The sequence below is a fragment of the Panulirus ornatus genome, chromosome 11 (genome assembly GCF_036320965.1).
Source record: "Panulirus ornatus isolate Po-2019 chromosome 11, ASM3632096v1, whole genome shotgun sequence".
Lineage (NCBI taxonomy): Eukaryota > Metazoa > Arthropoda > Malacostraca > Decapoda > Palinuridae > Panulirus > Panulirus ornatus.
Genome location: NC_092234.1, coordinates 10,019,290 through 10,091,378, shown reverse-complemented (window position 1 = coordinate 10,091,378; position 72,089 = coordinate 10,019,290).

Genomic DNA, 72,089 nt, shown 5'->3' with positions numbered 1-72,089 from the left:
GAATTTTTTTTATGTATGTTGGGGAAGAAAAAGAGGTCTACTGGAAAATGATAATATTTTGACCTCGTCTCTCTTAGTTGAAGGAGCTTTTGTGTCCTTTTCGCCTCACATGCGTTTGGATGTGTCTTGTATAATATTTTGCATGCTCTTAGCGAAGCTCGGCGGAGAAGCTTATTAAGATAGAGGATTTGTGTGACAAAGTTTTGGAACGCCAAAGCTGCCTCAAGTTTCAACCCCGGAGCGGAAAATTAATCTAAAATCAGGCTTTAAAATGTGTTGAGTGAGAGAGATCAGGTATTTTACCCACTGCTGGAAGAAAAAAATGCTTTTTGTCTAATGCTTTATATGTTTTGTGTGACTGTTGGGAAAATTTCATTTATTTATTTATACTTAATCGCTGTTTCCCGCGTCAGCGAGGTAGCGCAAGGAAACAGACGAAGAATGGTTCAACCACCCATATACACCTATACTAAAACGCCTATACACGGACAATACATGCATATACATTTCAACGTATACATACATATACATATTACTTATGTACATATTTATACTTTGCTGCCTTCATCCATTTCCGTCGCCACCCCGCCACAAAGGAAATGTTGAGAATACTTTACCACGCTGTTTTTTTTTTTTTATATATATACATATATTTGTCGTAAGAATGTATAGTAGTAAAGATTTGGCTCTTTTGATTGGTATGTTATTTAATTTCTATATACCGGCGATAGAGGTACAATTTTTTCCGAATACATGGATAAGAAAAAAAAGGAAAAGTCACGCACAGCGTTTGAAGATGAAAAAGATACTGATAAGAAATGATGATGGACGATGATAACGTGTAGCCTCACCTCATTACTGTTAATAAATGATAATGGAAGATGATAATGTGTAGCCTCACCTCATTTATGAGTGTGGCTACAAACGCGTCTCTAAGTGTGTAAATGCTGCCGTACCTTCAGGAGAAAAGAAAAGGCGTTTTGGCAAATGTATTAATGGAATTACGTTTCGTAATGATTAGCAACGGGGGGGTTAAGTTCGTCTGATTAAACTAGCTTAAACATACGCCTCCCCCCCCCCCACTCCTCCTCCACCAAGTCGGCGAGAGCTCGCCTGCTCAAAAATTTTGCTAATTGACGTGAATTTAATTCAAAACTGTTTCCTTAGTTGAATTAAAACTTCTAATTGACACCGTTCTTTTCTCGCTCCTGTGGCATCCTGCAGGGAGGGAGGGAGACAGTGTGCTTTTAAAATGTTTTTTTTTCTTGTCAAATGTCTCGAAATACCTGTAATATAATCACTGTGTATTGTTCCATGTTAAGTCATATACCCTGTATCTGGTTCGTGTTATAACTAACTAAGGCTCGTGTTATAACTAACGCTCGGTTTATAACTAACGTTCGTGTTATAGCTAACGTTCGTGTTATAACTAACTAACGCTCGTGCATTAACGAACGTTCGTGTTATAACTGACCTTCGTGTTATAACTAACCCTCGTGTTATAACTGATGTTCCTGTTGATAACTAACTTGCGTATGATAAATTCCGTTTGATTTGTGGTATGTTATCGCCAGTGCCAGGGCTCGACCCTGGGGTCTTCGTGGTGTGGTGTCAGCCAGTTCCCCACAGCTCCACGGATGCATTTTGTGTCAATGCTCATTTTTGAATAGCACAGGATGTACCTTGTATTTTTCTGCTGTTCTACATTACTCTGTTTATATATATATATATATATATATATATATATATATATATATATATATATATATATATATATATATATATATATATATATATTCGTAGAAGGTGCTTATTAGGTAATTGTCGTGTTGATTAACTTAAGTTGGACGCGAGAATTACATTGGCTTACGCGCTATGGGTGACGGAGAAGGTAGCTGTTACATTCACGTGACATAGACTCTCTGTGTACCTTGATGCGAGATGATGATGTTTTTTTCTTTTTTCGGCGTCTGTGGCACACGTAAGCCTCAGCTCAGCTCTTCGCTGAGACGAGAATCAAGCTGTTTCGTAATGTGTCACAGGAGTGGAGTGGAGTTGGGGGGGAACGTCTCTACCTCCTCTCCAGCTCCCGGGGGAGTTATGCAAGGAAAAGAGGCTTTAACCTCGTCAGTGCGCTGAGCCTTGAAGGCCTTGGTGCTGTCTTTGAGCACGGTGGTTCGCTCCTTGAGCACGACGGTACGATCCTTGAGCAGGACGGTACGATCCTTGAGCACGATGGTACGACCCACGAACGCGACGGCACGACCTTTGGGCAATATATGATGCCATGGTCTTCCATCCTCTTCCCAAGGGCCAGGTCTGAGGCAAAGGCCATCGCATCGAACAGGTCGTGCTCAAGGGTCGTACCGTCGCGATCTCAATGGTCGTACCGTCGCGCTCTCAAGGGTCGCACCGTCGCGCGCTCAAGGGTCGTACCGTCGCGCTCTCAAGGGTCGTACCGTCGCGCTCTCAAGGGTCGTACCGTCGCGCTCTCAAGGGTCGTACCGTCGCGCTCAAGGGTCGTACCGTCGCGCTCAAGGGTCGCACCGTCGCGCTCAAGGGTCGTACCGTCGCGCTCAAGGGTCGCACCGTCGCGCTCTCAAGGGTCGCACCGTCGCGCTCTCAAGGGTCGCACCGTCGCGCTCAAGGGTCGTACCGTCGCGCTCAAGGGTCGCACCGTCGCGCTCTCAAGGGTCGCACCGTCGCGCTCAAGGGTCGCACCGTCGCACGCTCAAGGGTCGTACCGTCGCGCTCTCAAGGGTCGTACCGTCGCGCTCTCAAGGGTCGTACCGTCGCGCTCTCAAGGGTTGCACCGTCGCTCTCCAGGGTCGTACCGTTGCTCTCAAGGGTCGTACCGTCGCGCGCTCAAGGGTCGTACCGTCGCGCTCAAGGGTCGTACCGTCGCGCTCAAGGGTCGTCTCATCGTGTTCAAACAGTTTAATGGGCCGCACTGATTATACAGCTCTGTAAAACGTCCCCCCACCGTCACAACTTGTGAGGCACACAGACTTTCTTCCCCCTCTCTCCTCGTTAGCAGACGCATTGTCAAACATCCTTCCCTCACATTTCCCCTCTCCCGTGCGTCACGTCTTTGACGCGCGCACCTTCCGCCATTAATCCGAACTCCGCAACGTGTCTACTTTTCGCGAAAAGGTGAAGTAATCGCCGACGTTTAGCGCACGCACACACACTCACACACACACACACACACACACACACACACACACACACACACACACACACACACACACACACACGTCTCTCTCTCTCTCTCTCTCTCTCTCTCTCTCTCTCTCTCTCTCTCTCTCTCTCTCTCTCTCTCTCTCTCTGCTTCATCTCTTACACATCCTCCGCGAAGCAACAAGAGTTACTTCGAATGTACGAGAGAGAGAGAGAGAGAGAGAGAGAGAGAGAGAGAGAGAGAGAGAGAGAGAGAGAGAGAGAGAGAGAGCTAAAGTCAGGCCGTAATTCCGCCGAAGGTTTCTGTCGTCCAAGTCCTACAACGTCGGGGGCCGAAATTTTTACAACGAATGCAAGAAGTTTGCGCCACTAAATCTTGGGCCCCGGGGGGGGGGGGGTGAAGAGGGGAGGGGGAGGACTGCTCTGCTCTGCTCTGCTCTGCCGTCTTCCCTCAAAACCCTAACTCCCCCCTCCTCCTCCACCTCCTCCCCCCCCCTTCGGGCTGAATAAGTTCACCCCCCACCCAAACCCCCCCAACCCCCCCAGTAAACCCAACCTACCTTCCACCCCCATCCCCCCCCCCCCCCTCTTCTTCTCCCCCGGCGTTACGCATTTGCTTTACGACTCTGGCCGCGGCGACGGGACGGGACGACGCTGCTTGCTTGCTCTGGGAAACGAGGGCAGCTCGAGGTACGAAATATATATATATATATATATATATATATATATATATATATATATATATATATATATATATATATATATAAAGTCCATACGGCATCTGCATGAAGGTTCAGTGCTTCAGATATCCCAAGGAACTTCAGCCTCATTTAGCAACACACATACACACACACGCACACACACACACACACACACACACACACACACACACACACACACACACACACACACACGAAAAAATGAAAATCATTCGTCCACCTAGAAACATTGAAAAACTGTACACTCGCAACCTCATATGTGGATTTATCAAAAAGCATAATATATAAAAATATAGAAATATATGTATTTATAAAAAAAAAAGATCTATGCCATACGTACGTGTTTAAAACAGTACTGACAGACCAGACCGCCCCTGTGTATTTGGCAAGCTTTGAATTCCAAGCAAGCTTCCCCACCGCGCGCCCCCCTAGGGGCAGGAAAGTGTTGTACACATTTTATGCTTTAAAGCTGTGTGCTTTACATGACTTTTTTTTTTTTTACCCCTGAACTCCTCTGATGCATTGTGGCGTTTTCTGAGCCTTTCGTTCTCGAAGAACCCTAACCCGATGATATATATATGCAGGAGGGTGAAAGGCGTGCAAGGAATAGAGTGAATTGGAACGATGTGGTATACCGGGGTCGACGTGCTGTCAGTGGATTGAGCCAGGGCATGTGAAGCGTCTGGGGTAAACCATGGAAAGTTTTGTGTGGCCTGGATGTGAAAAGGGAGCTGTGGTTTCGGTGCATTATACATGACAGCTAGAGACTGAGTGTGAGCGAATGTGGCCTTTGTTGTCTTTTCCTAGCGGTACCTCGCGCGCGTGCGGGGGGAGGGGGGTGTCATTTCATGTGTGGCGGGGTGACGACGGGAATGAATAAAGGCAGCAAGTATGAATTATGTACATGTGTATGTATGTATATGTCTGTGTATGTATATATATATGTATACGTTGAAATGTATAGGTATGTATATGTGCGTGTGGGGACGTGTATGTGTATACATGTGTATGTGGGTGGGTTGGACCATTCTTTCGCTAATGCAGGAGACGGCGGCAAAGTATAATAAATAAATAAATGAATATATATATATATATATATATATATATATATATATATATATATATATATATATATATATTCCGTTGCTCTTAAAAGCCCAGCTGAGGCTGCCTAGATCCTGGGGTGAGCGAGTGGGGAGGCGATGGATGGGGAGAGAGGAAGACTCCGGAAGGCTCATATTTCGGGGCGGGGAAAGGGGTTGGGGGGGGTGACGACGGAAGTTTGAACATCAGGGGAGCATTAATCTTGTAGGTAGAGTGCTATCCGAGGGATAAGGGGAGTGGGGAGGTCATGAGATTTATGGGGGAGCGGAGGCCATGAGATGCATTAGTGGGGTAGGGGAGAGGGGAGGAGCCATGAGACGCATTAGGGGGAGAGGGGTGAAGGGGAGGAGCCATGAGACGCATTAGGGGGAGAGGGGAGAGTGGAGGAGCCATGAGACGCATTAGGGGGAGAGGGGAGAAGGGAGGAGCTATGAGACGCATTAGGGGGAGAGGGGAGAAGGGGAGGAGCCATGAGACGCATTAGGGGGAGGGGAGTGGAGGAGCCACGAGACGCATTAGGGGGGAGAGGGGAGAAGCCATGAAACGCATTAGGGGAGGAGGGGAGAAGGGAGGAGCCATAGACGCATTAGAGTGGGAGGGAGAGGATAGGGGAGGAGCCATGAGACGCATTAGAGTGGGAGGGAGAGGATAGGGGAGGAGCCATGAGACGCATTGGGTTGGTGGGGGGACGAGACATGTGAACGCATGTGGCTCGGGTCAGGGACGCCAGTACCACCCATTTTGTAATCTTAACTGCGGACTGTAACGCTGTAACTGACTTGTGACGTCATATGTAGCTCGGGGAGAGAGAGAACTGAACTTTACCGGTCACCGTCGCTATTGTCGTCGCGGAAACGCGGGGTTGCCTGCGTCGCACGCTGCGATGCGTCGCTGTACGACGTACGTACATCATCCCAGGGGTTGTATAGACCTCCCTCCCTGAGCTATTATACCTCAGGGGATGTTGGCATCATCCCCTCCCTCTCCCAAAAGGAGGAGGAGGAGGAGGATGTTAGCCCAGCAGAACAGTCTTGTTTGGTCGCGTCATTTAAGAAGGTAGGTCATCAGGAGCGTGTCTGAGAGAGAGAGAGAGAGAGAGAGAGAGAGAGAGAGAGAGAGAGAGAGAGAGAGAGAGAGAGAGAGAGAATTATCAGTAACGTGTTTGAGAGAAAGAGAGAGAGAGAGAGAGAGTTTATCAGTAACGTGTTTGAGAGAGAGAGAGAGAGAGAGAGAGAGAGAGAGAGAGAGAGAGAGAGAGAGAGAGAGAGAGAGAGAGAGAATTATCAGTAACGTGTTTGAGAGAGAGAGAGAGAGAGAGAGAGAGAGAGAGAGAGAGAGACAGAGAGAGAGAGAGAATTATCAGTAACGTGTTTGAGAGAGAGAGAGAGAGAGAGAGAGAGAGAGAGAGAGAGAGAGAGAGAGAGAGAGAGAGAGAGAGAGGAATGCTGCATGCAGAGAAATAGGTGTTGCTTTTTCAGAACGGATCTTTTCGTTTGTCCCTTCGTCTTCGTAGGCGACCCCCCCCCCCTTCCCCTCCCCCCTTCCCCTCCCCCCTTCCCCTCCCCCCCCTTCCTTGTTGTTATGGGTCCTGTATGTTAATGGGGCGGGGGGGGGGGGTGGAGAAAATACGACCCCCGCATCCCCTCATCACTGTTCATTATACTGATTAAGGGTAAAGCGACTCAACTCATATTCCCACCCATCCCCTCCCTCCTCCCGCTCCGCCTTACCCACACCACACCATCACCACCTCCCCCCCCCTTCTTTCCCCCCCCCTACATCATCTATGCAAAAGGTTTTTACCATTTGGCAGCCAAAGGGAAATTCAGCTAATGGAGGAACATTAACGTCATTGGCTGTTAAGCATCTCTCCAAAGTTACCCCTCCAGGACGGGGCGGTGATCTCGCGTCTCGCCTCCAAACAAAACGGAGCATTTGGATCTTCAGTATGTAGTGTGTGGAACCAGAGGCCTGTAGATGATGAACCCCTTCGTTTCATTATGTTGTATACGTGGCAGATAGAGAGAGAGAGAGAGAGAGAGAGAGAGAGAGAGAGAGAGAGAGAGAGAGAGGATACGTGTGTTTGAATAAGGCCATGTTCGAGAGAGAGAGAGAGAGAGAGAGAGAGAGAGAGAGAGAGAGAGAGAGAAAGAGAGAGAGAGAGAGAGAGAGAGAGAGAGAGAGAGAGAGAGGATGTGTGTGTTTGAATGAGGCCATGTTCCTTCTATGTGTCTGCTCGATTCGACCGGGTTTGTATAGCGGGGGAATATATATATATATATATAAACCGTGGTAGTGCACAGAGTCAGTGGTTCCTCCCGGAGGCGAGTCAGAGCAGCGCCCCCTCATGGAAGACATCGGTAGAGATAGGGTTTCATAATTAACCCCCACCCCCTCCTCACCCATTTTCTTTCCCTGTGCACTTCATTTAAGGCCTTAATTTTTTTTGGGGGGGGGGCTGGCCTTTTTTTTTTTAAGGATTTAAAGGCCTTGAGTGTAGCCCCTTAGACTTTAGGATGGGGAGAAAGACCAAACTCAGATTGAATCCTTCAATTCCAGGCTTCTTTCCGGTATTTCATTAGGGGTTTATATTAATGAAAAGGCGATATATATATATATATATATATATATATATATATATATATATATATATATATATATATATATATATATATATATATTTTAATTTTCCAAAAGAAAGAACAGAGAAGGGGGCCAGGTGAGGATATTCCTTCAAAGGCCCAGTCCTCTGTTCTTAACGCTACCTCGCTAATGCGGGAAATGTCGAATGGTATAAAAGAAATATATATATATATATATATATATATATATATATATATATATATATATATATATATATATATGTATGTTTGAAGCTTGGCGAACGTGATTTGTTTTTTCGAATCTCTCGGATGGAATTTATGGAGAAAATTATGCACTCGTTTCCAAGATGTGGGGTGTGGGGGGGGGGGGGTTACGAGCCCGACCACGAGGCTGGCCACTGCGTTGGAGACAGGTTTTATGTAAATGTCGTGAATAATTACCAGAAAATTGAATATTAAAGGCAATTTGCGGACCCATTAACGAATCTAAGAACTTATGCTAATGCGAGAGAGAGAGAGAGAGAGAGGAGAGAGAGAGAGAGAGAGAGAGAGAGAGAGACAGACAGAGAGAGAGAGAGAAAGACATCACCCCTCAGCAATCTTCCACATAGATAGATGTTTAGATCAACGTAGAATATAGACTGAAGCAGGAAATATAGACTGAAGCAGGAAATACATGCATCATGATGGGAAATAGAAATGCGTTTCCACTGGAAGGAATTGGAAGACGGGAACTGTAGCCTGTGGCTCCACCTCCACTCACACACACACACACACACACACACACACACTAAAAGTATTTGCAAGTACAGCTGTACCATGCCTCTTCCCTTACCCCTCCCATCATTGCTCCTAACAGCCTCCCCAACCATCGCACTAACGACCACTTGTCACTCTTAACGTTTTCTGCTCCTCTGCCATCAGGACAGGCCGCCGGATGCGGTTCTAATTGACTCTAATGGATAGTATAGAGGGGGAATACTTTGTGTGTGTTTGTGTCACAAATAGCGCAGTCTCCCCCTCCTCGAGACTCTGATTCGCCCGTTTTCTTTTACGGCCCGCCTCCCTATCTCCGTTTATGATCTTTTTTTTTTCGTGTGTGTGTGTGTACGTTCTTCTTTTGCGTTGCTATGTGCTATATTACCCCCTTTTAGTGCTTTCCATTCATCTTTCTCGTGATGTCTCGTGTATTGGAAACCTGCTTCAGGGTTCTCCCCTCCTCCTGTATCCATTTTCCGTCACGCCTGTAGACAGGAGGGACTGTATATATAGTCTGTCACGATTTTAAGATTAATTTATTTCAAGTGTGGTGTAGGACGTGTGTGTGTGTGTGTGTGTGTGTGTGTGTGTGTGTGTGTGTGTGTGTGTGTGTGTTCAACATAATTGGCTCTCCTAAGATAAGTGATTTTGTCTTCATCCTTTTTGTCTTGCAACCTCCTCTGTCTTGACCCCTTCCCTCCAAACACACACACACACACACACACACACACACACACACACACACACACACACACACACACACATTCCCTATATTTCAATTTTCGGACCCATGTTCTCACTCTAGTATGTAATTATTTATATTAATTCATTCGTAATTGCCTCCTTAAGAAAATAGCGCCCCCACACGTCCTACCTTCACACCTCCCTCCCTTAAAACCTTAAAGTAGCGCCCACGCACGCCCTACCTTCATACCTCGCTCCCTTAAAACCTTAAAATAACTCCCCCACACGTCCTACCTTCACACCTCCCTCCCTTAAAACCTTAAAGTAGCCCCCACACACACTCTACCTTCACACCTCCCTCCCTTAAAACCTTAAAGTAGCACCCACAAACGCCCTACCTTCATACCTCCCTCCCTTAAAACCTTAAAGTAGCGCCCACGCACGTCCTACCTTCACACCTCGCTCCCTTAAAGATACCCCTTCGCCTTGAGAAGGCAAACCCGGGGCGTTGGGCGTGTGTGTTCCATAAATCTGTTGGGTCAGGCTTGCAGAACAGTACCTCGCTGTCTGCCTGGGCCTCGGATCCCCTTCCTCTTAGCTTGCTTGATCTGTCATGCTGCCTGATTTAACTCTCTGTTTTAAGTTTTATTTCTTTTTTTTTTTTCTTTGAGCGGCATGTTCACCTGTCGATGGCTATCTACCCCGGTGTGAATGTGTGTGTGTGTGTGTGTGTGTTTGTGTGTGTGTGTGTGTGTCTTTGTGCGAGCGTGTGAGAGTGTTTATATGGAGTTGTGTTTTTTTTTTTTGTCACTTTTACTTGTGCTCAAGTGTAAGCGCATGTTTAGTGCGTGCATATACGCATATATGCACGTGCTTAAGTGTAAGTGCATGTTTAGTTCGTGCATACATGCATGGTTTTTGCCCCGCGCTCATGAGTTTCTTAGCGAATTTCGTAGTGATTTTAGTGTTGTACTCTATATTCTCCTTTGATGTTCTCCTTATTTCTTCTACGCTCTCCTGGTCGTCCCTGGATCACTCTCTTCATTTAGTTCCTCCTCCTCCTCCTCCTCCTCCTCCTGTTCTTCTTCTCCCTACTCCTCTTCCTCCTCCTCCTCTTCCTCCTCTTCCTTTTCTTCCCCATTCTCTTCCTTCTCCTCTTCCTTCTCCTCCTCTCTGCATTACCAGCCATCACGTTTCTCTCTCTCTCTCTCTCTCTCTCTCTCTCTCTCTCTCTCTCTCTCTCTCTCTCTCTCTCTCTGCTTCAGTTGAGTTCACTTCCACTTAATTTAGATTTTCCATCTCCTTCGCTCTTCCCCCTTCATTCTTTATTATCATGCCTCTTAGCTTTTCCACCAGGTTTAATTCCTCTCTCTCTCTCTCTCTCTCTCTCTCTCTCTCTCTCTCTCTCTCTCTCTCTCTCTCTCTCTCTCTCTCCAAGCACCTTCCTCCAATATATTTGGGTTCTTTCCCTCCTATTTGGTTCTACCTTTTTTATCTATTTGTTTATCTATCCAGTACCAGTATTTTGATCTCTCCTTGTCTGTATGTTTCTGTCTGTCTGTCTACGTCCTATCTATTTGTCAGTCTGTTTGTCTGTCTGTCTGTCTGTCTGTCTGTTCCTACAAACCACTCCCCCCCCCCTTTTCCACCATTAAAAACTTTCCCCTATGACTTCCCCGTAAACACCCACCCTTACTCAAACCCCTCTTCCCCCCCCCCCTCACATCAGATTGCCTCGAATGGATCACGTAACCCATTAGCGAAGGGGGATAGGGGGGGGAGAAGAGGAGGAACACACACACACACACACACACACACACACACACACACACGAAAGAGAGTCAATAATTTTAGGCTTAAGAAATATAAAAGGAAAAGGTCACGGGCTTCAGAAAAGCAGCTAGGTAGGGAGAGTAGGGGTGAGTGAGTGAGTGGAGAGAGAGAGAGAGAGAGAGAGAGAGAGAGAGAGAGAGAGAGAGAGAGAGAGAGAGAGAGAAGGCTTTCGGAACACGAGGGACGAATAGACTAGTGAGAAGTGAAGTGAAGGAGAGAAACCGGGAACGGGCAGGTGTATAACCGTATGTACGTGAGAGAGAGAGAGAGAGAGAGAGAGAGAGAGAGAGAGAGAGAGAGAGAGAGAGAGAGAGAGAGAGACCTATCCACGTGACGAAGCTGCTGGTCCGTCTCTCCATAATCTCCAACAGGCACTTTACCGAGTCTTAACGAGCGGTTTGCGAGGCCCCACGGTCGGTACGGCAGTTATCTGCGTGGCACTCCATCGCTCGCGGTAGTTAAGTGGGGCGAGTTGTGTGTGTGTGTGTGTGTGTGTGTGTGTGTGGGAATTCTTTAACAGCCCCGCCCCCATCCTAGCAAGCGCCGTGAAGGCCATTGGTCTTTCTAACAGACCCCTACCACCCCCCAGCAAGTGCTTAGGAAGGCAGTGGCACTCGTAACATACCAACTCCCTCCCTCTCTCCCTCACCACTCGCCCCCACAGCAAGGGCCTGCCTAGGAGGTCGATGGGGCTCCTAACACAGCCCTCTTCCCACCCCATCTCCATCCTCCCACCCAAGGAAATGCTGAGGAATTTCCTAGCGCCCCTGACAGCTCCTAGCAAGTACTGGGAATTCATTTGGCTTCCCCCAGCAAGTATTGGGGAGTACATTCCCCTCCCAGCTCCCCTCCCCCCTCTAAATACTGTGAAGTTTACTTGAGAGGATATCACCCCTCCAAGCAAGGGCTGGGGAGCATAGTGTGGGGACTATACTGGCCTCCCCAGCAGGTATCTCACCCCCCCAGCATACACTAGGAGTATAGTGACCTCCTCCTCCTCCTCCCCCAGAAAGTACTGGGGAGCATCTTGTCTTCCTCTCTCCCTTTCCCCCCCCTCTTCCCCTCCCCCTACAGCAAGCACCAGCACACACTCCACCTCCCTATGCAAGAAGGCTGGGTCGTTGGTCGACTTGACTCCATTACACGCTTGCGAGATAATGCTATCCCTTTGGGGAGAGGGGGAGAGAGAGAGATGGGGGTGATGGGATGGTGGGGAAGAGGCGTATAATTGTATTAATTACTCCCCTATTACCGGTGAATAATCCCATCCACAAAGAGCAGGTTTGGGGGAGAGAGAGAAAAGGAGTTGGGGTGTTAGGGTGGTAGTGGTAATAGTAGTAAGGGGACGAAGAAGAATGTAATTAAAAGAAACTAGTCATTAGAATTACATTTATTTATTTATTTTTTTCCCTCCTTATTTTCCTCAAGAAAAGAGGAGAGAGAGAGAGAGATAGAGAGAGAGAGAGAGAGAGAGAGAGAGAGAGAGAGAGAGAGAGAGAGAGATCCGGGGGGCAAGAATGAAATGTTGACGGCGAGTAATGTGCTCGTTTTGTGGGGGCTGGCGCGGGCTGGGGCTGGCGCGGGCTGGGGGCTGGGCCTGGTAGTCTTCATTCTTAGGAGAATCGTGTTCAAGGTTTCTAATACCGGAAAATTTTCGTTAATTGCTCTTCTAACGAGGCAAGCCACGTCAGATTCATTAATGAGTTGGGTAGGTGGAGGAGGAGGGACGGAGAGAGAGAGAGAGAGAGAGAGAGAGAGAGAGAGAGAGAGGGGATGGAGTGGGGGAGGGAAGGAAAGAGGGTGCAGGGAAAGTAAGGAGGGGGTTGGTAATGGGGTTAAGAAGGGGGAGGGAATAGGTTGGTAATGGGGGTAAAAGGGGGAGGCGGGGTGGCGAAGGTGGGGTGGATATAAGAAGGAAGATATATATATATATAATATATATATATATATATTATATATATATATATATATATATATATATATAATATATATATAATATATATATAATATATATATAATATATATATAATATATATATATATATATATATATATATATATATATATATATATATATATATATATATATATATATATATATATATATATGCTAATTTCGGGAGATGGGATATGTGATTGGAGGGAGGGGGGGAAGTGTGCATTCGGGTGGTTTTAATGAGGCGAACAACTTATGTACTTACTTAAGTGTACTTACGGCGCGAGAGTACTTCCCTACTTACTTAAGAGCATCTCCTTACTTATGTCTGAGTACTTACTAATATGTACTTAAGACACGAGAGCACTTCCTTACTTACTGAACACTTGTTCCTTACATACGTATAAGTTCTTACTTACTTACGTGCACTTACACATAGCTAGGACACCATTTGTTTACCAAATGGCGTCCTAGCTACGTCTCTTCGTTGTATATCAATGCACTGATATATTTCTTTCTTGTGTCTCCTCCGATGATGTGATTATTACACGAAAGTGCACTTGGGAACTTATCATGTTTCATTTTCCCTGTGGACTCATAGGAATATGTATATATATATATATATATATATATATATATATATATATATATATATATATATATAACGTATATATATAAACGTATATATAAGATTGCTCATGCTATGTCTGTGTGTGTGTATCCATGAGCCTGCCTGTGTTACAGGGAAGGGCTGGTTAATCCCATAGATCCGCCTCTCGCAAACTGACCAAACAACGTTTTCAGCCGAGTGTGTGTGTGTTGGGTCGAGGGAGAGAGAGAGAGAGAGAGAGAGAGAGAGAGAGAGAGAGAGAGAGAGAGAGAGAGAGGAGAAACACGCCCACCATCACTCTCTCTCTCTCTCTCTCTCTCTCTCTCAATGAGAGAGAGAGAGAGAGAAAAGGATTGGATGGGGGGGGAGAGAGTCCCGGCCAGTAGGCATTGGGAAAGCACCGCCCGGCGCACGTATAGCATAGATGGGCAGTATTGATGGTATTGTCAATATAGCTGGCATCGAGAGAGAGAGAGAGAGAGAGAGAGAGAGAGAGAGAGAGAGAGAGAGAGAGAGAGAGAGAGAGAGTATATATGCAGGTTGCATTGACATCTGCAGGAGTGGATGGACTCTCTCTGTGTTGTTGTTGTTGTTGTTGTTTTTTTCCTCCCCCCCCCCCCTCCTTTTTTTTTCCCCATTTGCAGCCGTGCTGGTTAGAGAGGGGTCGAGAGTTTCACTTCACGGCAGCAATCGTGGTGATCCAGTTTCATTTTACACTTCAGTTCCGTAGGAAATATAGTTTGACTGGCAAGTAGTTGGAGGGCTAGAGAGTCTCGTTTACATTTACAACGGGAGGAGTGGTGAGCCAGTTTCATTTACAACGGAAGGAGGGGTGAGCCAGTTTCATTTACAACGGAAGGAGTGGTGAGCCAGTTTCATTGACAACGGAAGGAGGGGTGAGCCAGTTTCAATGACAACGGAAGGAGGGGTGAGCCAGTTTCATTTACGACGGAAGGAGGGGTGAGCCAGTTTCATTGACAACGGAAGGAGGAGTGAGCCAGTTTCATTTACAACGGAAGGAGGGATGAGCCAGTTTCATTTACAACGGAAGGAGGGGTGAGCCAGTTTCATTGACAACGGAATGAGTGGTGAGCCAGTTTCATTTACAACGGAAGGAGGGGTGAGCCAGTTTCATTTACAGCGGAAGGGTTGGTGAGCCAGTTTCATTTACAACGGAAGGAGGGGTGAGCCAGTTTCGTTTACAACGGAAGGAGTGGTGAGCCAGTTTCATTTACAACGGAATGAGTGGTGAGCCAGCTTCATTTACAACGGTACTGGTGGGCCAGTTTCATTTACAGGTATTGGTGGGTCAGTTTCATTTACAGGCAACGGTGAGGCAGTTTCATTTACTTCAGATTCGTTTACAGGCAAAGCTGAGCCGGTTTCATTTACTAGTAATGGTGAGCCGGTTTAATTTACAAGTGGTTGCGAGCCAGTGCCATTTACAACAGAAGTGGCGTTGAGGAAGAATTCATTTACAACAGAAGTGGCGTTGAGGAAGAATTCATTTACAACAGAAGTGGCGTTGAGGAAGAATTCATTTACAACAGCGGTAGTTGTAGGCAAAACAGATGCTCCAAAAAGCTGTGGGAAACCGCTGTAAATGGCTTGTTGGCGGTTGTTTACTCCTAGTTTTAATTAGGCTGCATTACCAGTGAAAAACAAACGTAATCAATGTAACCTAAGATAATTTCTCCCGTGTGTGGGGTGGGGGACGATTAATGCATTGTAATCTAATGTAACCTTTTCTGCTTCACAGGTAAGTGTGTGAGATGTAATCCCCTCCAATGATGAAAGATCGTACCGTCCCAGAAGGTGAGTAATTAAAGTAATTTTTATCGATAGTTATATTTTTTTTGATCAGTTGTTTTTTTTAATTTGTGATGATGTGCAGATTTGCGAAGGGGATTAAGGTCTGTGCTGTGCTGGACTCGGCTCTGGAGGAGGATTAAATTAGGAAGGATGGAAGGAGGGAATGGGATGGAGAGAGAGAGAGAGAGAGAGAGAGAGAGAGAGAGAGAGAGAGAGAGAGAGAGAGAGAGAGAGAGAGAGAGAGAGAATGAATGGGGATTGTGAAGGAGCTGAAGATGGAAATGGTGTCGGTGGGGGGGGGGAGAATATGTTGGTGACGTAGGATGGAGAGAGAGAGAGAGAGAGAGAGAGAGAGAGAGAGAGAGAGAGAGAGGCGAGAAGAGAGCGAGATGAGAGAGAGGAGAGAGAGAAGAGAGCGGAGAGAAAGCAATGGGGATTGTGAAGGGTGAGATGGAAATGGTTTTGTCAGTGGGGGGGGGGGAGAATTGTTGGTGAGGTAGGATGAGAGAGAGAGAGAGAGAGAGAGAGAGAGAGGAGAAGAGAGAGAGAGAGAGAGAGAGAATGGGGATTGTGAAGGAGCTGAAGATGGAAATGGTGTCAGTGGGGTGGAGAAGAATATGTTGGTCACGAAGGATGGAATGAGCGTGTGTGATCAAATGGGGAAAGGTACTAATGTAATTGGGAAGCTAATAGGGGGGAAGAGGTAATAGGAATGATGGAATAAGGAATACGTTCATGGAAAGATCATGATGGGAATGGTTTTGCCAGAATGGATGAAATGGGTAGACGGAGCAAGTTGTGAAAATAGGTGTGTATGGTCGTTGCACACAGATTTGGAATTGGGATAAAAAAAAGATATTAAACGTAGAAAAAAAAAGATATGGTAAAGAGATAGCATACATTAGCAAACAAAGTGATACAGTAAAGAGATAGCGGACATTAGCAAACAAATTGATATAGTAAAGAGATAGCATACATTAGCAAACAAAGTGATATAGTAAAGAGATAGCGGACATTAGCAAACAAATTGATATAGTAAAGAGATAGCATACATTAGCAAACAAATTGATATAGTAAAGAGATAGCATACATTAGCAAACAAAGTGATATAGTAAAGAGATAGCATACATTAGCAAACAAAGTGATATAGTAAAGAGATAGCATACATTAGCAAACAAATTGATATAGTAAAGAGATAGCATACATTAGCAAACAAAGTGATATAGTAAAGAGATAGCATACATTAGCAAACAAATTGATATAGTAAAGAGATAGCATACATTAGCAAACAAATTGATATAGTAAAGAGATAGCATACATTAGCAAACAAAGTGATATAGTAAAGAGATAGCATACATTAGCAAACAAATTGATATAGTAAGGAGATAGCATACATTAGCAAACAAATTGATATAGTAAGGAGATAGCATACATTAGCAAACAAAGTGATATAGTAAAGAGATAAGCGTACATTAGCAAACAAATTGATATAGTAAAGAGATAGCACACATTAGCAAACAAATTGATATAGTAAAATGATAGTTTACATTAATAAAGAATATTAGAATATCTCACTTCCTTAAGGCACTACTGAATAGATACCATGTCATTGGCTTTGATATTTAGAAACTCGTAATAAAACGAAGGTAAAAATAGATCAAACTATTGTTTGCTGATCAGCGGAGCAGTTTCACTCGAACGCAGAATAATAAAATGATGGTATAGAGAGATGGCTTAAAATCTAGTGCAGTGGGATTTAATTAAAAGGGGTTAAGAGAAAATTGAATTAGGGAATATGAGAAGGGGAGGAAGGAGAAAGAAGAAGAATTTCTGATGAATAAAGAGGAATTGTTGAGTAAATATTGGCATAGAAAACGCGAACCGGTGTCCCTTAAAGTAAGGGCCAGAAGGGAGGGAAGAGTAGATGACGAGGAGAGTAAAGCCGTGGGGAGAGTAAATGATGGTGAGAGTAGGCAGTGGGAGTATAAATGATGGTGAGAGTAGGCAGTGGGAGTATGAATGATGGTGAGAGTTGGTAGTGGGGAGAGTAAATGATGGTGAGAGTTGGTAGTAGGGAGAGTAGATTATTAGAGTAGGTGGTGGGGAGTATAGATGATGGTGGGCGTTGGTAGTGGGGAGAGTAAATGATGGTGAGAGTAGGTGGTGGGGAGAGTAAGTGATGGTGAGAGTAGGTAGTGGGGAGAGTAAATGATGGTGAGAGTAGGTAGTTGAGTGTAAATGATGGTGAGAGTAGGTAATGGGGAGAGTAAATGATGGTGGGTGTAGGTGTAGGTGTTGGGGAGACTAAATGATGGCGAAAGTTAGTGGAGAGAGTGAATAATGGTGAGAGTAGGCAATGGGGAGAGTAAATGATGGATAGAGTACGTAATGGGGAGAGTAAATGATGGATAGAGTAAGTGATGGGGAGAGTAAATGATGGATATAGTAAATACTGAAGGGGGTGAAAAGCGGGAAGAGTAAACAGCAGAAAGAGTAAGGAAGAGGAGCGACAGATGATAATGGATGCGAGAGAAACAAAACGGGAGAAAAAAAGTGCCACATTAAAGCGGGTCTTGGTATATATGGAAATAGACAAGACGGTAATTAGGAATAGCAGGTAATTCGTGTAATTAAGTAATTTGTGGAGAAATTACAGTGCAGTTGCTTGCAAAAGGTGGTGCACGGTAGACGAAGCGAGTTATTATAATGCATTTATGTCGTGCTTTTGTTTCCATGCAACGTATGGGAGGAGTTCTGGCCAAATTGCATTTGGTTATTTGTAGTCATGCAGCAGCATACATACATACATACATACATACATACATACATACATACATATATACATATATACGGTCTTCCTTGTACTGGTTAGCGTTGTTGACCATGAGTCAGCGCGGCCCAGCCCAGCAGGGTTTGGGGCCCCCCCACGCTAGTTCGAACCGTGGGCTCGGCATTCGACCAATACCCATGTGTTCATCCTAACCCCCCTTTGGGGCTGGTGGATATATGGGGGTACCTGGCTTAGTCTGGTGTGTGTGTGTGTGTGTGTGTGTGTGTGTGTAATGACCTACATACATACGAATTAGTCAGGCTGCACACAGTTACTCTGGTGTGGACATACATGGACTTTAGGAAAGAAGCAAAAGTTCTTAAAAGAGAGAAGAAAAAAAGAGAGAAAAAGAAGATGGTAAATATGATTAAGCTTTTACTTCAGAGGCAAGTGGAACTTACTTAAAACTAAAGTTAGGACCAAATTGTTGAAATTGGACGGGTCAGAAGTAACGGAACCTCTCCCTCTGAAAGTGTTGCCAATAGTTGCTTAGAGATATACCTAAAAGTAACGTAAACATACCTAAAAGTAACGTAAACATACCTAAAAGTAACGTAAATATATCTAAAAGTAAGGTAGATATACCTAAAAGTATCGTAAATATACCTAAAAGTAACGTAAACATACCTAAAAGTAACGTAAACATACCGAAAACTAAAGTAAATATACCTAAAAGTATCGTAAATATACCTAAAAGTAATGTAGATATACCTTAAAGTATCGTAAACATACCTAAATGTATCGTAAACATACCTAAATGTATCGTAAACATACCTAAAAGTATCGTAAACATACCTAAAAGTAACGTAAATATGCCTAAAAGTATCGTAAATATACCTAATAGTAATGTAAACATACCTAAAAGTATCGTAAACATACCTAAAAGTCACGTAAACATACCTAAAAGTAATGTAAACATACCTAAAAGTCACGTAAACATGATTAACCTTTTAAGAAACTTAAAGCGAGACTAGATCAAATTAAAAGTGAACTATGAAGTAAAGAGAAGCCTTGTAGTAAGAATTGTTCTGGGCACATTTAAGCTGAATTGAGGTGCCACCAGTTCTTGAATACGATCATTTTTAACATTCTTAAGCTATGGTTGCGTCTGCTAAAGATTATCGCAAAGTGTCTATGGCCTGAAAAATTAACAAAGCCAGCACTAAGAAGGAAAAGTGGAATTAGAATGGAACTTGATAGAGGGTTAAATCATGACAAATTAATAAGTAATTTGTAACTAAAGAAGTTAAGATAGTGTACTAGATGCGTACTGTTTAGGTAGATGCGTAAAAGAAACATGCGTATCACAACTTCAGGTTACACTTGAAGCTCATCGAGGAAGCGTATCGAAGCGTCGAATCACGCCTGTAATTTGCGTATTTGTACTGTACGGTAGGGCTGGAGGGGGATTTTTTTTTTTTTTTTTTTTTTTTTTACGCTCGTGGGTAGGGAGCCCTTTCTAGTCAACAGACGCTTCTGTAATTCAAGAGGGTAAAACCCCATGAACAGGAAGAACAAAACCAGGCCTTCGAGACGAATGAACTCGTGTGAAACATTTTCGTATTGGCACGAGGTAAAGGGTGTCCCTCTGCCTCCGTAGGGAAGAAGGGGGAGGAAGAGGTTGCAACAGCGGGCTCCATGATAAAACTGGAATTGAAACAACAGAAGGATATTAGCCCAAATGGGAGGATGTGGAATCCACTAACGCAGACAGAGAGAGAGAGAGGAAAGAATAAAGGGTTATGTACAGAATGCAAGATGTATTTTAACAGGAATGAGGGTGGAGCAATATGGACATGGGTTTATATATATATATATATATATATATATATATATATATATATATATATATATATATATATATATATATATATATATATATACATTATATATATATGTGTGTGTGTGTGTTTGTGTATGTGTGTGGTGTGTGTGTTTGTGTGTGTGTGTATGTGTGGTGTGTGTGTGTGTGTGTGTGTGTGTGTGTGTGTGTGTGTGTGTGTGTGTGTGTGTGTCTGTGTGTGTATCTTTTGATACTGATGGGTAATTCCCTTTGAATATATATAGACATCTCTGGAAGAAGATTTGGGGAAAAATCATGGAAGTGGAAATTTTTGTGACGAACGAAGAGCTTGATGTGAATTGGGGGAGAGAGAGAGAGAGAGAGAGAGAGAGAGAGAGAGAGAGAGAGAGAGAGAGAGAGAGAGAGAGAGAGAGAGAGGTTTTAGGCAAGGGGGGAACGGAAGAAGATGGTTGGCGGTGGTTGGGGAATTACATAGAAAATCAGGGCCCTTGACTGTGGAAGGGTCGGACTTGAGACAATTAGAGGAATGGCCCTGTTAAAAGTTAGTGGCGCGGAGGTAGGGTGAGAGGAAGGGAGGGATGGAGGGAGGGGGGGGGGGTTAGTGGCGGTGGTCACCCCCCCCCCATCCCTGCCCCCGTGTCCCCCCCTCCGATGGTGGCGGAGGAGGAGGAGGAGGAGGCCCTCCTCCCTCCCTCACGAAAAAGGTGGGGACCAAAAAACACGCAGGAAAAGGCTTTTAATTTTTTTTTTTTTTTTTTTTTTTTGTGTGTGTGTGTGTGTGTGTGTGGTGTGTGTGTGTGTGTGTTTGTGTGTGTGTGTGTGTGTGTGTGTGTGTGTGTGTGTGTGTGTGTGTGTGTTGTGTGTGTGTGTGTGTGTGTGTGTGTGTGTGTGTGTGTGTGTGTGTGTGTGTGTGTGTGTGTGTGTGTGTGTGTGTGTGTGTGTGTGGTGTGTGTGTGTGTGTGTGTGGTGTGTGTGTGTGTGTGTGTGTGGTGTGTGTGTGTGTGTGTGTGTGTGTGTGTGTGTGTGTGTGTGTGTGTGTGGTGTGTGTGTGTGTGTGTGTGTGTGTGTGTGTGTGTGTGTGTGTGTGTGTGTGTGTGTGTGTGGTGTGTGTGTGTGTGTGTGTGGTGTGTGTGTGGTGTGTGTGTGTGTGTGTGTGTGTGTGTGTGTGTGTGTGTGTGTGTGTGTGTGTGGTGGTTGGTAGATAGGTAGACCGGGGTCGAGTCTGGCGTTCTGTGGTGTAATTTGATTGTCGTGCAAAGTTTGTGTTGCGGGGGAGGGAGGTTAAGGAGGGTGGTTTGGGCAGGCCTAACTTGTAGTACCTGTTATAAGGACCTTTCTTGTTAGGGGCTTAGGGGCGTGGCTAGTAGCTGTTCGGGGCGTGGCGTGGTGTGGCGTACCTGCTAGGGGTGTGGCGTACCTGTTAGGGGCGTGGCGTGGCGTAGCTGCTTGGGGTGTGGTGTGGCGTACCTGTTAGGTGCGTGGTGTGGCGTAGCTGCTCGGGGCGTGGTGTGGCGTACGTGCTAGGAGCGTGGTGTCGCGTAGCTGCTCGAAGCGGTGTGTGGCGTCGCTGCTTGGGGCGTGGTGTGGCGTACCTGCTAGGGGCGTGGTGTGGCGTACCTGCTAGGGGCGGTGTGTGGCGTACCTTCTTGGGGCGTGGCGTGGCGTACCTGCTAGGGGCGGTGTGTGGCGTACCTTCTTGGGGCGTGGCGTGGCGTACCTGCTAGGGGCGTGGCGTGGCGTACCTGCTTGGGGCGGTGTGTGGCGTAGCTGCTCGGGGCGTGGTGTGGCGTACCTTCTTGGGGCGTGGCGTGGCGTACCTGCTAGGGGCGTGGCGTGGCGTGGGTACCACTGCTGGTGTTGCTCCCTCCTCCTGCAGAAGCTGTTGAGCACCTGGTTTAATAATTTTTTTTAGGATTCCTTTTATACACCTATTTTTTTTTTTTTTTCTTCTTATCCAGGGAGCTGTTGGTTGGAGTGTTGTTTTGTCTTAAAGAAAGGCTTCGAGGCAGGTTGATAAAAGAGGGATTTGACGAGTAGGTGTTTTGGGAAAAGGATTCTGGGCAGGTGTTGTTGAGAAGGACTCCAAGGCACGTGAATTATTGGAAGGTTGAAGGAGAGGTGGTTCTTGACAGAACTTTTAGAACAGTTGTGGTAGAGTTGTTTTAGGATCCCAGGCAGGGTTCTGAGCAACATCTTTTAGAAAAGACTGTTACACAGATGTTTTAGAAAAGATTGTAATAAGCAGGTGTTTTAGAAAAGACTGTTACACAGATGTTTTAGAAAAGATTGTAATAAGCAGGTGTTTTAGACAATATTCTAGGCAGGTGTTGCAGAAAAGATTCTACACAGGTGTGTGTGTGTGTGTGAATGTACATACACAAGACTTAAAACCTACATAAGGTGAAGAAGCGGGGCAACACTTGTGTAAATCTCTCTTACCGCAACACGACAGATAGTAACGACACACACACACACACACACACACACACACACACACACGGCTAATGTAACATTTCCCCCCAGTGATTACGAGGAATTTATTGTAGTGTGATATTATGCATTTGTTTTATGGGCGTCAAGCAGCTTTGTGCACGAGCTTCGGATAATCTCCTTGCTTTACTTGGTGTGTATATATATATATATATATATATATATATATATATATATATATATATATATATATCGTGAGCCAGGTGGTTGGAATAGATTGGTTAGGACCTGTGTTTTGGTGTGTAGAGAATAGTTTATGTAGCAATATTTTTTTTTTTTCATAATGTGTTTTGATCCTGTATCACTGCTGATAATGGGAATTCGATCGCCTTGTCTCTTACTCCTTTTTTAGGAATTTCAGGCTGTATAAGGGTCAAGGTATGAAATGAGTAGAATCTTTGGATGAGGATCATAGACGCGAGAGGGAGTGGAGACACGAGAGGGAGTGGAGACACGAGAGGGAGTGGAGACACGAGAGGGAGTGGAGACACGAGAGGGAGTGGAGGAGACACGAGAGGGAGTGGAGACACAAGAGGGAGTGGAAGCACGAGAGGGAGTGGAGACACAAGAGGGAGTGGAAGCACGAGAGGGAGTGGAGACACAAGAGGGAGTGGAGACACGAGAGGGAGTGGAGACACGAGAGGGAGTGGAGACACGAGAGGGAGTGGAGGAGACAAGAGGAAGAGGGAGTGGAAGCACGAGAGGGAGTGGAGACACAAGAGGGAGTGGAGACACGAGAGGGAGTGGAGACACGAGAGGGAGTGGAGACACGAGAGGGAGTGGAGACACGAGAGGGAGTGGAGACACGAGAGGGAGTGGAGGAGACACAAGAGGGAGTGGAGACACAAGAGGGAGTGGAAGCACGAGAGGGAGTGGAGACACAAGAGGGAGTGGAGGCACGAGAGGGAGTGGAGACACAAGAGGGAGTGGAGGCACGAGAGGGAGTGGAGACACGAGAGGGAGTGGAGGAGACACGAGAGGGAGTGGAGGAGACACGAGAGGGAGTGGAGACACGAGAGGGAGTGGAAGCACGAGAGGGAGTGGAGACACGAGAGGGAGTGGAGACACGAGAGGGAGTGGAGACACGAGAGGGAGTGGAGGAGACACGAGAGGGAGTGGAGACACAAGAGGGAGTGGAAGCACGAGAGGGAGTGGAGACACGAGAGGGAGTGGAGGAGACACAAGAGGGAGTGGAAGCACGAGAGGGAGTGGAGACACAAGAGGGAGTGGAGACACGAGAGGGAGTGGAGACACGAGAGGGAGTGGAGACACGAGAGGGAGTGGAGGAGACACAAGAGGGAGTGGAAGCACGAGAGGGAGTGGAGACACAAGAGGGAGTGGAGGCACGAGAGGGAGTGGAGACACAAGAGGGAGTGGAGGCACGAGAGGGAGTGGAGACACGAGAGGGAGTGGAGGAGACACGAGAGGGAGTGGAGGAGACACGAGAGGGAGTGGAAGCACGAGAGGGAGTGGAGGAGACACGAGAGGGAGTGGAGACACGAGAGGGAGTGGAGACACGAGAGGGAGTGGAGACACGAGAGGGAGTTGAAGCACGTGAGGGAGTGGAGGAGACACTGGTGTCATTGTCGTAGGTCATCAGCGTGTTCATCCTTACTCAAACGTGCTGACTGTATGATGTAGAGCACAGTGGTAGCCCAACCTTGATTGCTTAGGCTTCGTGAATAATGATAGTAATGATGATGATGATGATAATGATATGATAGTAATGATGATGATGATAATGTACGTGTGTGTGTGTGTGTGTGTGGGTGGGCTGGGCCATTCCTCGTCCGTGTCCTTGCGCTACCTCGCTAACGCGGGAGACGACGGTTAAGTATAATAAAGAATTGAAATGTATAAATGATGATTAATAGTAATAATGATAATGATAATAATAAGTGATAATGATAATAATGAATAATAATGATAATAATAATAATAATAATAATAATAATAATAATAATAATAATGATAATAATAATGATAATTATAGTAAAAATGATGATAATAATGATAGTAATATTAATAATAACGATAGTAATATTAAGGATAATGATGATAATTATAATCACGATAATAATAATGATAAAAAGGTCCAGAGGAAGGCAACAGAATGTAAATGACAGTGAGAGGTTAGGGGGTCATAACTTTGCCCAACCTTTCGTTTTCTTTTAAGCCAGTCATGATTATGTTCACAGTGGACACTTCGCTGAAACGTATGTTTTGACATTATACAAAGAGGCACTTCGCTAAAGAGAGAGAGAGAGTCGTGAATGTGCGTTGTTGTGACCAGATGGAATAACCTGAGTGGTGTACGTGGCAGATGTTGACAGCATACTGAACTTTGAAGGAAAAAAAATGGATGAGAAAGGTCAAGAGATGGTGACCCACGGGTGTAGAACGCCCTCCACATATTGCACGGTTGGGTAATGGGTAAGTAAATAGGTGATGACACACACACACACACACACACACACACACACACACACACACACACACACACACACACAAGTGTAAACAGTACAGTACCCAGACCTAAGATATTTCTTTCAAAATATGATCTAAATAAATCTAATTAATCTCACGTCATTTGTGATACGTGGAGATATCACGGGTAATATGATGTGATGTCATTAAAGAATTTTTGAGAATCATAATTTGTTTAGATAGAAATGTACAGTTTTTTTTTTTCTTTTCATAATTATAGCGCTCTACGGCCTTCCATAATTATAGCAGTGTACAGCGCCTTTCGAAATTATAGCAGTGTACAGCCTTTCATGATTATAGCAGTGTACACGGAGCCTCTCATGATTGTACACCTGAATACGCTAATTACCATAGAAAATGGTGAAGTGGTTCATTTATTAGCTTACATATTTTCTTTTTTTTTCCCCCTCCCCTCTTTCGTTTGCTCTTGAGTGTCATTCCTTGGCTTTCCTCGTCCCCTTCCTCCGAGTTACACGTGCATTGGTTTATTTGCTTTTGTTTTTACGAGACACGGCTGCCAGCCGGCCACGCCCTTGGGGAATTTTTTGGGCGAAGCCTTAGAACAATTAGTCTGGCCGCTGGAGCGGCGCAGAACACTCGTAAGGACAATAGTGGAGGTCGGGGGTTTGCGCAAAATGGACTTATGGTATAACAGTGCGTGACTGATTTGTTCAGGTTATTTCTTTTTTTTTTGTTCAGTCACGTAAGTCTTGTGTGTGTGTGTTGTGTGTGTGTGTGTGTGTGTCTGTGTGTGTGTGTTTTGGAGAACGAGAGAGAAGAAGGAACAATTGATAATGAATGAGACGAGGGGAAGAATTTTGGATGAGTGGTGGTTGGTTTTATATGGGTGGAGGACTTTGTGGTAGTCGCAGAGAACAGTTAGTAGTCATTGTGAGTTGTGGTTGTTATGGTATGTCTACGGAAGGTGTCAGCAGAGATAGCCAGGTACCACGTAGGGATACAGGTATTATAGAACCACTTGGTTGTTGTGGACACGCTAGAGAGTGTCGAAGTCGAGCCCTAGCGTCGGCACAAATAAAGGTGGACGAGCGAAGCTCATACGTGTTTGACATAGACATACAGAAGCTGTGGTTATCATTGATGTCCTCCTGTATCGTTGATGTCCCCCTGTGTCGTTGTTGTCCCCCTGTATCGTTGATGTCCCCCTGTATCGTTGATGTCCCCCTGTATCGTTGATGTCCCCCTGTATCGTTGATGTCCCCCTGTATCACTGATGTCCCCCTGTATCGTTGATGTCCCCCTGTATCGTTGATGACCCCCTGTATCGTTGATGTCCCCCTGTATCGTTGATGTCCCCCTGATGCATCATCTTGATCGCCTGGACGCATTTATGACTCGACCTCTGCGAGATGGCGGTGATGGTCAGTTGGACCCCATTGTGACCTGACCTTATCAAGACGGGAGATAACGAAATCACAGGAAGAGATAGAGAGAGAGCGAGATAACAGTGGATCTCGTCGCGTGGACTCCCAAGAGTGATCCTTCACGCCCTTGAGCACGACCCTACGTACTACCTCCTCAGTGAAGGTAGCGGAGCCGTCACCTCCAAGGGTCGTGCTGGAGGGTCGTCTCGCCGTGCTCGAGGAGAGCACCTTCGTGTTCAAGGGTCTGGAATCATAGAGGCGTGTGAGGCGTAACGGGCGTGTGGATCTGATCCTTGGGAAGAGCCACCTGTAACTTGTCTTCCTCCTTCTGTTGGAAGCAGTGTGTGTGTGTGTGTGTGTGTGTGTGTGTGTGTGTGTGTGTGTGTGTGTGGAGAGATTAGCCAGGTCCAAGCCTGGCATGGGTTCTTGTCGGTGACAGCCACTCCCTGGTGTGCCATTACTGGCACAGGTGGCGCTTGTGTGTATATGTCAGCGTATATAGGAGCAGTGTATTGGCGGAGATGTCAGTGTATATAGGAGCAGTATTAAGGCGTATGTGTCTGCGTATATAGCAGTATTTAGGCGTATGTGTCAGCGTATATAGGAGCAGTATTTAGGCGTATGTGTCAGCGTATATAGGAGCAGTATTTAGGCGTATGTGTCAGCGTATATAGGAGGAGTATTAAGGCGTATGTGTCAGCGTATATAGGAGCAGCGTCTAGGCGTATGTGTATGCTGGGTGATGCGTTCATGGTTCTTCTTTCCTTTCATCACCTCTTGCTTCCTAGTCTTCCTCCTCCTTCCTTTTCTTCCTTCTATGTCTTCCATATTCTCTCCTCCTTCTCCTCTTCCTTCTCCATCTCTCTTTGTTCTCTTTTTTCCTCTTCCTCTGGAATCATCCTGATTATCTTCCTCCTCTTTCACTTCCTCTTCCATCTTCCTAGTTCTCCTACATCTTCCTAGTTCTCTTCCTCCTCCTCCTCGTCTTCTTCCTCCTCCTTCTACTTCTCCATCTTCTCAGTTCTCGTCTTCCTTAACCTCTCCTCTTCATCGACCGTTCCAATTAAGAAAAAGAAAAGGTGTAAACTTATAATTCACAAAACAATTAGTCTGTATTATTTTTTTTCCGTCGTTATTTTGAGGTAAACTCTGCAGCTGCGTATTGTAAACAGTTTACCCCCCAAAAAACAACACCAAATTAATCCAGCATTTAATTAGCCTTTGTTTAAAATGATGATAAATGTAATGGTTTTAAAATGTAATTGTTCATTAATGATACATGGGAGGAGGGGGTGTGTGTGGGGGCTATTAGAATAATGGTAATTACTTTGATATGTGCCATTAAGCGATGGTGTTAGTGATCAGTGAAAACTTCTCTCTCGTCGGTAGAGTATTAATTGTGACTTGCGCGTCTGTTATATTTTTTATTTCCCCCCCCCCCCAAAGATTTTTTTATGCTGTAATATTTCTTTATTATATAATGTGTACACACGTAATTGGCCGTGGACGTCAGTCACTCGTTACCCATTCGTTACCCTACATGTGGCGGCCGGGGGGAAGATTGGGGGAGGAGGGGGGAATTATGTTAAGGTAACGGGTGACAGAGAGGAGCGTGATCAAGCAGGCTGTTCTGGGAAGGGGCGGTGGGTTAGGTATGCCTGAGCTTAGGGTCCAGTGTAGGGTGGATGGCCACCGCTGGTGAGGTCATGGCGTAGCTTGGCCTGGACCATACCATACGCTATCTTGTGGAATCGTCATATGCGTAAATGATTAGGTTATGGATACAGCAAACCCAGGACACGCCACCCTCCACTCCTTCCTTTTTTTTTTTTTTATGGGGGTCCTAGGGCCTCATGGCTGCACTCCACGCAGGAGCAGGGCAGTGGTGGCGGTGTTAAGGGAGACTAGTATTCTCTCTCTTTCCATCTCATTGACGGGGTTGCAGCTTCGCCAAAGGTGACTTCCCGCTTCCGAGCGGAGTCCGGTAACACCCATATATATATATATATATATATATATATATATATATATATATATATATATATATATATATATATATATACAATTATTTTCTTATCTGTGTGTAAATGTATGATGTATATATGTGAGCATGTTTGAACGTACATGTGATAAATCCTGGTGTTGCATGTGTGCATGTTATGATACGTGTGTGCATGTTGTGTTGCATGTGTGCATGTTGTGGTACATGTTGTGTTGCATGTGTGCATGTTGTGTTGCATGTGTGCATGTTGTGTTGCATGTGTGCATGTTGTGGTACATGTTGTGTTGCATGTGTGCATGTTGTGGTGCATGTGTGCATGTTGTTTTGTATGTGTGCATGTTGTGGTACATGTTGTGTTGCATGTGTGCATGTTGTGTTGCATGTGTACATGTTGTGTTGCATGTGTGCATGTTGTGTTAGTATGTGTGCATGTTGTGTTGCGTGTGTGCATGTTATGTTGCATGTGTGCATGTTGTGTTGTATGTGTGCATGTTGTGTTGCATGTGTGCATGTTGTGTTGCATGTGTTGCATGTGTGCATGTTGTGTTGCATGTTGTGTTGCATGGGTGCATGTTGGAGCATTTTACCAATATTTCCTCGGTGTTGGAGGAGGCTGGACGTGGCGCTCTTACTTAGGAAGACGTTCTTAACACCCTCACACCTGTCGGGTTCCCAGTGGGGCTGTTTGGTCGGTCGCCCGCCTGGCTGCTTCGTGTACGTGGGTGTGCGTGTGTGTGTGTGTGCGCTCTCCGTCCCCCTGCATACGTACAGGGTCGACCTCTTCCCCCCCCCTTCTTCCAGGAGAGGTGGTAGATACCCCAAGCAGAGAGGTCGTTCATGGTGGGGGGGTCAAAGAGTGAGAGGAGCCTTTTGCTTTACCATGCTGTAAAGAGTTTAGGATGTGTTTTTTTTTGTTGTTGTCCTCCAGCAGATGACTTCGTCATAGACGATCAGGTCTTCTGTTGCTTAATTTTAACACACACACACACACACACACACACACACACACACACACACACACATCAACAACCCCAGTCCTTACCTCGCCTCACAGAAGGCTTCGGGTTCTCTTCGCCCACCTCCCCACATCACCCCTCCTTAGTGCTCCTGGAGAGCTTAAGATTAGCACCTGCGACTCCGTCTTGCGCAAAGCCCTCCCTCCTCCCTCTTCCCTCCTCACCGTGTGTGTGTGTGTGTGTGTGTGTCAAGACGACGTATATGCTACACGCTTCAAGCTCTCTCAGCGGCCCCCGTGGTTGCATGTAGATCTTCATCGTGCGTCATTGCCACCTCGCGCCTTGCTAAGTGGTCGACGTGCACTCGGGGTCCTGGACGTGTTAGGGGACGAGGAGGGGAAGAAGAGAGGGATCCACTGTATAGCTAGTGCACACCTTTGCCATCTTGTGTGTCGATGTAATGCCATTTTGATCACATCCATCCCAGCGTATATGAGTATAAAGCTTGGCTACGTGCCTCACATGACAAAACCTAACCTAATCATATATATATATGTATATATATATATATATATATATATATATATATATATATATATATATATATATATATATATATATATATTCGAGGTTGCTGTATATATATTCGGGGCCGATCCATTATATATGTATATATATTATTTTCCCCGAGTGTATATGTTTTTCCCCCTCGAAGCAAATTAGAATATCTCCATCGTGTGTTCTTATGGCAGACTCATTTTTTTTTTCCCACCCTTGACTATTTCCAGTTCAAATTGCAGTATTTACATGGCATGTCGAGGTGTTTTCATGGCACGTCGCCGTATCTTCATGGCACTTAACGATGATGCGGTCATGGGGCGGTGTGTTTTATATATATATATATATATATATATATATATATATATATATATATATATATATATATATATATATGTGTGTGTGTGTGTGTGTGTTATTGGGTGGGGGAGCGGGTCGCCTTACTCTCCTTCATGGCAGATTGAACTGTTTTCAGGCGCTGGTTTAACCCCCAACCCCACCCCCCTTGTTCTCATGGAAGGCTACGGTATATTCATGGATTGGTGGGGGGGAGGTTGGTGGGATGTGAGGTGACTACACCATTTGCACGGTGGATTGCTGCGACGAACGAGTAACTTCCTCTCCCTCGGCGTTACATCCAAATCTAATGACTTATCCAGCTCAGTACTTTACATTCATAGTGGCTGTATATATATATATATATATATATATATATATATATATATATATATATATATATATATATATATATATATATATGCATGTTTTTTTTTTCTTAACTCCTCCCTCTCGTATGTGTCCGGCTCAAGGTGGTCGCCCGATTTTATCGTGGGGGTTTACTGCCTGGCTACCATCACCTCTTGCCTCTATCAGATCATGTTGCTTTCGCGCCTCCCAAACATGACATCCCTTGGGATTTTTAACACGGCATGGAGTGATGTCAGGTTGAGGGAGGGAGGGAGTGAGGGCCGCCTCGACCAGACTGTGTCCCCACAGTGTTTAGACGTGAGATCTGAAGAAAATATATATGTATATATATATATATATATATATATATATATATATATATATATATATATATATATATATATATATATATATACATACATACAAACACGCCTCGCGCTCCCGCCACTAAACATCTTTTAGATGTGTGTGTGTGTGTTTGTGTAAAGGCGTGGCCATCCACTGCACCAAGAGAGAGAGAGAGAGAGAGAGAGAGAGAGAGAGAGAGAGAGAGAGAGAGAGAGAGAGAGAGGAGCATGGCTCGAAGGTTGCTCAGCTTGAGGTGTGGCTTGTTTGAGTAAGGGAGTCAGATAGCACACATTTTGAACGTTAAAAGCATACACGATCATCCGATCACATCCACACATACGGACGTGCCATTTATTTGTGTGTCTATATATATATATATATATATATATATATATATATATATATATATATATATATATATATATATATATATATATATAACATTGCCTGGTCTTCCGTCTTGGTGTACATGAATATTGTGCTCGTGTGGAAGGCTCTGTGAAACAAGTTTGAGAATGATGTGGGTCACAATGTCTCGCTGCACCTCATTATTCCCCTAAAAAAAAAAAAGAGATGTATACAACAACTGTGTTTAAAGTTGTTGGATCCCCAAACTGCAATATACATTCCCCTGACCTAACCCTAAGGATATTTGGGTTTTTTTTAGGGAGGAGCTAGTTTTCTTTGTCTTATTATCGTATTTTCTTCCCCCCCCCCCCACGTTTTCTTTCTTTTTTGGTGTCTTTGGTCGTCGTTGGGGTCGCTGCGAGACGCGGGGTGCAGTACGCGCGCGCGCGCGCGCGTCATAAGTGAGGATATAGACTGCACGGGGATGCCGCTCTCTCTCTCTCTCTCTCTCTCTCTCTCTCTCTCTCTCTCTCTCTCTCTCTCTCTCTCTCTCCGGGTGTGTCGTAAGGTGGGCCCCCCCCCTCGCGTTGGTGTGTGGTTCGCGTCGACGTACGGGGAGTTTGTCCGCCCTGGGTCACCTCGGGTTGTGGAAGAAGTTGACCGGCGCAAATAATGCAGACGGCACAAGTAAAGGGCTTCTCAGAGAGAGAGAGAGAGAGAGAGAGAGAGAGAGAGAGAGAGAGAGACTTGCTCTAGGGAATTTATTGAAGTCGATTTTGTTCCAATCCTCTGCAGGTATTGTGGTGTTTTTTTTCCGGACATCTTGAAAGAAAATGAACAAGTGGGGGATATTTATTTAGTTTTTTTTAAACCCTCTCGTGTTTATCTCGGGGGCCGTTTAAAAAAAGGCCCAAGGGTCGTAACATCGAGTTGAAAGACGGTCTTATCTCGGGGGGCCGTTTAAAAAAAGGCCCAAGGGTCGTAACATCGAGTTGAAAGACGGTCTTATCTCGGGGGGCCGTTTAAAAAAAGGCCCAAGGGTCGTAACATCGAGTTGAAAGACGGTCTTATCTCGGGGGGCCGTTTAAAAAAAGGCCCAAGGGTCGTAACATCGAGTTGAAAGACGGTCTTATCTCGGGGGGCCGTTTAAAAAAAGGCCCAAGGGTCGTAACATCGAGTTGAAAGACGGTCTTATCTCGGGGGGCCGTTTAAAAAAAGGCCCAAGGGTCGTAACATCGAGTTGAAAGACGGTCTTATCTCGGGGGGCCGTTTAAAAAAAGGCCCAAGGGTCGTAACATCGAGTTGAAAGACGGTCTTATCTCGGGGGGCCGTTTAAAAAAAGGCCCAAGGGTCGTAACATCGAGTTGAAAGACGGTCTTATCTCGGGGGGCCGTTTAAAAAAAGGCCCAAGGGTCGTAACATCGAGTTGAAAGACGGTCTTATCTCGGGGGGCCGTTTAAAAAAAGGCCCAAGGGTCGTAACATCGAGTTGAAAGACGGTCTTATCTCGGGGGGCCGTTTAAAAAAAGGCCCAAGGGTCGTAACATCGAGTTGAAAGACGGTCTTATCTCGGGGGGCCGTTTAAAAAAAGGCCCAAGGGTCGTAACATCGAGTTGAAAGACGGTCTTATCTCGGGGGGCCGTTTAAAAAAAGGCCCAAGGGTCGTAACATCGAGTTGAAAGACGGTCTTATCTCGGGGGGCCGTTTAAAAAAAGGCCCAAGGGTCGTAACATCGAGTTGAAAGACGGTCTTATCTCGGGGGGCCGTTTAAAAAAAGGCCCAAGGGTCGTAACATCGAGTTGAAAGACGGTCTTATCTCGGGGGGCCGTTTAAAAAAAGGCCCAAGGGTCGTAACATCGAGTTGAAAGACGGTCTTATCTCGGGGGGCCGTTTAAAAAAAGGCCCAAGGGTCGTAACATCGAGTTGAAAGACGGTCTTATCTCGGGGGGCCGTTTAAAAAAAGGCCCAAGGGTCGTAACATCGAGTTGAAAGACGGTCTTATCTCGGGGGGCCGTTTAAAAAAAGGCCCAAGGGTCGTAACATCGAGTTGAAAGACGGTCTTATCTCGGGGGGCCGTTTAAAAAAAGGCCCAAGGGTCGTAACATCGAGTTGAAAGACGGTCTTATCTCGGGGGGCCGTTTAAAAAAAGGCCCAAGGGTCGTAACATCGAGTTGAAAGACGGTCTTATCTCGGGGGGCCGTTTAAAAAAAGGCCCAAGGGTCGTAACATCGAGTTGAAAGACGGTCTTATCTCGGGGGGCCGTTTAAAAAAAGGCCCAAGGGTCGTAACATCGAGTTGAAAGACGGTCTTATCTCGGGGGGCCGTTTAAAAAAAGGCCCAAGGGTCGTAACATCGAGTTGAAAGACGGTCTTATCTCGGGGGGCCGTTTAAAAAAAGGCCCAAGGGTCGTAACATCGAGTTGAAAGACGGTCTTATCTCGGGGGGCCGTTTAAAAAAAGGCCCAAGGGTCGTAACATCGAGTTGAAAGACGGTCTTATCTCGGGGGGCCGTTTAAAAAAAGGCCCAAGGGTCGTAACATCGAGTTGAAAGACGGTCTTATCTCGGGGGGCCGTTTAAAAAAAGGCCCAAGGGTCGTAACATCGAGTTGAAAGACGGTCTTATCTCGGGGGGCCGTTTAAAAAAAGGCCCAAGGGTCGTAACATCGAGTTGAAAGACGGTCTTATCTCGGGGGGCCGTTTAAAAAAAGGCCCAAGGGTCGTAACATCGAGTTGAAAGACGGTCTTATCTCGGGGGGCCGTTTAAAAAAAGGCCCAAGGGTCGTAACATCGAGTTGAAAGACGGTCTTATCTCGGGGGGCCGTTTAAAAAAAGGCCCAAGGGTCGTAACATCGAGTTGAAAGACGGTCTTATCTCGGGGGGCCGTTTAAAAAAAGGCCCAAGGGTCGTAACATCGAGTTGAAAGACGGTCTTATCTCGGGGGGCCGTTTAAAAAAAGGCCCAAGGGTCGTAACATCGAGTTGAAAGACGGTCTTATCTCGGGGGGCCGTTTAAAAAAAGGCCCAAGGGTCGTAACATCGAGTTGAAAGACGGTCTTATCTCGGGGGGCCGTTTAAAAAAAGGCCCAAGGGTCGTAACATCGAGTTGAAAGACGGTCTTATCTCGGGGGGCCGTTTAAAAAAAGGCCCAAGGGTCGTAACATCGAGTTGAAAGACGGTCTTATCTCGGGGGGCCGTTTAAAAAAAGGGCCAAGGGTCGTAACATCGAGTTGAAAGACGGTCTTATCTCGGGGGGCCGTTTAAAAAAAGGCCCAAGGGTCGTAACATCGAGTTGAAAGACGGTCTTATCTCGGGGGGCCGTTTAAAAAAAGGCCCAAGGGTCGTAACATCGAGTTGAAAGACGGTCTTATCTCGGGGGGCCGTTTAAAAAAAGGCCCAAGGGTCGTAACATCGAGTTGAAAGACGGTCTTATCTCGGGGGGCCGTTTAAAAAAAGGCCCAAGGGTCGTAACATCGAGTTGAAAGACGGTCTTATCTCGGGGGGCCGTTTAAAAAAAGGCCCAAGGGTCGTAACATCGAGTTGAAAGACGGTCTTATCTCGGGGGGCCGTTTAAAAAAAGGCCCAAGGGTCGTAACATCGAGTTGAAAGACGGTCTTATCTCGGGGGGCCGTTTAAAAAAAGGCCCAAGGGTCGTAACATCGAGTTGAAAGACGGTCTTATCTCGGGGGGCCGTTTAAAAAAAGGCCCAAGGGTCGTAACATCGAGTTGAAAGACGGTCTTATCTCGGGGGGCCGTTTAAAAAAAGGCCCAAGGGTCGTAACATCGAGTTGAAAGACGGTCTTATCTCGGGGGGCCGTTTAAAAAAAGGCCCAAGGGTCGTAACATCGAGTTGAAAGACGGTCTTATCTCGGGGGGCCGTTTAAAAAAAGGCCCAAGGGTCGTAACATCGAGTTGAAAGACGGTCTTATCTCGGGGGGCCGTTTAAAAAAAGGCCCAAGGGTCGTAACATCGAGTTGAAAGACGGTCTTATCTCGGGGGGCCGTTTAAAAAAAGGCCCAAGGGTCGTAACATCGAGTTGAAAGACGGTCTTATCTCGGGGGGCCGTTTAAAAAAAGGCCCAAGGGTCGTAACATCGAGTTGAAAGACGGTCTTATCTCGGGGGGCCGTTTAAAAAAAGGCCCAAGGGTCGTAACATCGAGTTGAAAGACGGTCTTATCTCGGGGGGCCGTTTAAAAAAAGGCCCAAGGGTCGTAACATCGAGTTGAAAGACGGTCTTATCTCGGGGGGCCGTTTAAAAAAAGGCCCAAGGGTCGTAACATCGAGTTGAAAGACGGTCTTATCTCGGGGGGCCGTTTAAAAAAAGGCCCAAGGGTCGTAACATCGAGTTGAAAGACGGTCTTATCTCGGGGGGCCGTTTAAAAAAAGGCCCAAGGGTCGTAACATCGAGTTGAAAGACGGTCTTATCTCGGGGGGCCGTTTAAAAAAAGGCCCAAGGGTCGTAACATCGAGTTGAAAGACGGTCTTATCTCGGGGGGCCGTTTAAAAAAAGGCCCAAGGGTCGTAACATCGAGTTGAAAGACGGTCTTATCTCGGGGGGCCGTTTAAAAAAAGGCCCAAGGGTCGTAACATCGAGTTGAAAGACGGTCTTATCTCGGGGGGCCGTTTAAAAAAAGGCCCAAGGGTCGTAACATCGAGTTGAAAGACGGTCTTATCTCGGGGGGCCGTTTAAAAAAAGGCCCAAGGGTCGTAACATCGAGTTGAAAGACGGTCTTATCTCGGGGGGCCGTTTAAAAAAAGGCCCAAGGGTCGTAACATCGAGTTGAAAGACGGTCTTATCTCGGGGGGCCGTTTAAAAAAAGGCCCAAGGGTCGTAACATCGAGTTGAAAGACGGTCTTATCTCGGGGGGCCGTTTAAAAAAAGGCCCAAGGGTCGTAACATCGAGTTGAAAGACGGTCTTATCTCGGGGGGCCGTTTAAAAAAAGGCCCAAGGGTCGTAACATCGAGTTGAAAGACGGTCTTATCTCGGGGGGCCGTTTAAAAAAAGGCCCAAGGGTCGTAACATCGAGTTGAAAGACGGTCTTATCTCGGGGGGCCGTTTAAAAAAAGGCCCAAGGGTCGTAACATCGAGTTGAAAGACGGTCTTATCTCGGGGGGCCGTTTAAAAAAAGGCCCAAGGGTCGTAACATCGAGTTGAAAGACGGTCTTATCTCGGGGGGCCGTTTAAAAAAAGGCCCAAGGGTCGTAACATCGAGTTGAAAGACGGTCTTATCTCGGGGGGCCGTTTAAAAAAAGGCCCAAGGGTCGTAACATCGAGTTGAAAGACGGTCTTATCTCGGGGGGCCGTTTAAAAAAAGGCCCAAGGGTCGTAACATCGAGTTGAAAGACGGTCTTATCTCGGGGGGCCGTTTAAAAAAAGGCCCAAGGGTCGTAACATCGAGTTGAAAGACGGTCTTATCTCGGGGGGCCGTTTAAAAAAAGGCCCAAGGGTCGTAACATCGAGTTGAAAGACGGTCTTATCTCGGGGGGCCGTTTAAAAAAAGGCCCAAGGGTCGTAACATCGAGTTGAAAGACGGTCTTATCTCGGGGGGCCGTTTAAAAAAAGGCCCAAGGGTCGTAACATCGAGTTGAAAGACGGTCTTATCTCGGGGGGCCGTTTAAAAAAAGGCCCAAGGGTCGTAACATCGAGTTGAAAGACGGTCTTATCTCGGGGGGCCGTTTAAAAAAAGGCCCAAGGGTCGTAACATCGAGTTGAAAGACGGTCTTATCTCGGGGGGCCGTTTAAAAAAAGGCCCAAGGGTCGTAACATCGAGTTGAAAGACGGTCTTATCTCGGGGGGCCGTTTAAAAAAAGGCCCAAGGGTCGTAACATCGAGTTGAAAGACGGTCTTATCTCGGGGGGCCGTTTAAAAAAAGGCCCAAGGGTCGTAACATCGAGTTGAAAGACGGTCTTATCTCGGGGGGCCGTTTAAAAAAAGGCCCAAGGGTCGTAACATCGAGTTGAAAGACGGTCTTATCTCGGGGGGCCGTTTAAAAAAAGGCCCAAGGGTCGTAACATCGAGTTGAAAGACGGTCTTATCTCGGGGGGCCGTTTAAAAAAAGGCCCAAGGGTCGTAACATCGAGTTGAAAGACGGTCTTATCTCGGGGGGCCGTTTAAAAAAAGGCCCAAGGGTCGTAACATCGAGTTGAAAGACGGTCTTATCTCGGGGGGCCGTTTAAAAAAAGGCCCAAGGGTCGTAACATCGAGTTGAAAGACGGTCTTATCTCGGGGGGCCGTTTAAAAAAAGGCCCAAGGGTCGTAACATCGAGTTGAAAGACGGTCTTATCTCGGGGGGCCGTTTAAAAAAAGGCCCAAGGGTCGTAACATCGAGTTGAAAGACGGTCTTATCTCGGGGGGCCGTTTAAAAAAAGGCCCAAGGGTCGTAACATCGAGTTGAAAGACGGTCTTATCTCGGGGGGCCGTTTAAAAAAAGGCCCAAGGGTCGTAACATCGAGTTGAAAGACGGTCTTATCTCGGGGGGCCGTTTAAAAAAAGGCCCAAGGGTCGTAACATCGAGTTGAAAGACGGTCTTATCTCGGGGGGCCGTTTAAAAAAAGGCCCAAGGGTCGTAACATCGAGTTGAAAGACGGTCTTATCTCGGGGGGCCGTTTAAAAAAAGGCCCAAGGGTCGTAACATCGAGTTGAAAGACGGTCTTATCTCGGGGGGCCGTTTAAAAAAAGGCCCAAGGGTCGTAACATCGAGTTGAAAGACGGTCTTATCTCGGGGGGCCGTTTAAAAAAAGGCCCAAGGGTCGTAACATCGAGTTGAAAGACGGTCTTATCTCGGGGGGCCGTTTAAAAAAAGGCCCAAGGGTCGTAACATCGAGTTGAAAGACGGTCTTATCTCGGGGGGCCGTTTAAAAAAAGGCCCAAGGGTCGTAACATCGAGTTGAAAGACGGTCTTATCTCGGGGGGCCGTTTAAAAAAAGGCCCAAGGGTCGTAACATCGAGTTGAAAGACGGTCTTATCTCGGGGGGCCGTTTAAAAAAAGGCCCAAGGGTCGTAACATCGAGTTGAAAGACGGTCTTATCTCGGGGGGCCGTTTAAAAAAAGGCCCAAGGGTCGTAACATCGAGTTGAAAGACGGTCTTATCTCGGGGGGCCGTTTAAAAAAAGGCCCAAGGGTCGTAACATCGAGTTGAAAGACGGTCTTATCTCGGGGGGCCGTTTAAAAAAAGGCCCAAGGGTCGTAACATCGAGTTGAAAGACGGTCTTATCTCGGGGGGCCGTTTAAAAAAAGGCCCAAGGGTCGTAACATCGAGTTGAAAGACGGTCTTATCTCGGGGGGCCGTTTAAAAAAAGGCCCAAGGGTCGTAACATCGAGTTGAAAGACGGTCTTATCTCGGGGGGCCGTTTAAAAAAAGGCCCAAGGGTCGTAACATCGAGTTGAAAGACGGTCTTATCTCGGGGGGCCGTTTAAAAAAAGGCCCAAGGGTCGTAACATCGAGTTGAAAGACGGTCTTATCTCGGGGGGCCGTTTAAAAAAAGGCCCAAGGGTCGTAACATCGAGTTGAAAGACGGTCTTATCTCGGGGGGCCGTTTAAAAAAAGGCCCAAGGGTCGTAACATCGAGTTGAAAGACGGTCTTATCTCGGGGGGCCGTTTAAAAAAAGGGCCAAGGGTCGTAACATCGAGTTGAAAGACGGTCTTATCTCGGGGGGCCGTTTAAAAAAAGGCCCAAGGGTCGTAACATCGAGTTGAAAGACGGTCTTATCTCGGGGGGCCGTTTAAAAAAAGGCCCAAGGGTCGTAACATCGAGTTGAAAGACGGTCTTATCTCGGGGGGCCGTTTAAAAAAAGGCCCAAGGGTCGTAACATCGAGTTGAAAGACGGTCTTATCTCGGGGGGCCGTTTAAAAAAAGGCCCAAGGGTCGTAACATCGAGTTGAAAGACGGTCTTATCTCGGGGGGCCGTTTAAAAAAAGGCCCAAGGGTCGTAACATCGAGTTGAAAGACGGTCTTATCTCGGGGGGCCGTTTAAAAAAAGGCCCAAGGGTCGTAACATCGAGTTGAAAGACGGTCTTATCTCGGGGGGCCGTTTAAAAAAAGGCCCAAGGGTCGTAACATCGAGTTGAAAGACGGTCTTATCTCGGGGGGCCGTTTAAAAAAAGGCCCAAGGGTCGTAACATCGAGTTGAAAGACGGTCTTATCTCGGGGGGCCGTTTAAAAAAAGGCCCAAGGGTCGTAACATCGAGTTGAAAGACGGTCTTATCTCGGGGGGCCGTTTAAAAAAAGGCCCAAGGGTCGTAACATCGAGTTGAAAGACGGTCTTATCTCGGGGGGCCGTTTAAAAAAAGGCCCAAGGGTCGTAACATCGAGTTGAAAGACGGTCTTATCTCGGGGGGCCGTTTAAAAAAAGGGCCAAGGGTCGTAACATCGAGTTGAAAGACGGTCTTATCTCGGGGGGCCGTTTAAAAAAAGGCCCAAGGGTCGTAACATCGAGTTGAAAGACGGTCTTATCTCGGGGGGCCGTTTAAAAAAAGGCCCAAGGGTCGTAACATCGAGTTGAAAGACGGTCTTATCTCGGGGGGCCGTTTAAAAAAAGGCCCAAGGGTCGTAACATCGAGTTGAAAGACGGTCTTATCTCGGGGGGCCGTTTAAAAAAAGGGCCAAGGGTCGTAACATCGAGTTGAAAGACGGTCTTATCTCGGGGGGCCGTTTAAAAAAAGGCCCAAGGGTCGTAACATCGAGTTGAAAGACGGTCTTATCTCGGGGGGCCGTTTAAAAAAAGGCCCAAGGGTCGTAACATCGAGTTGAAAGACGGTCTTATCTCGGGGGGCCGTTTAAAAAAAGGCCCAAGGGTCGTAACATCGAGTTGAAAGACGGTCTTATCTCGGGGGGCCGTTTAAAAAAAGGCCCAAGGGTCGTAACATCGAGTTGAAAGACGGTCTTATCTCGGGGGGCCGTTTAAAAAAAGGCCCAAGGGTCGTAACATCGAGTTGAAAGACGGTCTTATCTCGGGGGGCCGTTTAAAAAAAGGCCCAAGGGTCGTAACATCGAGTTGAAAGACGGTCTTATCTCGGGGGGCCGTTTAAAAAAAGGCCCAAGGGTCGTAACATCGAGTTGAAAGACGGTCTTATCTCGGGGGGCCGTTTAAAAAAAGGCCCAAGGGTCGTAACATCGAGTTGAAAGACGGTCTTATCTCGGGGGGCCGTTTAAAAAAAGGCCCAAGGGTCGTAACATCGAGTTGAAAGACGGTCTTATCTCGGGGGGCCGTTTAAAAAAAGGCCCAAGGGTCGTAACATCGAGTTGAAAGACGGTCTTATCTCGGGGGGCCGTTTAAAAAAAGGCCCAAGGGTCGTAACATCGAGTTGAAAGACGGTCTTATCTCGGGGGGCCGTTTAAAAAAAGGCCCAAGGGTCGTAACATCGAGTTGAAAGACGGTCTTATCTCGGGGGGCCGTTTAAAAAAAGGCCCAAGGGTCGTAACATCGAGTTGAAAGACGGTCTTATCTCGGGGGGCCGTTTAAAAAAAGGCCCAAGGGTCGTAACATCGAGTTGAAAGACGGTCTTATCTCGGGGGGCCGTTTAAAAAAAGGCCCAAGGGTCGTAACATCGAGTTGAAAGACGGTCTTATCTCGGGGGGCCGTTTAAAAAAAGGCCCAAGGGTCGTAACATCGAGTTGAAAGACGGTCTTATCTCGGGGGGCCGTTTAAAAAAAGGCCCAAGGGTCGTAACATCGAGTTGAAAGACGGTCTTATCTCGGGGGGCCGTTTAAAAAAAGGCCCAAGGGTCGTAACATCGAGTTGAAAGACGGTCTTATCTCGGGGGGCCGTTTAAAAAAAGGCCCAAGGGTCGTAACATCGAGTTGAAAGACGGTCTTATCTCGGGGGGCCGTTTAAAAAAAGGCCCAAGGGTCGTAACATCGAGTTGAAAGACGGTCTTATCTCGGGGGGCCGTTTAAAAAAAGGCCCAAGGGTCGTAACATCGAGTTGAAAGACGGTCTTATCTCGGGGGGCCGTTTAAAAAAAGGCCCAAGGGTCGTAACATCGAGTTGAAAGACGGTCTTATCTCGGGGGGCCGTTTAAAAAAAGGCCCAAGGGTCGTAACATCGAGTTGAAAGACGGTCTTATCTCGGGGGGCCGTTTAAAAAAAGGCCCAAGGGTCGTAACATCGAGTTGAAAGACGGTCTTATCTCGGGGGGCCGTTTAAAAAAAGGCCCAAGGGTCGTAACATCGAGTTGAAAGACGGTCTTATCTCGGGGGGCCGTTTAAAAAAAGGCCCAAGGGTCGTAACATCGAGTTGAAAGACGGTCTTATCTCGGGGGGCCGTTTAAAAAAAGGCCCAAGGGTCGTAACATCGAGTTGAAAGACGGTCTTATCTCGGGGGGCCGTTTAAAAAAAGGCCCAAGGGTCGTAACATCGAGTTGAAAGACGGTCTTATCTCGGGGGGCCGTTTAAAAAAAGGCCCAAGGGTCGTAACATCGAGTTGAAAGACGGTCTTATCTCGGGGGGCCGTTTAAAAAAAGGCCCAAGGGTCGTAACATCGAGTTGAAAGACGGTCTTATCTCGGGGGGCCGTTTAAAAAAAGGCCCAAGGGTCGTAACATCGAGTTGAAAGACGGTCTTATCTCGGGGGGCCGTTTAAAAAAAGGCCCAAGGGTCGTAACATCGAGTTGAAAGACGGTCTTATCTCGGGGGGCCGTTTAAAAAAAGGCCCAAGGGTCGTAACATCGAGTTGAAAGACGGTCTTATCTCGGGGGGCCGTTTAAAAAAAGGCCCAAGGGTCGTAACATCGAGTTGAAAGACGGTCTTATCTCGGGGGGCCGTTTAAAAAAAGGCCCAAGGGTCGTAACATCGAGTTGAAAGACGGTCTTATCTCGGGGGGCCGTTTAAAAAAAGGCCCAAGGGTCGTAACATCGAGTTGAAAGACGGTCTTATCTCGGGGGGCCGTTTAAAAAAAGGCCCAAGGGTCGTAACATCGAGTTGAAAGACGGTCTTATCTCGGGGGGCCGTTTAAAAAAAGGCCCAAGGGTCGTAACATCGAGTTGAAAGACGGTCTTATCTCGGGGGGCCGTTTAAAAAAAGGCCCAAGGGTCGTAACATCGAGTTGAAAGACGGTCTTATCTCGGGGGGCCGTTTAAAAAAAGGCCCAAGGGTCGTAACATCGAGTTGAAAGACGGTCTTATCTCGGGGGGCCGTTTAAAAAAAGGCCCAAGGGTCGTAACATCGAGTTGAAAGACGGTCTTATCTCGGGGGGCCGTTTAAAAAAAGGCCCAAGGGTCGTAACATCGAGTTGAAAGACGGTCTTATCTCGGGGGGCCGTTTAAAAAAAGGCCCAAGGGTCGTAACATCGAGTTGAAAGACGGTCTTATCTCGGGGGGCCGTTTAAAAAAAGGCCCAAGGGTCGTAACATCGAGTTGAAAGACGGTCTTATCTCGGGGGGCCGTTTAAAAAAAGGCCCAAGGGTCGTAACATCGAGTTGAAAGACGGTCTTATCTCGGGGGGCCGTTTAAAAAAAGGCCCAAGGGTCGTAACATCGAGTTGAAAGACGGTCTTATCTCGGGGGGCCGTTTAAAAAAAGGCCCAAGGGTCGTAACATCGAGTTGAAAGACGGTCTTATCTCGGGGGGCCGTTTAAAAAAAGGCCCAAGGGTCGTAACATCGAGTTGAAAGACGGTCTTATCTCGGGGGGCCGTTTAAAAAAAGGCCCAAGGGTCGTAACATCGAGTTGAAAGACGGTCTTATCTCGGGGGGCCGTTTAAAAAAAGGCCCAAGGGTCGTAACATCGAGTTGAAAGACGGTCTTATCTCGGGGGGCCGTTTAAAAAAAGGCCCAAGGGTCGTAACATCGAGTTGAAAGACGGTCTTATCTCGGGGGGCCGTTTAAAAAAAGGCCCAAGGGTCGTAACATCGAGTTGAAAGACGGTCTTATCTCGGGGGGCCGTTTAAAAAAAGGCCCAAGGGTCGTAACATCGAGTTGAAAGACGGTCTTATCTCGGGGGGCCGTTTAAAAAAAGGCCCAAGGGTCGTAACATCGAGTTGAAAGACGGTCTTATCTCGGGGGGCCGTTTAAAAAAAGGCCCAAGGGTCGTAACATCGAGTTGAAAGACGGTCTTATCTCGGGGGGCCGTTTAAAAAAAGGCCCAAGGGTCGTAACATCGAGTTGAAAGACGGTCTTATCTCGGGGGGCCGTTTAAAAAAAGGCCCAAGGGTCGTAACATCGAGTTGAAAGACGGTCTTATCTCGGGGGGCCGTTTAAAAAAAGGCCCAAGGGTCGTAACATCGAGTTGAAAGACGGTCTTATCTCGGGGGGCCGTTTAAAAAAAGGCCCAAGGGTCGTAACATCGAGTTGAAAGACGGTCTTATCTCGGGGGGCCGTTTAAAAAAAGGCCCAAGGGTCGTAACATCGAGTTGAAAGACGGTCTTATCTCGGGGGGCCGTTTAAAAAAAGGCCCAAGGGTCGTAACATCGAGTTGAAAGACGGTCTTATCTCGGGGGGCCGTTTAAAAAAAGGCCCAAGGGTCGTAACATCGAGTTGAAAGACGGTCTTATCTCGGGGGGCCGTTTAAAAAAAGGCCCAAGGGTCGTAACATCGAGTTGAAAGACGGTCTTATCTCGGGGGGCCGTTTAAAAAAAGGCCCAAGGGTCGTAACATCGAGTTGAAAGACGGTCTTATCTCGGGGGGCCGTTTAAAAAAAGGCCCAAGGGTCGTAACATCGAGTTGAAAGACGGTCTTATCTCGGGGGGCCGTTTAAAAAAAGGCCCAAGGGTCGTAACATCGAGTTGAAAGACGGTCTTATCTCGGGGGGCCGTTTAAAAAAAGGCCCAAGGGTCGTAACATCGAGTTGAAAGACGGTCTTATCTCGGGGGGCCGTTTAAAAAAAGGCCCAAGGGTCGTAACATCGAGTTGAAAGACGGTCTTATCTCGGGGGGCCGTTTAAAAAAAGGCCCAAGGGTCGTAACATCGAGTTGAAAGACGGTCTTATCTCGGGGGGCCGTTTAAAAAAAGGCCCAAGGGTCGTAACATCGAGTTGAAAGACGGTCTTATCTCGGGGGGCCGTTTAAAAAAAGGCCCAAGGGTCGTAACATCGAGTTGAAAGACGGTCTTATCTCGGGGGGCCGTTTAAAAAAAGGCCCAAGGGTCGTAACATCGAGTTGAAAGACGGTCTTATCTCGGGGGGCCGTTTAAAAAAAGGCCCAAGGGTCGTAACATCGAGTTGAAAGACGGTCTTATCTCGGGGGGCCGTTTAAAAAAAGGCCCAAGGGTCGTAACATCGAGTTGAAAGACGGTCTTATCTCGGGGGGCCGTTTAAAAAAAGGCCCAAGGGTCGTAACATCGAGTTGAAAGACGGTCTTATCTCGGGGGGCCGTTTAAAAAAAGGCCCAAGGGTCGTAACATCGAGTTGAAAGACGGTCTTATCTCGGGGGGCCGTTTAAAAAAAGGCCCAAGGGTCGTAACATCGAGTTGAAAGACGGTCTTATCTCGGGGGGCCGTTTAAAAAAAGGCCCAAGGGTCGTAACATCGAGTTGAAAGACGGTCTTATCTCGGGGGGCCGTTTAAAAAAAGGCCCAAGGGTCGTAACATCGAGTTGAAAGACGGTCTTATCTCGGGGGGCCGTTTAAAAAAAGGCCCAAGGGTCGTAACATCGAGTTGAAAGACGGTCTTATCTCGGGGGGCCGTTTAAAAAAAGGCCCAAGGGTCGTAACATCGAGTTGAAAGACGGTCTTATCTCGGGGGGCCGTTTAAAAAAAGGCCCAAGGGTCGTAACATCGAGTTGAAAGACGGTCTTATCTCGGGGGGCCGTTTAAAAAAAGGCCCAAGGGTCGTAACATCGAGTTGAAAGACGGTCTTATCTCGGGGGGCCGTTTAAAAAAAGGCCCAAGGGTCGTAACATCGAGTTGAAAGACGGTCTTATCTCGGGGGGCCGTTTAAAAAAAGGCCCAAGGGTCGTAACATCGAGTTGAAAGACGGTCTTATCTCGGGGGGCCGTTTAAAAAAAGGCCCAAGGGTCGTAACATCGAGTTGAAAGACGGTCTTATCTCGGGGGGCCGTTTAAAAAAAGGCCCAAGGGTCGTAACATCGAGTTGAAAGACGGTCTTATCTCGGGGGGCCGTTTAAAAAAAGGCCCAAGGGTCGTAACATCGAGTTGAAAGACGGTCTTATCTCGGGGGGCCGTTTAAAAAAAGGCCCAAGGGTCGTAACATCGAGTTGAAAGACGGTCTTATCTCGGGGGGCCGTTTAAAAAAAGGCCCAAGGGTCGTAACATCGAGTTGAAAGACGGTCTTATCTCGGGGGGCCGTTTAAAAAAAGGCCCAAGGGTCGTAACATCGAGTTGAAAGACGGTCTTATCTCGGGGGGCCGTTTAAAAAAAGGCCCAAGGGTCGTAACATCGAGTTGAAAGACGGTCTTATCTCGGGGGGCCGTTTAAAAAAAGGCCCAAGGGTCGTAACATCGAGTTGAAAGACGGTCTTATCTCGGGGGGCCGTTTAAAAAAAGGCCCAAGGGTCGTAACATCGAGTTGAAAGACGGTCTTATCTCGGGGGGCCGTTTAAAAAAAGGCCCAAGGGTCGTAACATCGAGTTGAAAGACGGTCTTATCTCGGGGGGCCGTTTAAAAAAAGGCCCAAGGGTCGTAACATCGAGTTGAAAGACGGTCTTACCTCGGGGGCCGTTTAAAAAAAGGCCCAAGGGTCGTAACATCGAGTTGAAAGACGGTCTTATCTCGGGGGGCCGTTTAAAAAAAGGCCCAAGGGTCGTAACATCGAGTTGAAAGACGGTCTTATCTCGGGGGGCCGTTTAAAAAAAGGCCCAAGGGTCGTAACATCGAGTTGAAAGACGGTCTTATCTCGGGGGGCCGTTTAAAAAAAGGCCCAAGGGTCGTAACATCGAGTTGAAAGACGGTCTTATCTCGGGGGGCCGTTTAAAAAAAGGCCCAAGGGTCGTAACATCGAGTTGAAAGACGGTCTTATCTCGGGGGGCCGTTTAAAAAAAGGCCCAAGGGTCGTAACATCGAGTTGAAAGACGGTCTTATCTCGGGGGGCCGTTTAAAAAAAGGCCCAAGGGTCGTAACATCGAGTTGAAAGACGGTCTTATCTCGGGGGGCCGTTTAAAAAAAGGCCCAAGGGTCGTAACATCGAGTTGAAAGACGGTCTTATCTCGGGGGGCCGTTTAAAAAAAGGCCCAAGGGTCGTAACATCGAGTTGAAAGACGGTCTTATCTCGGGGGGCCGTTTAAAAAAAGGCCCAAGGGTCGTAACATCGAGTTGAAAGACGGTCTTATCTCGGGGGGCCGTTTAAAAAAAGGCCCAAGGGTCGTAACATCGAGTTGAAAGACGGTCTTATCTCGGGGGGCCGTTTAAAAAAAGGCCCAAGGGTCGTAACATCGAGTTGAAAGACGGTCTTATCTCGGGGGGCCGTTTAAAAAAAGGCCCAAGGGTCGTAACATCGAGTTGAAAGACGGTCTTATCTCGGGGGGCCGTTTAAAAAAAGGCCCAAGGGTCGTAACATCGAGTTGAAAGACGGTCTTATCTCGGGGGGCCGTTTAAAAAAAGGCCCAAGGGTCGTAACATCGAGTTGAAAGACGGTCTTATCTCGGGGGGCCGTTTAAAAAAAGGCCCAAGGGTCGTAACATCGAGTTGAAAGACGGTCTTATCTCGGGGGGCCGTTTAAAAAAAGGCCCAAGGGTCGTAACATCGAGTTGAAAGACGGTCTTATCTCGGGGGGCCGTTTAAAAAAAGGCCCAAGGGTCGTAACATCGAGTTGAAAGACGGTCTTATCTCGGGGGGCCGTTTAAAAAAAGGCCCAAGGGTCGTAACATCGAGTTGAAAGACGGTCTTATCTCGGGGGGCCGTTTAAAAAAAGGCCCAAGGGTCGTAACATCGAGTTGAAAGACGGTCTTATCTCGGGGGGCCGTTTAAAAAAAGGCCCAAGGGTCGTAACATCGAGTTGAAAGACGGTCTTATCTCGGGGGGCCGTTTAAAAAAAGGCCCAAGGGTCGTAACATCGAGTTGAAAGACGGTCTTATCTCGGGGGGCCGTTTAAAAAAAGGCCCAAGGGTCGTAACATCGAGTTGAAAGACGGTCTTATCTCGGGGGGCCGTTTAAAAAAAGGCCCAAGGGTCGTAACATCGAGTTGAAAGACGGTCTTATCTCGGGGGGCCGTTTAAAAAAAGGCCCAAGGGTCGTAACATCGAGTTGAAAGACGGTCTTATCTCGGGGGGCCGTTTAAAAAAAGGCCCAAGGGTCGTAACATCGAGTTGAAAGACGGTCTTATCTCGGGGGGCCGTTTAAAAAAAGGCCCAAGGGTCGTAACATCGAGTTGAAAGACGGTCTTATCTCGGGGGGCCGTTTAAAAAAAGGCCCAAGGGTCGTAACATCGAGTTGAAAGACGGTCTTATCTCGGGGGGCCGTTTAAAAAAAGGCCCAAGGGTCGTAACATCGAGTTGAAAGACGGTCTTATCTCGGGGGGCCGTTTAAAAAAAGGCCCAAGGGTCGTAACATCGAGTTGAAAGACGGTCTTATCTCGGGGGGCCGTTTAAAAAAAGGCCCAAGGGTCGTAACATCGAGTTGAAAGACGGTCTTATCTCGGGGGGCCGTTTAAAAAAAGGCCCAAGGGTCGTAACATCGAGTTGAAAGACGGTCTTATCTCGGGGGGCCGTTTAAAAAAAGGCCCAAGGGTCGTAACATCGAGTTGAAAGACGGTCTTATCTCGGGGGGCCGTTTAAAAAAAGGGCCAAGGGTCGTAACATCGAGTTGAAAGACGGTCTTATCTCGGGGGGCCGTTTAAAAAAAGGCCCAAGGGTCGTAACATCGAGTTGAAAGACGGTCTTATCTCGGGGGGCCGTTTAAAAAAAGGCCCAAGGGTCGTAACATCGAGTTGAAAGACGGTCTTATCTCGGGGGGCCGTTTAAAAAAAGGCCCAAGGGTCGTAACATCGAGTTGAAAGACGGTCTTATCTCGGGGGGCCGTTTAAAAAAAGGCCCAAGGGTCGTAACATCGAGTTGAAAGACGGTCTTATCTCGGGGGGCCGTTTAAAAAAAGGCCCAAGGGTCGTAACATCGAGTTGAAAGACGGTCTTATCTCGGGGGGCCGTTTAAAAAAAGGCCCAAGGGTCGTAACATCGAGTTGAAAGACGGTCTTATCTCGGGGGGCCGTTTAAAAAAAGGCCCAAGGGTCGTAACATCGAGTTGAAAGACGGTCTTATCTCGGGGGGCCGTTTAAAAAAAGGCCCAAGGGTCGTAACATCGAGTTGAAAGACGGTCTTATCTCGGGGGGCCGTTTAAAAAAAGGCCCAAGGGTCGTAACATCGAGTTGAAAGACGGTCTTATCTCGGGGGGCCGTTTAAAAAAAGGGCCAAGGGTCGTAACATCGAGTTGAAAGACGGTCTTATCTCGGGGGGCCGTTTAAAAAAAGGCCCAAGGGTCGTAACATCGAGTTGAAAGACGGTCTTATCTCGGGGGGCCGTTTAAAAAAAGGCCCAAGGGTCGTAACATCGAGTTGAAAGACGGTCTTATCTCGGGGGGCCGTTTAAAAAAAGGCCCAAGGGTCGTAACATCGAGTTGAAAGACGGTCTTATCTCGGGGGGCCGTTTAAAAAAAGGCCCAAGGGTCGTAACATCGAGTTGAAAGACGGTCTTATCTCGGGGGGCCGTTTAAAAAAAGGCCCAAGGGTCGTAACATCGAGTTGAAAGACGGTCTTATCTCGGGGGGCCGTTTAAAAAAAGGCCCAAGGGTCGTAACATCGAGTTGAAAGACGGTCTTATCTCGGGGGGCCGTTTAAAAAAAGGCCCAAGGGTCGTAACATCGAGTTGAAAGACGGTCTTATCTCGGGGGGCCGTTTAAAAAAAGGCCCAAGGGTCGTAACATCGAGTTGAAAGACGGTCTTATCTCGGGGGGCCGTTTAAAAAAAGGCCCAAGGGTCGTAACATCGAGTTGAAAGACGGTCTTATCTCGGGGGGCCGTTTAAAAAAAGGCCCAAGGGTCGTAACATCGAGTTGAAAGACGGTCTTATCTCGGGGGGCCGTTTAAAAAAGGCCCAAGGGTCGTAACATCGAGTTGAAAGACGGTCTTATCTCGGGGGGCCGTTTAAAAAAAGGCCCAAGGGTCGTAACATCGAGTTGAAAGACGGTCTTATCTCGGGGGGCCGTTTAAAAAAGGCCCAAGGGTCGTAACATCGAGTTGAAAGACGGGCTCATCTCGGGGCCCGTTTAAAAAAAGGGCCAAGGGTCGTAACATCGAGTTGAAAGACGGCCTTACCTCAGGGGCCTGTTTAGAAAAAAGGGCCAAGACGTGTTTTGTCCGGACACACTTGGTCACTGGTCTTCGCTGCCCTCGTTAAGCTTAGCATTTGCGCTGCTCACACCTCCCTGTACATCCCGGGCTGTACACACACACACACACACAGTGAAAGCGTCTTCACTTGTATGTGATCGTAGAAACCCCATATTTCAAAGATTTCTTCTTTCCAATGAGTGATTACATGTTTGACGTTGGACACGGCAAGTCATGATCCGCGTCCGTCAGTTCGACAGGCCCAAAAGCCCCACACCTAACGAACTATCGGTGTCGTCGTCTTCTTACTGGCCTGCTGGAAGGAGACTAGTCATCCACGGGTAGAGTAATTTGGTGGCTCCCTTGATTGATGTATTCTTCCATCGTATGGTGTAATGGAGAGCCATTCGAGTCATGAATGTGTGTTCCAGTCAGGTATGGAGAGCAATGTCCGGAGATTTGTGTGCGTGTGTCTATTTCTTTGACGAAAAATAAACTAGTGATTGGAATATATATATATATATATATATATATATATATATATATATATATATATATATATATATATATATATATATATGCAGACATTTATGTACATTCGGGCCAGTATTTTCAAAGAAGAAAATGATACTCTTATCCAATATTTGTCGAAGCAGCTCATGAATTTGGATGATACACTCTTTTTAAGCATTATTGTAAGATGCGATTGGGGTCTTGTGGTTTTAGAGTGAGTGAATGTGGAGAGAAAACGAAGCAGCCACGCGTCTATTTCTCCTCCACAAGCCTTCTCGCCGTAGCTGTGGACGACGTCTTAAAGTAGACCCAATGTGAGGAATGTACTGCCTCGTGAGAGAGGAATGTGTCATGTTGATGTGGCTCATACCCTCTGGCTGTGCCTCGTGTGGCATGATGCTGTCGCTAAATGGCGCCTGGAAGGTTAGGTTTACGTGGGAAGGCGGAGCCATGTTTTTGGGGGTTTTTTTTTTGCTACTTGGTGTGGATGATATTGCCACGTAAAGTGTTACTTTCAGGAGGCATTTTCTTCCGCTTTGGATATGCCATACTCGTTGCTGGACGTGATTTGTAACAGGTAATGTGTAACCTGTTACGTGTGAGGCATCGTTACGTTGGTATGGCCTGCTGTGGGTGACGCTGTTACTACGTGGTGTGTGAATTATGGAGTCTTGACCGTATGCTGTGACTGATATTAGGCACGTGCGGTGACTGACACGTGATGTGACTTGATACCGATACGTGACTTGACTCGCCGTGACTGATACTGGTACGTGGTGTGACATGATTTTGGTACGTGGCGTGACTTAATAATCGCTTCGTGACTTAGTGGCTGTGTGACTGATTTTAAGTACGTCATGTGACTGAATGGGTAACGTGATGTCATTGATAGTGGCACGTGACGTGACTGATATTAGTACGTGCTGTGACTGATGTCGGCACGTGACTTAGCTCCCTGCTGCGACTGAATTTATCCCGTGACGCGACTGTTCATGCGCTGTGAAGTGATTTATGAATTCGGTGGCGTACAGCGTACACTGTACCCTCGCCATTTGTAACTGGGGACATCGCCTGCTATCACGTACTGTGTTGTTATCAGGTATTCCCTATTATCTTATCTCAGGGCTGTTCAGCCTTGAGCTGAAAGAAGTGGGTGTCTCTCTTATATTTCTCCTCATTATTATGATTAGATTAGATTCGTTCTCATATATGTTTCCCCCTTGCTTGCTTGTAATTGTATTTCTCTGAAAGAAAAAGATGTTTGGACTCGTATATCTAGGCTTTATGGTGTGTGACGTGTTATGATAAGGTCATCCAAGGCTTCGCGATGGTGTGACGTGGCGGAAAAAGGTCACAGAGTCAGAGGTCAAGGCCTGTAGCTCTGGAAGTAGAATTTTTTCCATCAATCGTCGGTCAGTCCGTTTCACTGTATGAAATGTGTGGACGTAACTTGCAGGGTGGGTATGTAATTTCCAGACACAGTTAGTTGGTTTTGATAATGAACTCTGATTATGGCGATGCTTGAGTGAATTCTTTTTTAACTCTACGTGATTTTGTGGTTTGAAGTGATGCACGTGTTGAAAGACTTCTGCACTGCGGTCCTCACGTATGAGAAACAAACATACGTGCATACTGATATATTTCTTGTCTCCCCGGATGATATGATCATTACACGAAAGTGCACTTGGGAACTTATCGTGTTTTGTTTCCCCGTTGATTAGATGATATATATATATATATATATATATATATATATATATATATATATATATATATATATATATATCCCTGGGGATAGGGGAGAAAGAATTCTTCCCACGTATTCCCTGCGTGTCGTAGAAGGCGACTAAAAGGGAAGGGAGCGGGGGGCTGGAAATCCTCCCCTCTCGTTTTTCATTTTCTAAAAGAAGGAAGAGAGAAGGGGGCCAAGTAAGGATGTTCCCTCAAAGGCTCAGTCCTCTGTTCTTAATGCTACCTCGCTAATGCGGGAAATAGCGAATAGTATGAAAAAAAAAAAAAAATATATATATATATATATATATATTTGTTTTTCCTACCGCTTTCTTCCATAGTACTTTCTTTAGCGTGGCTTCATCCAGAAAAAAAAAGTATATCGACAATGGAATGTCTGTGGTTATCGTATTAAACTTTGTCTTGTCTTTTTTTTTTTTTTTGTCGCTAGCAAGTCTGTAGCGTAAAAAAAAAAAAAAGTTTTAAGAGGAAAAGACTTTCTTGAATTACCTGAGTGTGACGGAGCGTACACTCCCAGCCCAACTTCAGAACTTCAGACAGTAACTTGAAGTTAAACATGTGTGAGGAGAGAGAGAGAGAGAGAGAGAGAGAGAGAGAGAGAGAGAGAGAGAGAGAGAGAGAGAGAGGTTCTTAATGATTCCTAAGATACCAAGAATGGTATATGATATAATACATCATTCTCCTCTCCCTAGAGGTATGGGATACCATCGGATATAGTGCATCTGAACGTGCGCTTTCGTAGAACACCTATTTCCCTTCAACAGCCAGGATTCGAACCCAGGACCTTTCGCGTGGTATATTCGGGGACGCTGACTGCTATAGGTTATGATCGCCCCTCTTAGCTTATCAGTTTTAGCGTTTCCGAATACCTCACAAAAGGTACTGGGTTCGAATTCTGGCTCTCGTTCAAGGGTCCAGGTGATTGGTAGTGTGTTCTCGGCCACCATTCAGGTCTGGAAATGGGGACCTGGAAGGATTGCAAGTGTTACAGCTGGAAATGGAGGTCTGGAAGCATTGAAAGTGGTATCAAGAGACATTTGAAAATAGGGGATCTGAAAGGATTGAGAGCGAGTGATACAAGAGTTACTGCTGGAAATGGGGGTGTCTGGAAATGGGGACCTGGAAGGATTGCAAGTTTTACAGCTGGAAATGGGGTCTGGAAGCATTGAGAGTGGTATCAAGAGACATTTGAAAATAGGGGACCTGGAAGGATTGAGAGCGAGCGATACAAGAGTCACTGCTGGAAATGGGGGTCTGGAAATGGGGGGGTCTGGAACGGATTGAGTGACACAAGAATTAACGGCTGGAAATAGCGGTGTGGATGGATTGTGCGTGATACAGGAGCGAGTGCTGGAAATCGAAGATCTGGAAGGATTGAGAACGATACGCACGTCAGGGCTGGAAAATGGAAACCTGGAAGGATTAAGATACAAGAGTCAGGACGGGAAATGGCGGGGTGGATGTTCATTCACCTGAAACGGTTTCTTCTTTTCCATTAAGAACTTCATTACCGTGTGATTGATTTCTTATTAGGAATTTCCAATATGTCGCGTTTGATTTATTTCCCTAATTTTTCTTCTTTTTCTTTTTAGGTGCGATGATAAAGGATTTGTGTGTGTGTGTGTGTGTGTGTGTGTGTGTGTGTGTGAGAGAGAGAGAGAGAGAGAGAGAGAGAGAGAGAGAGAGAGAGAGAGAGAGAGACTTACCTCTCGCAATTATTCAAACAAGGTTGGTTTTAAAGGTCTCGTAAAGAGCGCCTCCTAGTTAGCGGGAGAAATAACAAGCAATTATCGCGTCCAAATGAATTCTTTAGCCACCCGTTTTCTCGAAAACCCAAACCCAACCCCAACCCACCCTCCACCTTCCAACAACCCTTCTCCCTTCCTACCCCCACACCAACCTCCCACCCAACCCCCTTTGTTTATACGTGTTTATCTTATCCCAAGATTCTGAGTCGTATCCCTTCTGCTGTTATACTGTAGGGATCTGTGTTCCCTCGCAGTGTGTGTGTGTGTGTGTGTGTGTGTGTGTGTGTGTAATCAACGATGCGTATTTTTTTCTTTTTTTTTCAAGCCATTGTCTTGGCGCGAAACACCTGGATTAAATATGCGGTTTCCGACCCGAGGGAGGAGGGGAGGGGGGAGGTTTAAGCGTGGGGCAGTGAGGGGGTGAGGTTTAGAGAAGGGGGGGGGGAGATGGTGGGGAGGGGGTGGTAAATGATAATAGATAACTGAAGGATTCTGTGGTTGTAATCGCAATTGTCCATGGGAGTGGACGACCCCCGAATCACTCGAAGGATTGGTCGTTCAGGGTGTTAAGATTAGATTTTCTCATTTGTTAATTATCACATCTTCGCAGTAATAACGGTTTGTGGAAGAAGAAGAAGAAGGAGAAGAAGAAGAAGAAGAAGAAGAAGAAGAAGAAGGAAGAAGAAGAAGAAGAAGGAAGAAGAAGAAGGAGAAGAAGAAAAAGGAATAAGAAGAAGGAGAAGAAGAAGGAATAATGATAATAATAATAATGATAATAATAATAATAATAATAATAATAATAATAAGAAGAAGAAGAAGAAGAAGGAATAAGAAGAAGAAGAAGAAGGAAGAAGAAGAAGAAGAAGGAATAAGAAGAAGAAGAAGAAGAAGAAGAAGAAGAAGAAGAAGGAATAATAATGAGAAGAAGGAATAAGAAGAAGAGGAAGAAGAAAAGAATAGTAATAAGAAAAAAGAAGAAGAAAGAAGAAAGAAAAAGAAAAGAAGAAAAAAAGAAAAAGATGAAAAAAGAATTATAATTGACTTCTTTATAATGGAAGGGTTCGGTAAAGGATATGAAAATGGGAAGAAGAGAGAGACAAAAAAGAGATATAGTTTAATTGGGAGTTTGTTTTGTTTAATTAGCAGCTTTGGAGGAGGTTATATGATAATATATATATATATATATATATATATATATATATATATATATATATATATATTATATATATATATATATATTTGGGCCATCTTGGTCTGGCTGGTTATGCATATATATAATTGCCTCCTACCTGGCTCATCAAAGACGAAAATAAATAGGTGAAAAATGTAATGCCCACGTCGAGAAATACCTGTAGTTAATTAATTTGGTCTAAACCCGCGTGTGCGCGCGCGCGTGTGTCTGTGTGTGTGTGTGTTTGTGTGTGTTTTCGCACCGGTTCTTGCGTTGTTACCATGGAAGCGTCGCCTTCCGTACCACCTGAATTTGCCGGGTGGGGTTGGGGTGACGACCCTACGTGTTGACGAGCGATCCTAGGTGGGGGATGTGGAGAGAAAGGAGGAGGAAGGAGTAGAGGGGGAGGGAATGGAAGTGAAAAAAAAAAAGGTGGGGAAAAAAAACAGGGACAAGATAAAAAGATGGCATTGGATGTGTGTGTGTGTGTGTGTGTGTGTGTGTGTGTGTGTGTGGTGAATTTTCGTTTTTTGGTAGTTGACTTCAAGGGTTGACGGGGGCTGTTTGGTTTTCTTATTTTTTACATTATTTAATTATCGGTTAAGATGTGTCCTTCGGGGCTATGTATTTTTTTTTTTTTTTTTTTTTTGGCGCTGGTTAAAGAAAATAAGAGGGTATTTTAGTGTCTCTGATCTGTAGCTAGCTAGGTAGTTAGTCAGTTAGTTAGGATTTGTTATTGTTTATAACTTCGTCAAAAGGTATTTTAGGTCAGTGATCTGTAGTTAGTTAGTTAGTTAGTTAGGATTTGTTATTGTTTATAACTTCGTCAAAAGGTATTTTAGGTCAGTGGTCTGTAGTTAGTTAGTTAGTTAGGATTTGATATTGTTTATAACTTCGTCAAAAGGTATTTTAGGTCAGTGGTCTATAGTTAGTTAGTTAGTTAGTATTTGTTATTGTTTATAACCTCATTAAAAGGTATTTTAGGTCAGTGATCTGTAGTCAGCTAGTTTCGTTAGTTAGTTAGTGTGTTATAGTTAGGATTTGTTATTATTTATAACTTGGTTGAAAACGGGCGAGCGAGTGAGTGGGTAAGGCTGGACGACCAAGTTATAATGATGATGCGTTGTGGTTTATTAGGTCAGTGTTCTATAGTTGTTTCTTAGTAGTTAGTCTAGTTAGAGGTTTAATAAAAGCTGCTCGAGTAGTGGTAGGCTGGACGACCAAGTTAAATGGATGCGATGTGTTTATTTAGTTCAGACTAGCTGTGTTCTGGGGGGGGGGAGGTTTAAAACCTCGTTAAACCCGTCTTGCTACGTTTTTTTGTTTTATAATTTCGTTAAATGTGCCATTTCCCGTGGGGGTGGGGGGTTATTTACCTCGTTTAACCCGTCTTGCTCCTTTTTTTTATATACCGTCGTTAAACGTGCCATTTCTCTTTTTAACCTCGTTTAACCCGCAGGGCTTTTGGGGTTTTAACCTCGTTAAACGCGCTGCGATCGGCAAAGGGGGGTTTAGGGGGGTAACACCTCAACAGACTCACCATCATTGCCCGGGGGGGGGGCGGGGGGGTTTAACCTCGTTAAACCACACCATGCTTGCTTCCCCCCCCCCCCAACCACCCCCCCCCCCCTCTGCAAAGCCACAAGAGTTTATATTCCCCGTCCGGGATAAAAAAAAAAAAAAACCTCGTTGAACCCTTTCTTTTATTTGCCGTGCGAGGTTGATATAGAACATGAGAGGAGGGGGAGGAGAGGGGACCCCCCCCAACTTTCCCCACACACAAAACCCCCCCCCTCCTCCTCCACCCCAAAAAACCCCTCCCCCCTTAAAAAAAAAAATAAAACAATATTCCGTTGGTTTTTTTTTTTTTTGTTTTTTAGTATTTCACCATTTTTTTCATTTCATTTCATTTTCCTTTTTTTCTTCTTCTTTTTCATTTACGTGGTGGCGAGTGAAGGATGTTAATCCAGTGTGGCGATGAGATACGAGGCCGGGGGGGGGGTTGGGGGGGTGTGGGGGGGTTTACGTAGTTATTTTATGGTCGTTAATTGACGGTGCGTTATTGGGGGGGAGGGAGGGGGGGGTGTGGGGGTAAGGGACGTGTGACCAGGGGGAGGGTGGGTGTGGTGGTGGGACACACACACACACACACACACACACACACACACACACACACACAACACACACACACACACAGGAGGGTAGGGGGGCCTCCGTGGTGTCATGGGTAGCACTGCTTGACCTATCCAGTGTGGCTGGCCCGAGGTCAGATCCGCGTGGGTTCGAATCCTGGGCGTTGGCAGTCGGCCCACACCCAACCCAGGTGTTCCTCCTTAAATATATATATATATATATATATATATATATATATATATATATATATATATATATATATATGTGTGTGTGTGTGTGTGTGTGTGTATATATACATACATATATATATATATATATATATATATATATATATATATATATATATATATATATATACACACCTTAAATCCCCCTTCCCCCTTCCCCTTCTTTCCCTTTCCCTCCCACCCTCCCAGTGACCCTTTCGCGTGAAAATGATTATAAAAAAAAGAAGAAAAATATACCGTGAGCGCTTGAAGAAATATGACATGTGGATGGTGGCAGCAGCCACACACACACACACACACACACACTCCTCCTGGGAAAATAAAATCTTAACTTTGACCCCTCGAGGAGTGTGTCTGCGTCTTGAGCTGGGGCTGTGTCAATATGGTGCCCTCCCACACACACACACACACACACACACACACACACACACACACACGCATGAGCTGGTCCGAGCTGGGGTTCTCTGCCTGGCCTTGCTAGGATGGAGGATGGTGTCGGTGTTGCTTGCTTGCATGCCTGCTTGGTTCTATCCCTGGGATAGGACGGGGGGGGGAGGGGGGGGATTGATGGGATGATAGGACGCTGGGACATGAGGTAGGTTTGGGATGGGATTTTTTTTGGGGGGTCGGGCTAGGGATGGCTGTGTGATGGGATGGGAGAGAGGCGTGTGGGATAGGAGTGTAATAGAGTGGTTACGCGATAGGAGGGATGTGTGTGTGTGGGGGGGGGGGTGGTAAGATAGTTAACGGGATGGAGATGTTTGGCGGATGGGGTAGGAATGGGATGGTTCATGGGACGGGAGGTGATGTACGGGGGTAAGGTCGTGCCGAGATGGGAGAGAGGAATGGGATGGGACGCTAACGTCCGCGGAAGGGATAGTGAAAGGATGGATTGCTGGGTGTAAGGGATGGGATGGTGGCGGAAGAGGATAGGATCTTGATCAAGGATGGGATACGAATGGGATGGGATAGCTCCACGGAGAAGACATGGACGTCCCGGCTTATATAGCATGGGACGACGAGAATTTCCGGAATAGACAGGTTAGGAAATAGATAGGTCTATATCCTATATAGGGCGAGGGATGGAGTTGCCTATAGCGAAGGGATAGAAGAGTCTCTATGACGAAGCTGTATGGAGACGTTAGAAATGAGGACGAGAAATATTTCTCGCGGACTCATTTCTCATCAGCGGAGATGAGAAGCGATACCACACACACACACACACACACACACACACTCTCTCTCTCTCTCTCTCTCTCTCTCTCTCTCTCTCTCTCTCTCTCTCTCTCTCTCTCTCTCTCTCTCTCTCCCTGGGGAACGTCTCTCCTGTAGCTATTCTGTGAGGCCTCCTGCGAGACGCGGGATCGTGTTCTGCGAGAAACTGGAGACCTGGGTTCGAGTCCCGGGGATCATTAGCTACAACGGCGCGGATTCGAACCCTGGACGCTTGGGGGATACATATTAGGCTCGACGATAGTTTGAATAGGAATGAGGTTGACGTTGCGCCATGATTGTGATTTTAAACATTTGGTTAACGTAGTTTGTAATTTAACATCTTGGCAGATGTACCATGTTATTATTATCATTATTATGATTATTATTATTATTATTATTATCATTATCATTATTAATGATTTGTTATCAAAATTATCATTATTATTATATTATTATTATTATTATTATTATTATTATTATTGTTATTGTAAATGATTTATTATTAGAATTATTACCATTATTATTGTTATTATTACTATTGTTATTATCATTATTGTTAATTAGCAGTTGGTTCTAGAGAACTGTGGAACATAGATTAATTATGTTTGTGTCTGTCAGGCATGTTCACCACGAGCCTTAACAAATAGGGTCGGCTTCCTGTGTGTAGACTGTGTTACTGGGTTTTACACAGATGTTATACACCAGCTGATGAACGCAGCGCCATCTGGTGCGTTATACACCAGCTGATGAACGCAGCGCCATCTGGTGCGTTTGCGTAACCTCTGAAGTGTGTGTGTGTGTGTGTGTGTGTGTGTGTGTGTGTGTGTGTGTGATATGTTTCGTCCATTCTGAAAGTTTGCTGGACATTTGCATAGTTTGAAACTACCGTTTCCATTAATTAGGAAGAGTTAGCGATGGTTTAACCCCCTGGAATACGATGGCTCAACCCTTTGATGAGTACTATGGCTTGACCCCTTGAGCACGACGACTTAACGACCCCTTGAGCACGACGACTTAACGACCCCTTGAGCACGACGACTTAACGACCCCTTGAGCACGACGACTTAACGACCCCTTGAGCACGACGACTTAACGACCCCTTGAGCACGACGACTTAACAACCCCTTGAGCACGACGACTTAACGACCCCTTGAACACGACGACTTAACGACCCCTTGAGTGTGACTTTTACAGACAGCTTTACCTCATCGGACTCAAAGGGTTATCAAAAAGGGTTAAAAAGGCATCACACACAAGGGGTTAAGTCTGACACTGTGCTCAACCAGTTTATAAACTCTCTCTCTCTCTCTCTCTCTCTCTCTCTCTCTCTCTCTCTCTCTCTCTCTCTCGTCGGACACCTTAAACTTGATAAGCCGTACGAGGGGCGACTGGTTTCTTTAAGCACCGGTATTGTTTGCGGCAACAGGCGAATAGGCAGTTTGAGTAGTCTGGCCTAACGAGGAGGGCGGTAAACAAAGGCCGTAAACAAAGGCGGCCTGGCGTCTTGTCTGTCAGACATCCCCCCCCTACACACACACACACACACACACACACACACACACACACGTACCCAGACAAAACCCTACACTCTCGTGGACTTAAGCCGATACTGAACCAGCTTTTTGAGCAGCTTGAGCGCGACGGTACGGCCGTGGTCCCTCGATCGGAAGCGAGGCCTTCGTACCCAAGGGCCTTGGACCGCAAGGTCGTGCTCAAAGGCCGTCTCGTCTCGCGCCTGGGACTCTCCTGTCTTGCTCAAGGGTCGAACTGTCTCGCTCAAATGCCTTTTGGTCAAAGGTTCGCGCTGTCTTGCTCAAAGGCCGTCGCATCTTGCTCAAGGGTCGCGCCCTGTCTTTTTCTCCAAGGGTCACACTCCGCCCTGCGCACGGGCCGTACCCTCACGGAGCGCACCGCCTTGCTCAAGGGGCGAAGCCCCTTCTGACGTAGGTGGGTTGCCATTACGCACCGCGAGCGTTGGGGAGGCGCCGGAGGAGGAGGAGGAGGGATGTGAGGGGGTGTGTTAGGTGAAGTAGATGGACGGGTATTCTACGGTAAGATGTATGTGGCCAGACCGCCTCCCTCTATAGAGTGAAAAGATGGGTGGAGGAAAGAGGAGGTGGCGCTGCTGCTGGTTACATCTTTTCTTCATAGATGTACGCGAGGGAGGGTACATTAGTCAGTGCAGAATAATGGAATGGGAAGAATGCTAAGTGGCTCCGAACTAGCGAATTGGAATTGTGCAAGTGGGTTGTATTTTGACGTCTGGAAAAGGGGGGTTAATGGAACCAGCTGATGGCGTGTTCAGACGTCTTCACACTCTCAGTGTGATTCACACCCTTAGAGATCGTAGGTGTAGAAAGAGCAATGCGACTATTTCAGGAGAGAGGGAGAAAAAGATAATAAGCGTATCAGATAAAAAAAATATGCTGTAAAAAAAAAAAAAAAAAAAAAGGCTGAAAGGTAATAGGTAGGGAGAGGGAGGGAGTGACAAAAAAAAAAAGAAAGAGGATTATGCATTCAAAAAGGATTTCGACTCCATTAGGGCAACTTAATGACCATAATCAAATCTCATTTAGCATGGATATCGAATTTTCGAAATCCCACGAGGATGTGCAACACCTCCTACCCCCCCCCACCCCCTTACCCCCCCCCCCCCCCCCCACCCTCCATCCTGCAGCCACACCCTCTATTTTTGCCGCGCCTCTCTCTCTCTCTCTCTCTCTCTCTCTCTCTCTCTCTCTCTCTCTCTCTCTCTCTCTCTCTCTCGCTCTCTCTCTCTCTCTCTCTCCGCCCATTGTACATTTCCATTATTGGATCCAGAAGTCTTGTGGAATATTTATGAGTTTTGGATTATGTCGCTTTTTTTTTATTATTGCATTTGCAAAAGGGGGGAGGGAGGTGTCTGCCACCGCCCCCCTCTTCCCCCCTTCCCCCTTCCTTCCTTTTTAAGGCCTTGTCTTGTCTTCCAAACAGCTAGTTTGTGTGTGTGTGTTTCTGTGTTTGTGTGTCTGTGTGTCGGGCTGGAATGAGGTTGGGGTCATGGGAAGTGTTTTTTTTTTTCTCCCCTCTGTGACCTAGGGAAATGGAGGTCACAGCGCGCACAGTCTGGGACGGGAATGGAGGTCACAGCGCACACAGTCTGGGACGGGAATGGAGGTCACAGCGCACACAGTCTGGGACGGGAATGGAGGTCACAGCGCACACAGTCTGGGACGGGAATGGAGGTCACAGCGCACACAGTCTGGGACGGGAATGGAGGTCACAGCGCACACAGTCTGGGACGGGAATGGAGGTCACAGCGCACACAGTCTGGGACGGGAATGGAGGTCACAGCGCACGCAGCGTCAGGTCAGCATTGAGACGGGCAGGGGGGGGGGGGGTTGGAAGACCCCCATGATACGTTTTCTACGTCATGCAAAGTGTGTCGGAATATCTTATTTTCCTGCGTCACATGAGTGCGTTAGAATGAGGTTTCTTGGACGCTCGAGTGCGTCTTGATACGCTTTTTTTTTCTGGTAGGGGTGGTGGTGGGGGGGTTAAGAAAACGGGGGGAGGGGTAATAAGAAAACGGGGGGGGGAGGGGTAAAACTGTATCATCGTTGAACACTAGAGGCTTTTAAGAACGTTTAGTGTTATATTGTTTAACGACACAGGCGTTGGTGACATTGTCATATCGTTTTACGATAAACGATAAAGGCGTTAGATGCGTGGTTATATCGTTTAACGATAAAGGCGTTAGATGCGTAGTTATATCGTTTAACGATAAAGGCGTTAGATGCGTAGTTATATCGTTTAACGATAAAGGCGTTAGATGCGTAGTTATATCGTTTAACGATAAAGGCGTTGGTAACATTGTTATATCGTCTAACGACACAGGCGTTGGTAACATTGTTATATCGTCTAACGACACAGGCGTTGGTAACATTGTTATATCGTCTAACGACACAGGGGTTGGTAACATTGTTATATCGTCTAACGACATAGGCGTTGGTAACATTGTTATATCGTTCAACGATGATGGCGTTGGTAACATTGTTGATATCGTTTAACGATACATATCGTTGAAGGATACAGGCGTTAGTGACATTGTTTATATCGTTGAACGATACAGGCGTTAAAAATTTATATCTGGATCGTTTTTTTTTTTTTTTTTAACGACCAATTTTAAACGCAGGCTGACTCGATTCTCAATTTAGCGATCGTCCGAGGTATGTTATATAACAGACACACACACACACACACACACACACACCCCTCCTCTCTCTCTCTCTCTCTCTCTCTCTCTCTCTCTCTCTCTCACACACACACACACACACACACACACACACACACACACACACACACACACACACACCCGCCACCCCCCCCTCTCTCTCTCTCTCTCTCTCTCTCTCTCTCTCTCTCTCTCTCTCTCTCTCTACCACGTCGCAAACCAGAGTAGAATCCTTTATACGCTTTCGCCATCAAGCGTCAACACTGGAGACATCAGCGACGACGGGAAGGAGAAAAAAAAAAAGATTAGCTTCGGTTTAACCGGGCGGGAAAATTATCCCCCCCCCCCCCCCCGCCCCCGCGAAAAAAAAAACCGGTCAACAAGTGCGTTTGGTGTGGGAATTGGGAAGGGGGGGAGGGGGAAGTGTTGTCATCGGATGTTCTGGTCATTTAAAAAAAAAAATTTTTATCTTTTTATTTTTTTGGGGGGATGGGAAAGGGGGGGAGTCTTGTCTGGTCATTTAAATTTTTTCTTTTATCTTTTATTTTTTTTTGGGGGGAGGGGAAGTGTTGTCATCGGATGTTCTGGTCATTTAAAAAAAAAAAATTTATCTTATTTTTTTGGGGGGGATGGGAAAGGGGGGGAGTCTTGTCTGGCCATTTAGATTTTTTCTTTTTTATTTTTTTTTGGGGGGGGAGTGTTGTCATCGGATGTTCTGGTCATTTAAAAAAAAAAATTATCTTTTATTTTTTTTTGGGGGGGATGGGAAAGGGGGGGAGTCTTGTCTGGTCATTTAAATTTTTTCTATTTTATTTTTTTTTTGGGGGGGGAGTGTTGTCATCGGATGTTCTGGTCATTTAAGAATCTTTTTAAATTTCTTTTATTTTTTTTTTTTTTTGCTTGTAATAAAGTTGTTTTGTAAGATTTACTGCGTTAGATCATTAAGTGACCTCCACTTAAAAGATGTGGCTTTTAAAGGGCTAGATGGTTACGAAGGTGTGGTTAAGTGTGATTAAGACGTGAACTGAAATGATTTGGGCGTTTTCATGGCATAGAAAAGAGAGACGCGTTTTGAATGATGGAATGCAGCGCAGGGAAAACGAATAAGTAATTTGGTTTTTTCTTTTGTGTAACTCGTTTTTCTTTATTATAAGTGTAACTCGTTATTCTTTTTTGTAAGTGTAACTTCTTTTGTAAGTAACTCCTTTTTCTTTTTTGTAAGTAACTCCTTTTTCTTTTTTTTAAGTGTAATTGGTTTTCTTTTTTGTAAGCGTAAGTAACTGTTTTTCTTTATTTTAAGTGTTACTGGTCTTTCTTTAGTTTGTAAGTGTAACTAACTCGTCTATCTTTTATTTTGTAAGTGTAAGCAACTCGTTTTTCTTTTATTTTGTAAGTGTAAGTAACTCGTTTTTCTTTTATTTTGTAAGTGTAACTAACTCGTATTTCTTTTATTTTGTAAGTGTAACTAACTCGTTTATCTTTTATTTTGTAAGTGTAAGTAACTCGTTTTTCTTTTATTTTGTAAGTGTAACTCGTTTTTCTTTTCTGTTAGTGTTTTAGGTTGAAGTGATAAGTGACAGGTGTTAGGTTCAAAGATAGAGGGGTAAATATTAGAGAAAATAAGCGAACAGTGATTGAAAAAGTAAGTTGAAATAGGTAGATTTTGGGGGCGTAAGTGTGGAAATTGTTAAAAAAAAAAAAAGGAAAATAGGCTGCAGTAAACTGGTAATGCTGCTGAATTGGGCGAGGTCTGTTTCTCCCACAGGTAAACCCGGCTGTGCAAACTGCTGGTGTCGGGCCACAGCCGGAAATAATCTGCGAAACAAGGGTAAAAAAAAAAAAAAAAAGAAAATGGGGGGGAGATGAGAGGGGGATGGGAGGGAAAAAGATTTTCCCGGCAATCGGGTTCTGTTGAATAAACACGGCAAACAATTTTTGCCTCGCTGTGTTAACGTTTGTAAGAGCTTAAATTTTCATTCCATTCTGGGGGGGAGGGGGGCCTGTCCCCCTCCTGTGTGTGTGTGTGTGTGTGTGTGTGTGTGTGTGTATGTTGGGAGGGGGGGGCGTGGTGGTTTGTAACTTGTTATTTCCCTCAGCTCTCTCCCCCCCACCCCTTCACCCACCCCGAATGCTAGGGAATGTGTTAAGGTGAGAGAGAGAGAGAGAGAGAGAGAGAGAGAGAGAGAGAGAGAGAGAGAGAGAGAGAGAGGGCAGGAATGTGTGTTATTTGTGACTAAAAGCTCCTGCCGTGGCATGGCAAATGCCACGGGTTAATTGTAGACGTTACCCTGGTTGTGTGTGTGTGTGTGTGTGTGTGTGTGTGTGTGTGTGTGGCTGAAGGTCCTAGCTAGCTAGGATCGGGGGAGGTGCTGGGTAAATTGATAACCACTTGGCGCTGTGACGTGCGCTACCCAACTTCGTGTACACAGGTTACACTGACGAGATGCATCGCTGTCGGTTCGCAGTTGGCCTGGGTGTTCGTCACCGCTCAGAAAACACACACACACACACACACACACACACACACACACACACACACACACACACACACACACACGGGGTCTCCTTGATTTGGTGGTTAGCCTCACTGACCATGAGTCATCTTAGGCCCGCTGGGGCTAGGATCTTAGGCTCGCCAATCGGCCCACACCCAACCCAGGTGTTCGTCCTCCCGTGAAAGTGTGTGTGTGTGTGTGTGTGTGTGTGTGTGTGTTTACGCTTGCACATAGGAGTAAAGACACGGCATATATATATATCCCTGTAACACACAAATAACAATAATAACACTCACACGCGCATTTGGAAGCCCCTAACTACATCACTTGACCCTCACAAGTGGGACTGTAGTTCCTGCAGTCAAATGCATCTTCCACTGTATAAAAATGACTGGACCACTTACACCACCCCCCACTGTTGAATACTGAAAAGGTTACTCTCTCACGACTCCTGGATAAATAGGAACATGAAACCCACTGTTTGATCAGATGCATATGAAGCCGTGATGACCTGTATTCCAAAACAGTGGTGTCCAAACCAGTGGTGTACAAACCATTGTTGTACAAACCAGTGGTGTACAAAACAGTGATGTACTAACCAGTGGTGTACAAACCACTGGTGAACAAACCAGTGGTGAACAAAACAGTGGTGTCCAAAACAGTGGTGTCCAAAACAGTGGTGTCCAAAACAGTGGTGTACAAACCAGTGGTGTACAAAACAGTGGTGTCCAAAACAGTGGTGTACAAACCAGTGGTGTACAAAACAGTGGTGAACAAACCAGCGGTGTACAAACCAGTGGTGGACAAAACAGCGGTGTACAAACCAGTGGTGTACAAACCAGTGGTGAACAAAACAGTGGTGAACAAAACAGTGGTGTACCAAAAAAAAAAATGACCAACAAAATTACAAACATAAAAAGTATCTGCAATTCGCCAGACAATGAAAGAGACGAAAACAATCATAATGATGTTTATGGTAAACAAGAGGCAGGGCAGTTCAGGGGGGGGGGGGGGTAAACAGCCGGTGATCATACACTTGCTAATTGGCCTCCGACGAGCAGTGGCTTTTGTGTGTCAACTATAGAACACGTCAGAGGGTGGCCTGCTGGCGTCGCCAGGTGGAGCTGTGTTCTGTCACCCAGGTTGGAGCAGGTAGGTGGGGGTGGTGTGTGGAGGGTGGGTGTGAGGTGTGTGGGTGTGTGCTATAGAGGTCGATCGATAGATGGACGGATTGATTGATAAGACGGACGGCTTAGTTAGTTAGTTAGTGAGAGAGAGAGAGAGAGAGAGAGAGAGAGAGAGAGAGAGAGAGAGAGAGAGAGAGAGATTTGGTCATTCATATTTCCAAAAGCGATATGATACATACCCTGTGTTTATCTTCTCAGATATTGAATTGATTATCATTTTTTTTTTTTTTTTACTTATCTGGTGAAAAATACTTAGACCCACCCCCCCTTTCTCACCCCCTCTCCCTGTTCCATCTCTCTCCCCACCCTGAGCTCATCCTCTGCTAAATATGATCACTTAGCCCCCCCAGTCCACTACTTCCTCCCCTCCCAACACGACATTCAACGGGGGGAAGGGGAGTGGGTTATGCCATTGTATCATATTAATAAGACTGTTGCAATATTCAATTTCCTCTCTCTCTCTCTCTCTCTCTCTCTCTCTCTCTCTCTCTCTCTCTCTCTCTCTCTCATATGTGTTTGCCCTGGCGTGGGGGGTGGAGGAGAGGGGGTGCCTTTATTGATAATATTTGTTGAACCTTTCATCCTGGCTTTGGGGGAGGCAATTTAGGCTCATTTGTGCCCCGTGAATGCTGCGATGCAGGACGGGTGGAAGTTATGTGAGAAATATAGACCAAATGGGCCTTGTATGCCCTGATTTGGATGGTAGGGGAGGGAAAGTTGTAGGGTGGGGTGGCTCTTGTTACTATGGCTGGAGGGAGGGAGGGAGAGAGGAAGGGAGGGAAGTGTATTTCATTGGAGTGATATAATCTTTTTAAAGTTGTGAATGACGTGTGGTCTGTGATGAACAGCTTGGGCCGGTCGGTGTACGCGTGTTGGTTAAAGCCTTCAGCGCGCGACGATACGACGGTACGGCCCTTGAACACGACGGCGGTACGACACCTTGGGCATATACGATGGCCTGGTCTTAACCCTTAAGGGTGAGGTCAAAGGTCAAGGTCGTCAGACTCGAGAAGGTCGTACCGTCGTGCTCAAGGGTCGTACCGCCGGGGTCGTGTTCTAGGGTCGTATCGTCGTGGTCGTGCTCTAAGGTCGTACCGTCGTGGTTTCAAGGGTCTTACCGTTGTGCTCAAGGGTCGTACCATAGTGCTCTCAAGGGTCGTCCCGTCGTGCTCAAGGATCGTCTCGCCGTGCTCAAAGGTCGTCTCGCCGTGCTCAAAGGTCGTCCCGCCGTGCTCAAGGGTCATACCATCGTGTTCAAGGACCGGATACGTACAGTAATACTCGGTGTTAATATGTAAAAAAAAAAAAAATACATGACATTTACTTCTCTTGTAATCCTGTGTTAACCTTATAGTTACGTAATCCCATCTTTATATATCCCCGGTGCAAAAAAAAAAGAATATATTCAAATGGAGTGGGAGAAAAAAGGAAGAAAAAATTAATAAAGAATAATGAAGGCGACGTATGGTAATCTCGGCTGAAATTCGTTATTTATCATTTATCGTTTAGTGTCATCATGACCGTTTTCAATTTATCACTATCGGCCGTGTTCTCTCTCTCTCTCTCTCTGACGGGCGCTGAAGTGTCGCTCACCGTAACATGGTTAATTCTGATGGGGTAATGGCCGAGTGATGCGCTCTGTTCAGTTGCTGGGTGTCGCGTGCATCTCGTTCCCTTTTTTTGTTTTCCCCTTATCATCAACTGAACCCTTTTGAGATGTTGGTATAAAACTTGATAATAATGATGATAATGATAATGATAATAACAATAATATTGACTGATAATAGTAATGATGATATTAAAGATAATAATGATGATTTTTATTTCAGTATCTTTTATTGTTATTATTATTATTATTATTATTATTATTATTATTATTATTAGTATAATTATTGTTATTAATATTATTATTTTCATTATTGTCATGTGAACTAACCTGTGAACGCAGGATAAAGACAAATAAATTATGTATGCGTCCAGAAGTCCAGATCATACATATTTAGATATCAACCTAATTATAATTTGTCTGTATAGTTCATTGGATTATCAAAACATCAGAAGATTTTCATTATGGTTCGTTTCTTCTTTTTATATTCTCTTCAAAATGAGATTCCAATGAAAGTTCGGAATGTCAATTACATTGTTATATAATTGCGTTGTTGATATTGCGTGGGAAATTCTCATTAGGATAATTGTCATATATTGAGATTGACCTAATCACAGGCTTCAATATGTTAATTACTCTTTGTATCGCCTTAATGAATGTATGAATTGTTTCTGAAGAGAATGTCGCGCTGCGTGTATTCAGAGGCTAAATTTTGGATCGTTTCACTGTTGAGAAATGATAAGAGATAAGATATTATTGGTGCTCTGTGCATCCCTTGTTGTTATGATCAATATAAAGGTTCCATAGTTGTCTGTATGGCTCTTATTTTTTTCATTTGTGTTTCTAGCTATCTGTTCATCTGTCTGTTTGTCTGTCCATCCGTCTGTCTGTCTTTATATCTGTCTGTCTCTGTTTGTATGTCTGTCTATCTTTCTATCTATTTATCAATTTATCTATCTATCTATCTGTTTGTCTATATATGTACATATATATATATATATATATATATATATATATATATATATATATATATATATATATATATATATATATATATATATATTGGAAAGGATCACAATTTTGCGCGTGATCAAGATATTCCTATGAGTCCACGGGGAAAATCACATGTTTACCAAATGGCGTCGTAGCTTCGTCTCTTCGATGTATATCAACTGACTGTTATATTTCTCTCTTGTGTCTCCCCTGATGATGTGATTATTACACGAAAGTGCACTTGGGAACTTTTCGTGTTTCATTTTCCCCGTGGACTCATAGGATTATATATATATATATATATATATATATATATATATATATATATATATATATATATATATATATATATATACCTCCCCTCCTCCCTCACAGCGTAGAGCAGATTTGACTTCATAACACCCGTGTTCGCTGGGGCTGGATATCTAGTTTAGTTGCACGTTATATTGGCACTTACTTCGGGGTGACAATTGCGTCGAACGTCATCACCAGTGTTCATATATATATATATATATATTTTTTTTTTTTTTTCGTCTGCCATTAAAGCATGTGTGTGTGTGTGTGTGTGTGTGTGTGTGTGTAATTGTCAAGGCTGTCATACGGCACATGTGAGCGCCCGCCGGCTTGTTATCGCTTCCCTGTCGGGCAATTAGACTTAGGAGTGTTGTTTAGTCACTGGCGACGACGCGTCTCGGGGAGGAGGAGGGAGGTAACATCCCGATGTGACGGGTGTCGTACCACGTCCCGTTCACATCGCGGCGTTCATAACGCCGTTGGCCCAGAGCCGCTACCGTTAGCTGCTCCGTTCAACGCCGTTGTAACGGCGTTGGGAAAGACTCGGGGTCCCCCGGTGCGTTGGCTGTCCGACTGAAAATTGAAAGACTAGATTTTTTTTTCATTAGTTATAGACTAGATTATTTTTTTTTCATTAATTATGTATTTTCTTAATATTTTTTTTATCTAATTTATTTTTATTAAGGTAGAGTCGACTCGTAAAGGGGTTTAGTAAAACCCCACATGAGACTTGACTCCCAGTCGTTTCTGTGGTGGAATTCCCGACCTCATGGCCAGGGTTCGCTACCGGACTCTCGTCTTAGGGACGTGGCGCGGCGTCCTCGCCCGGGAGTGTGTGTCTCGCCGCCACCAAGGGACCTGCGTGTCGCGCGGTGGCGTCTCGTCAACTTCCTGCATTGTCCTGAATTAATGGCACGGCTCCGACAGGCGAGGCTTCGGCAGGGGCTGATGAAATGGTGCCGGTGTGTGTGTGTGTGTGTGTGTGTGTGTAGTTGTGGAGGAGGTTGGTGCTGTTGTGAGATCGCACGACTGTAGGTAAGTATTTAGTGTTATAAGCTCTTACTATAGTGAGGAATTATATATATATATATATATATATATATATATATATATATATATATATATATATATATATATATATATAAATTTCTGAGAGTCCACGGGGATATGAAACACAAGTTCCCAAGTGCACTTTCGTGTAATAATCACACCATCAGGGAATATACATATATATATGTATATCCCTTTGGCGTAGGTACTAATCTCCGGTGACATGTCCCAAAACACCCCTTTTTAACCCCCCCCACCCCAACCCTCTTATCTTTTCTCGAGCCCTTTCCCGTGAAGCTTCTTACTGGTTGGCTCGTCCGCTCCGTGGTGTCGTGATGTTCATTAAGATCTGAGGTGGCGATGCCACTGGCCGGACTCAAAGATTACCCGGCTGGATCCCGAGATTTTGTTATCAGATAAGGGAAGGTCTTCTTGCGCGCCCTCATCACCCTATTTGTTCCTCAGGAGCTGGGGAGTTGGGGGGAGGACACACAGTCTTTCTGTTTTCTATTTTTTTTTTTCTTCTTGTGATTTTGCGATTACGGTGGGTACGAACAGCCCCACACACACACACTTACACTGACAGACCCAGAGACCCACCCCTCACATACCCCCGCCCCATGGTCGATGGTGGGTGGATGGTGGTGGGTGGGGGTGGAGTTGTGTTTTAGGAATGCGAGTGTGATTGGCGAAGCCGTTGACGATTTGTGCTTGTGAAGGGGGATGAGGGTCGTGGTTGTTTGGAAGTGGAGGCGAAGGGTAACGCAGGTTGTAGGTGGTGGAGAAGAATGTTGTTGGAGGTTTGGGAAGATGGAGATGAAAGGGTTTTTTTGTACGTTGAAGATGGCGATGAATGTTGTTGTCGGTTATGGAAGGTGGAGATGAAGGGCTGGTGTGAATTGTGGAAGGTGGAGATGAAGGGTTATTGTAGGTTGTGGAAAGTGGTGGGGAATTCCTTGTCTCGTGAAGACCTTTCTTAATGGCCATTTCACAAAAATTGTTTACCAAGTACATTTTAGGTTATGCTCACTCACCTCGTCAATTATCATGTTTTAATCATTTATGATAAATGAGAAGTAACTCATCACATAAACGGGGCGTTAGTCTAATTGTGTATGTTGTAGAGTATTATAATTACTGTTTAAGTTTGTTGTTAACGTTTAAGTTATAGGTTAATATTAACTCTAGAGTTGTTAGTTTTTTACTAGATTGTGGATTTATTGGTTGTTATTGAACCATCTCGGTTGAAGTATGATATTCCTGGTATAATATCATAACCTTAAGTACTGTGTTAAAGACCCTTAGACAGGAGGGCCTTACCCTTGTTGTGTCTAAGGCCATGATTTCATAATCAAGGGTAGCATTATGTTATGCTCAAGGGTCGCACCGTCGTGCTCAGGGGTCGTTCCTTCTTGCTCAAGGGTCGGTACCGTCGCGCTCAAGGGTCGCACCGTCGTGCTCAAGGGTCGCACCGTCGTGCTCAAGGGTCGTACCGTCGTGCTCAAGGGTCGTACCGTCGCACTCAAGGATCGTACCGTCGTGCTCAAGGGTCGCACCGTCGTGCTCAAGGGTCGTACCGTCGTGCTCAAGGGTCGTACCGTCGTGCTCAAGGGTCGTACCGTCGTGCTCAAGGGTCGCACCGTCGTGCTAAAGTGTCGTACCGTCGTGCTCAAGGGTCGCACCGTCATACTCAAGCGTTCGTACCGTCATTTTCATCAAGTATGCAACGTAAGGCTGATAAAATGAGTTTATACCTGAAGTTATGATGTTGATCAGCCAGACTGTAGTTACCACGAGAGACCGTGATTAATCCCCTCTCCTCCTCCTCCTCCTCCTCCTCCTCCTCCTCCTCCTCCTTCTCCTCCTCTTCCTCTCCCTTAATTACATTTCGGCACCGACTACAAAACAACCCAGGAACTGTCCGACGAGGTATTTTACGCTCAGTATTGATCATCTTGCGACCCGCCATTATCAATTAGAACTCAAGATTCGTCTGTGCTTTCAAGATAACTTCAAACGATTAGGCCTTCACTGACTTTTTCTTCGTTCTATGGATATATATATATATATATATATATATATATATATATATATATATATATATATATATATATATAAACTATGTATATTTATTTCGTCAAAGGGATTAGTTTTTTGCCTGTTA